At 34.7% G+C, this 60,948-nt stretch overlaps 5 protein-coding genes across 6 annotated transcripts; 3 read left to right on the top strand and 2 right to left on the bottom strand.

Moving 5' to 3' along the window:
* Nucleotides 1-3,124: 3,124 nt before the first annotated feature.
* LOC108993945 (two-component response regulator-like APRR9) lies at nt 3,125-5,516 on the top strand. The gene is made up of 3 exons (XM_018969011.2): nt 3,125-3,794; nt 4,066-4,239; nt 5,018-5,516. The coding sequence occupies exons 1-3, from the start codon at nt 3,396-3,398 to the stop codon at nt 5,198-5,200; spliced, it is 756 nt and encodes a 251-aa protein (XP_018824556.1). The 5' UTR covers nt 3,125-3,395; the 3' UTR covers nt 5,201-5,516.
* Nucleotides 5,517-9,778: 4,262 nt separating this feature from the next.
* Nucleotides 9,779-18,194, bottom strand: LOC108993971 (protein GAMETOPHYTE DEFECTIVE 1). 2 transcript variants are annotated; one of them, XM_018969043.2, is made up of 6 exons: nt 17,676-18,194; nt 17,259-17,336; nt 17,060-17,140; nt 15,640-15,794; nt 14,427-15,550; nt 9,779-10,040 (listed from the first exon to the last, which is right to left on the bottom strand). In XM_018969043.2, exons 1-6 carry the CDS (start codon nt 18,102-18,104, stop codon nt 9,940-9,942), a joined length of 1,968 nt encoding a protein of 655 aa, XP_018824588.2. In that variant the 5' UTR covers nt 18,105-18,194; the 3' UTR covers nt 9,779-9,939. The 2 variants fall into 2 exon arrangements, with proteins under 2 accessions (XP_018824588.2, XP_018824589.2); XM_018969044.2 differs by lacking the exon at nt 17,259-17,336.
* Nucleotides 18,195-24,358: 6,164 nt separating this feature from the next.
* On the top strand, nt 24,359-25,103 carry LOC108993974 (histone H4). Its single transcript, XM_018969047.2, has 2 exons — nt 24,359-24,458; nt 24,537-25,103. Exon 2 carries the CDS (start codon nt 24,558-24,560, stop codon nt 24,867-24,869), a length of 312 nt encoding a protein of 103 aa, XP_018824592.1. The 5' UTR covers nt 24,359-24,458; nt 24,537-24,557; the 3' UTR covers nt 24,870-25,103.
* Nucleotides 25,104-33,272: 8,169 nt separating this feature from the next.
* Nucleotides 33,273-33,803, top strand: LOC108993954. The gene has a single exon (XM_018969020.1). The coding sequence runs from the start codon at nt 33,273-33,275 to the stop codon at nt 33,801-33,803; it is 531 nt and encodes a 176-aa protein (XP_018824565.1).
* A 13,657-nt stretch (nt 33,804-47,460) lies between these two features.
* LOC108993962 (receptor-like protein kinase HERK 1) lies at nt 47,461-51,054 on the bottom strand. Its single transcript, XM_018969032.2, has one exon. The coding sequence runs from the start codon at nt 50,468-50,470 to the stop codon at nt 47,960-47,962; it is 2,511 nt and encodes an 836-aa protein (XP_018824577.2). The 5' UTR covers nt 50,471-51,054; the 3' UTR covers nt 47,461-47,959.
* Between the last annotated feature and the right edge of the window lie 9,894 nt (nt 51,055-60,948).

Here is a 60,948-nt window from a genome sequence, read left to right as displayed (position 1 = left end):
TATATCCTAAACATGATGATTACGATGATCATCATGATGTCTGTTGCAAATAAAATCCAAATTAATTCTAATCATCCGGTCCTAACCTAGCTATTACGTACGTACATGATCATTGGAACCAAATCCAGCTACGCACCTCACATGGGTTGCATGTATTTTAATCAAATTAATATAACTTTCACATGACTATATATCCCCCTCCATTTCTTTCTGTCTTTCTCCGATATCATATATGCAACTCAGTGGTGGGTCATCATGATCATGATCATCTTCTTCTTTGTTGTCAAGACTCGTGATCAGGAGCAAGTCAGTACGATTGATATCATGATTTTAAGCAAAATAATTTTAGCATTATAAACGACTGCGTGGAGAATTAATGCATGATATAGGGACCCTTTTGAAAAAGTGCCTACTATACTTTTAATTCGCTTCATTTTTTTTTTTTTTTTTTTTTGACCAAATTAATGCGATAGTGCACTTCCCAATTGGTTCAGTACAAAATGATTGAGACAAATTATATCATATAGTACTCTGATCATGAGAGGCGCAGGCAATATTGTCTCCAAAATTAATTAATGATATTATTATAAGAATCCCCTACTTTTATGTCCCTAAAAATGAGAACTAATTTAATTAGGGCGCTTAATTAAGAAGAAGTACTTTTTATAAAAATTTAATATGGCCAGGGATGTATGATAAAATATATTGAAATAATGAATGGCCTTGGAAAGATAATTACTTGTTTTGCAAGTGTTGATCATGAGTACGTAGTACTAGAGATTGATCATATTCAATCTTTCTACATTTAATGAGAAATCGAATCATGATAAGTTGATGAATGAACGAAGGAAAATAGATCATTTATTTGAAACAAACTTGAATAAGTACTATTAATTTCTCGCTATTGTCAACTTAAGTGATCATGAATATCAATTATTTTCTCTTTTCTATCTTCTCTCGTGAAACTTATTTCTGGTTAGAGCATATTTCATTTCCATTTGAATGTTCTCGTTAGTGCCAAAGCACTAAACTCTTTCTTGCTCTTGGGTTCTGATCATTAGGAGTTTTTCTTGTAAACATGTTGGCACAATTTTAGTTGGTTTTTTGAAATTGTTATTAGTATCAATTTGAATCTCCAAGATTTGTATATATTTTTTTAGCTTATATTAGACAATTTTTTTATGATTATTTTTAGCTCAGTCTCATCTTTTTTTGCCTTTACATTATTATTTTTTTTTAATTCTTTTAGCATTTGTTGCATATACATCTCGTGGCTAATACCTTTTTTTTTAATTTTCCACCAAATGTTCTAGTGGGTAATACTAATACCCACCGATATCTCGTGGCAAATTGGTCATATTTTCACGAGCAATGATGAATGTAAACATGCTTTTGCGGCGAGTTTAGTAGGGTATTGCCATAGGATTTGTCATGAAAATAGCCTGATATTTTCCACGACTTGGACTTTTTGCGGCATAAAATACTTTTTGTAGCGACTTATATCCACGAGCCTTCCACAAATAAAATTAGTGGGAATAAAGTTTTTTCCACAAAAATGATGCTTTTGCCACCAATAATAGTGATGGAAAACTACGGTATTTCTTGTATTAATATAATTAGCATCTTATATTATTAGGGTCTATATATTTGTCATGGTTGGAAAATCTGACAGGCAGAATGTGTACAAGATTAGTGGCCGTTAGGGTTTAGAGTAATAGGGCTCTGTCAAACTCGATCGAATATCCAATGAGATACATCTAATATATGATCCAATTTCTTGTTAATTTGCTTAACTCGTAGAACATACATAATCAAATTAGTTTTTTTCCAAGAAAATAACTAATGTTGATATGCTTTATTTTGATCAATCTAGTTAATAACCATCATTGATCATGTTATTATAATGAAGAGGCTAGGGTTTATCATGATTTTTTTGGGATAAGATTTTTTTCATGAATCGTATACTTAGTTCAATTAAATATCCACTTATATTAACATGTTGAAACTCATCGTCTGTCATCAATTTACTTAGTCATGCCAAAATCGAGAGGTTGGTTTAACCCATTTGTTCAATTGAACCGTATTCGTACAATTGAACCATATAGTTATATGGTTCAACCTACACGTACGTACACATGATATAGTTGTATGTCAAAAACTTGATACGACACAACTCCAAGTTATTGCATCTAAATTATGCACTCATTTTAATTCTAGAATGAATATTCGTAGAAAAATATAATTCTCATACTTATGAATATCTTTATACTTCCTTTTCAATTCCCATACTTGTGAATAGTAATTCGTACCAATGAAAAGTAGCCTAAAAACAATGAGATTGTAATCACAATGATCCTTTTTTTCCCTAGATATATAATAATCCCATAATATGGCTTTTTAAAAAAATTAAGGAAATGAGTTATATTAGAGGATGGAGTTGGTCCTATATTAAATTAATTGACAATCAAACTACTAGAAAATTATCTAAATTACCCAATATGGACGATGTCCAAACAAGTAGTACTTCTCACAAGAATATTGAGAGTGCGTGGATGGTAAACGAGGTAATCGATCTTGGATAAGAGAACTAGAACCACTAGAAAGAAAAGCTGAGAGTTCGAACAACTTGTAATTAAGGACAAAGATCAAACTCTCTCTCTCTCTCTCTCTCTCTCTCTCTATATATATATATATATATATATATATATATATACATACACATACATGCACATTCACTCATAAAAAGATTAACATATATTTTTACTTAAAACACATCCCAAATAAAAGTAGAACGGCATGTATATGAATAGGAGAACCGATTTGGGTGAGGTCAAATCTTAACTACTATCAAGTAAACTAGACATCATGCCAAGAATATTATATCATGTGGTCTATGTAGGACGGATTGTGTGAATGATGCTCATAGCTCTTTCTTTTTTTCCCCTCTCCCAAAAACATTTCTAGATTAATATGAATTCAATACCGTCAAATATAATTCTTTTTTTTTTTTTTGGGTAAATGATTGAAGATAAAAAAATGAAAAATAATATAAATATAATCATATATATATATATATAATCTTGAGAGTAAAATCTCAATTGGGGGAGGTGGGGGGGAGAAAAGCAACTAGCCCCAGTTGAACTTGTGGCTGGTGGGTAGGCCAATGTCTCTTCGGATGGAGATGAGGGACAGAGAGAGAGAGAGAGAGAGAGGGGAGGGGAGGCAAAGTTGGCAAACATAATCAGGTCAACGCCTTCTCCAGCTATGACGTCATCTTCCACGTCAGACTCCAGCTCCCTCTCTCGCATAAGTACTCCCACTCTTCAACTTCAGCTCTTCACTTCCCCCCTTCCAACACTTCCCATATCCCCCCCCTCCCAAAAGACCCACGCGCCATGTACGCTCACCCCAACACCGCATTCTCACGCGCCGCCGATTTTCCCGGCCTGTCCACATCCCCGGAGCTCACACTCCCATTAGCTCTCCCTTCGGCGCCGTTTCTGCCGCCCAACTTGCTCCTTCCCGACCACCTCTCCGCTGCCGAGCTCGACTCTGTCCCCGACGCTCTGAGAACGTTGAACTCGGAGGTGGGGAACAGTAGTAGCTGTAGCGGGTGCAGCAGCTACGGCTCTCCGAATTCCCTCGCGAGTCAGAGGCCGAGTTTCATCCAGAGAAGCGTGAGCAGCCACTCGCTCCAGAAGAACGGGTTTCGTCAACTCGTTTCGCCGACCCGCGAGTTATTGGACTCCGACGAGAGTCCCGTCCGGAGGGTATTCAGCACCGGGGACTTGCAGGTGAGTTTCTGTATACTAAATCACTCAAATGCCCACTTCGTTTTGACGTAATGACCAACCTTTCGCTCAGTACTGTACTCTACTGAAGCTACTTGCCACATGCAAAACTCTGCTGGTCCGATTTTTCTGTTCTTTTTCCTTCTTACTGCAAACCATCTCTCCATTTTTTTCCCATTTTATGGGTATTTTTATTTGATATTATTAGCTAATTGAGATTAAGCATGAATTGTTTGCTTGCCCTTTTCTTATATTTCAATTAATGTGGTTGCAGAGAATTAAAATGGTGCAGCGCTGTCATCGATCAGAGAGCCCCTTGTCCAATGAAAATAGTATCATCATCGAGAGTATGAGCAAAGCGTGCAGATACAGCCCTGAGGAGAAAAAGGAGAGGATCGAGAGATATAGGAGCAAGAGGAACCAAAGAAATTTCAACAAGAAGATTAAGGTTTTTTTTCTTAATATTTATAATAATTAAACAGTTGCTGGGCATATCATTGAATAATCATCTTCAAAGACGAGAAAAGATCTATGTAAAGTGGGATCTTGAGATAGAGTAGTCGTACGTGTTTTTTCTGGTTTTACAAGTTTTTGTTTTTGTTTTTTCTCAATGCCAAGTACTTGTCTATAGAGGAAGCATCAACTGCAAATGATATAAACTTGAAAAATTGTCGCTGCTGCCGACTTTTTTAACTTTCCCTCCTGCTCTTATCCTGTGATGCTACGTCTTGTCACGTCCAGCTTTTGCAACATGGTCCTAACTTTCTTTCTCATCACTAAGGATTAGTGGGCGCTACTTCTGATCGAGATCGATATATATATATATATATTTTCTTTGAGGAGAAGATGTTAATTTGACATAAGTTGGGAATATGTCTATTGAGAATACTTTGGGCAGGTTAGACACAGTTATTACTGTTTGATACATCGTCGGTATGTCACAAGATTCTGGTGGTCGGACTCGGAACACTCATCGGCAGTCTTGATGATTGCTTTTAAGGTTAAGGAATCAATAAAAGAATGTAGTATATAGCATTATTGATAAACGAATTGTTTAGCCTATTTGAATAAACAGAGCTACCACCAAATTTTTCCCTTGTGCTATGCATAGCTTTGTCCATGCAATAATTCTACTTAACATGGAACTCAAACATGGTATTTTTGCTATTCAAATTGGCAAACCTATAATGGCTGGCCGTTTAACAGTGAGGCCTTTTTATATGCAGTATGCTTGTAGGAAAACGTTGGCGGACAGCCGGCCGCGCATCAGAGGTCGGTTTGCAAGGAATGATGAAATCGAGAAGAGTTCTCAAATTCAATGGAGCCATATGGGCGGGGAAGAAGACGAGGAAGATGACGATGATTGGATTAACTTCATTTCAACATTCTCAGCAAATATGGGATCTTAATATATATATATATATATATAAATGCATATCATGTGGCTCCTTAATGGATTAAGAGAGTTCTTATAAGATGGACCTAATTATAGTGTGTCCTGGTGTGGCTATCTATGTTCTCTTGATTTAGTACTTTCAAGTGTTCTTCAGGTTAAAAATTGATGTAGATATAGTTTGATTAGATTATTGTTGTTCATGTTGTTGTTGTTATCGTCGTCATCATCATCTAATTATGTGGATTTTCGGCTGCCCTGAAATATTTAGAAATCGGGCAGTTCTGAAACTTCTGAAAATTGTAGCCACTGATCATCTAAATGGAATTATGTTTATATAGGTCCTTATGTGCAATTTGTATGTGCTTCGTTTTAGTGCTTGAAGATGAAACTAACTGGTAACTTGAAAAGGGGGTCAAGATACAGACATTACCGTTGACAAAGTTACAGGAAAAAGCACAATGGTAATGATCATGGCTTCCGGTGGCGGCGCCAACAATTCATCTTTTATATACATATATATATATATATTTATATACATACACATTAAATTTGGATTATTGCTCGAGATCAAGACTTTATCGAAGAGATGCATTGGTATTTAGTCATTACAATTTATGTGATATATATAAATGATAAAATACAAAATATTGGTATATTTATATACCTATCCTACAAGAAAAATTATATTCTTAGACGAGTGTGTAGAGGATATATATAATAAAAGTATTTATACGACATAAATTGATTTGAAAGATAAATTATAAAATTTAAATCCTACAAATTTAAATTTTATTATTTAAGTGATGTATAAAATGGTGCATATACTCTTCATGATATCGGCTTAAAAATATAATAACTCTAACATAAATTAAAAGTTTAGCCAGTGGATAATTAAACATCTTAGATATCTCCTCATTTTGAAGCTTTACTAAAGCGTCTCTTTGGCTGTGCAAATTCTTAATCCACAATTAGTTACTAAATCTATATATATATATGCTCTCTCCTTTTCAAGGCTGATGATCGTTTTCATCGTTCAATTAATGTTAGTGAATGGTACATATATGATTATACGTAGAAACTTATAATAATGTTAGATTATAAATATTATTGGAGTTAGAATCGGAATCGGAATCTTATAAATTTCCGTTTAATTAATGATAACGATTCCTAATTAAAACTATATATGCGTATCTAATAAATTCCTTTAGGGTGAAATAAATATAAAATAACTACACTAAATATATTTAAATATGATAGAAAATATATAGATGAATAATGATAAGACACAATTATTTTAGAAACAATTTTTATATATAATTAATGACCAATATATATTCTAAAAACTCTCATCCCATGACCTCTATCTTTTTAAGCTCTTTTACCTAAAACATTTATATGGGAACGCAAAAATCATTAAATCCATAGTACTCTCTCCTTTACAAAGTTCGTTTCATCACTCAAGTTAATTAGTATCTAATGAATACGTAGAAAGTTATAATACAGTGAGTGTGATTAATAGAATTGAAATATAGTATTATAGACAGTAACTACTATTGAGACTAGGGTTAGGATCAGCATCAAATGATTTTACCAGTACCAGCTAGGTTATCAATAAAAATAGGAAAGATATATCCTCGATCACAACTCATGGTAATTATGAATATAATGAATCTCGACGACGGTAAGAGGCAGTGAGGGGAATATTTATATATACATATATATATATATATATATATAGTAGTAATAATAATAAATGCTGCTGCATGGTGGCAATAAACACGTATAGGCAAATATGACAAAAGGTTGATACATGATGACATGATTAATCAAGATGTATGACACTTCCAAAAACTAAACCTAGTCAAAGGTTGTTGGTGCCTGTAAGAGGTCTCGTAGTTCTTACTTCTTACAAAATGGCCTACCCTGCAATCAGGCTTTGCTGTTTTTAAGAGTTTCAGAGAAGTGCTTATAAATATGAAAGTTTTTTTCTGGGTGTCGAACAGTACCTGAGCAAGTAGCTAGACAGGAAATTCATGGGAGCCAAGTATGTGTGTGTGTGTGCGCGCGCGCGCGCGCGCGTGTATATATATTATATATATAGTTGCTGCTTTATGTTGAAGAGGACAAGGCATGAGCTAGGGAATATAAAATCTTAGGAGAATTGGGCCCAGCATTGGCACCGTCCATGCGTACTGAAGTTGACTATAAATCCCTAGAGGTGGGGAAGACGGCCATGTTAGTTCTTCTCTGTCTGCGGTGTGTTACCCACTAAGTTTGAGATAGCTCGCTAGGGAAAAGCTATAAAGCCTACATATACATCCTAGCATGCTCCAAGCTGCTCTGATTATAATCAAGGGACCTTTTCTTCTTCTTCTTCTTCTTCTTTTTCTTTTAATTTACTATTCTCTGATCACTTTAGTTTTCCATATAAAAAAAAATGCTACAGATTAATGGGGTCTCATGATGAGCTTTTTTTTGTCTTTGTGCTGAGTAGTCTGCATGACTGGAAGAGAGGGCATTGTTTATTAATTTGGAGCTACAAAATCTTCTACCGAGCCTAAAAAGAAAAGGGAGCCTCAGATTACTAGTGCAGGCAGCCGGCAGGAGCAATATGGCTTCAAGAGGTACTACTGCATGGTTGCGATTACAGGGTTTGCGATACAAGTGATCATGGGACCTGATTTAGATTACAGAGAGTTTTTTACCAAATTTCTGGAGTTAGAGCGATAGAGATAGACATATAAAGTGTATCTCGTAATATTTATAATTGTTTAGATAACACTAAATATATAATTAATAAATGTTATAGAACTCATTTTATGTGTCTATCTTTCTCCTCCGCTTAAAGTCCGACCTAATTAGATCTCAATCCTACGAAGAACTATTTAATAAAGTATATATATTTAAAATAGTTGTTAATAAGTAAACTTGTGTAACAAATTACAAGTGTGAGCTTTGTAGATGTTGCAGTTTTGCAACACGTGAATTGATCCATATTCTTAACAGTACATATGCTAACATAACAGCTTGTACAATCAACTAGACGAGGGGAGTAGACATGAGAAGGTAAAACTTGCAGAGCTGTACATAAATCTTGGGATCAAATATTAATTGGCTCTTCTTATGTTTGTTGCCTGCATTGTATATATAAGCTTAACACCCAAATCTTGAAACAATGGGAGCGGCGGTGCGACAGCAGCGCAATGGTAGTATCGGCACGGTGATAAACTTTTCAATAGATTAGATCATATATTGTGTTCTGTTTCTCTGATTAGGAAAATAAATGTGCATCCTTTAATTATCAGCAACTCTACAATTATCAATTTACTCTGTCAAAATGATCAAAATTCAAATATTTTCGATTGGCTTTTCAAGGCTTGAGAATATCAAAGACATGCATGATAATTAAACTGATTAGGGCAAGGAAAGACTTGAAATCACCACCAAGACATGCATGCACGAAGACCTGATTAATTAATAGAGTTTGATATTGATTGTTTCAAACTGAGGAATTCTATACATTAGTCACTATTCACTTTCACACCCCACACCTATAGCTTTTCTTTTTTCATACGACGTGATGATATTTTTCATAGGGTGTGGAGTGTGGAATAGTGAAGAGTAACTGATGAGAATAATTTTTCTTTCAATAAGAGGAATAGGCAAAGCCAATTCCATATTCCAAATTATTAGGTAGAATTGCATCCATCCAACTCAATTTAAACAAGAAGGGACCCCTTCCGGAATATCCCAAATTGGAGTAAGGCATGCAGCAGCTTAATGATGACGCAGGTGGTTGATCAAGCAAAAAAGACAAGCCAAGCCGCATGTTACCCTCAAGAAAATACCATTAACACAAAAGCATTCACTTTTTTAGAAGAACAAAAGGAAAAATTAGCACATGTGAAGCAGTATCTTCCTAGGCTATTGATTGCATATTTCTTATAAAATTTGGGCACAAAAAGTGAATCCTAGATGCCTCTACAGCATCTCCCTTTATACAGATTTTTAGCCTCTGATAAAAAGGGAGGAAACAAAAGAAAGCTTGTGAGGTGTATATTCTTATTAAAAATAGTAAGTGACAGACATTTTATACTTGAAATAAAGCTAATTGCACTTTGATTTGTTTTATCAAATCTTTCTAGATATCACCAAATAATTACTTTAACATTCTTGCCTAAGGCCAAAATATATATAGCCCTCTATTCTGAGTCTCTGACAAGATGCATGGCAGTATGATATTCAGGAACTGGGATTCCCAAATCAGCAACACTTTTTAAGGGCTAGATGACTACTGGTATGATTGACTGGCCAACTTACAGTATTTGGTATGACTGGGGGCTAAATATGCATATTCTCAACCGTGGGCTCGTAGCAACAAGCCTCTGTTCCAATATGACATTGAAGTCATGATGATAATGCCCAGCTCTGTAGCAGTAGCAGTGTAGCACACACCTTTGGACTCGTTAAGAACCATGAAATATAAAGGGTTATAGTGCTGCTTTTGATTGCTTAGAGAGAGAGAGAGAGAATTTCTTGCAAGAACATGAATTTTGGGGTGAGATTTTGGATACCGGTAAAAAAGAATTGCTCAGCCAAAATTTTACCACCATTCAACTTGAACGGCAGCAAATGATACTACCAGAAAAATGGGGTATTAAACAACACTCAACTAGCCTAAATATAAGCCCACCAAAATAAATACTTAGGGCAAAAAATTATTGCACAGTTATCGCAACTTAACCCACATTTTCATCTTCTTGGTTTCCTCTTGAAAGCTGTAGTAATCAACAAACGATTCAAAGGAAATAACATTGCTCCATGAGAAGTCCTCGATCTTGGTCTTGATCTGCCTGCATTCAGCAATGACCATTAGTGATTTAGCAATGACCAGCAAAATTTGGTCATTTTCATAAAGGATCAAGAAATTGATTCAACTGAACCTTCTTAAACTGTTTCTTTTTAACAACCAAAAAATATTTATGCCAGTATAACAGGTGCTTAAAAGAATTTGGACACATAATGGATCTTTAATACAATACAAGAAAATAAAAAATAAAAACTGTACGCACACAATGCAAGAAAACTTGATCTACAATTTCAGGCAAAAAAATTGTAGCCGAGTTAACTGATCAATAATTCTCAATAAACTAGATCTACGTGTAACTTCTGCTCTCTCTGTGTCTGCATGTGAGTGGATCTGCTTGACTTAGAAAGCTTAACCTAGCTTCAAAGTTGGTAGAATAATAAGCTATAGCATACAAATCATAATCCAGGCCAAAATCAATCTAAGAACAGCTACCGAGGACCATGAAAGTCTTCCATAGAATTCATATCATAATTTGTCACACCAAAATTAACAGCTGTCGCAGTAAACCAATTTTAAAAATAAAAGAGATTAAAACAACAATGGAGTAGGAGAGTCGCACAAATTCATCAAAGCTCACACCTTTTTTTTTTATAAGTAATAAGTTATTTCATTGATATAAAGATAGGCATAGTCCAGGTGCACTAGAAGTATACAAATGCATACACCTATTTAGGAACTAGAAACAGTTACAAGGAAATCATGGAAGTTGAAACCATTCAAATCTAAAACAATGGCCCACAAAAACAAAGTCTTCCAAAAAAGACTCCGAAACTCTTCCAAGGAACGTTCATGATGATCCTCAAAATGTCTCACTTTGTTCACTCCAAATACACCAAAAAATATAGATAGGAGCCATCTTCCTTACGGTTGCAATCTGTGGTGTCCCAGTGATCCCTCTCCAGCATGCTAATAGTTCAACCACTCTGCCTGGCATTACCCATGCTATTCCCATCTTGCAGAAAAAATAATTCCAGATATCTCTAGCAAACTCACAATGTAAAAGTAAATGATCCGCCGTTTCACTGCTATTTCTGCACATACAGCACCGATCCGTTATTATAAGACCAAGTCTTCTAAGATTATCAATCGTCAAAGTCTTCCCTAAAGCTGTTGTCCAGACAAAGAATGCGGCCTTGGTGGGTGCCTTATTTCTCCATATGTTCTTCCAAGGAAAATTGTGCCTATGTTGCATGGTAATAGAGTTATAAAAAGAGCATACCGAGAATTTCCCTTTCCTAGAGGGTCTCCATGCCATCACATCTTCAGTTATGGCAGCAATAGAAGTGTTCTACAACAAGTTAAGAAAATCTGCCAGAATATTCACTTCCCAATCATGTGCATCCCAAGTAAGGCTAATGTTCCACTCTTGTGAACCTTGATGAATTACCCGCAGATCAGCCACCATGGCTTCTTTTTTCCGTGCAATACTGAAAATTGTGGGATAAGCATCCTTCAAAGCCGTGTCTCCCAACCACGTATCCTTCCAAAAGCTGATCCTACTACCATCCCCCAAGCACAACCGAGTATAACTAGCGAAAGAGCACCAACCTTTCCGTATGTACTTCCATAGCCCCACTCCATTTGTCCCCCGTCCCTCTTTAGAACACCAACCCCCCCGTTCACTACCATACTTAGTGTCAATCACGCCTTTCCATAAGGCTCACCCTCTCATAGTTCTAACGCCACAACCATTTACCTAGTAATGCCTTGTTGAAAGCCCTCACATTTCGAACCCCCAACCCATCATCCCTCAAAGGAGAACAAACATTGTCCCATCCCATGAAGTGAAACTTTAACTCATCTCTTATTCCACTCAATAAAAAATCACGTTGAAGTTTCTCTATTCTAGTTGCAATGCTAGCGGAAAGGGAAAATAAGGATAAGTAGTATATGGGAACATTGGATAAAGTACTCTTAATAAGTGTGATCCGCCCCCCTTTGATAAATACAACGTTTACCACCCTCTAATATTGCTTACACCACCAACCGCGACCATCTCCGTCTTGGCAAGATTAATCTTCAATCCAGACACAGCTTCAAAACAAAGTAAGAAGGCCTTCAAAGATTGGATATGTCCTGCATTTGCCTCACAAAACAGCAAAGTATCATCTGCAAACAAAATGTGAGAAATAATGGTAGGGCCGTGTGAATATCCCATTGAAAATCCTTCAAAAAATCCTCCCCCTACTGCCGCCAACACCATTCTACTTAGTGCCTCCATCACTAGGACAAATAAGAGAGGTGATAATGGATCACCTTGTCATAGTCCCCGCAAACTATTAAAGAAGCCCACAGGATCACCATTTACCAAGACCTAGAAACAAACCGTGGACACACAATGACTTATCCACTTCCTCCATCTTTCCCCAAAACCACATCTACTCGACATATATATCACGAAATCTCAATTAACATGATCATATGCCTTCTCCATATCTAGTTTGTATAGAATACCTGGAACTCCCGACTTGATTCTGCTATCCAAGCATTCATTGGCGATAAGAACTGAGTCTAAGATTTGTCTCCCAATCACAAAAGCATTTTGAGATTTAGAGATAATCTTCTCCATAATCATGCTCATCCTATTAGCAAGAACCTTTGACAGTAATATCTTATACATGCTGCCCACAAGACTAATCGGTCTATACTCTTGTACCTCTATTGCACCAGCCTTTTTAGGGACGAGCAATAAATGTAGCATTTAAGCTTTTTTCAAATTTGCCATGAGTGAAAAATTCCTAAAAAACCAGCATTACATCCTCTCTCACCACCTTCCAACAAGTCTAAAAAAAACCATAGTGAAACCATCCAGGCCTGGAGCTTTATCTTTATTCATTTTCTTGATTACCAGTTGTACCTCTTTCTCTTCAAAAGGTCTCTCCAACCAAACCATACTATTTTGATCAATGACCTCAAATGCTAGTCCATCTACGGTAGGCCTCCATGCATGAGGTTCTGACAACAAATTTTCAAAATGGCTTCTTCTCAAGCTCCCCCTTATCCGACGAACACCCACAATCCACAACAGCTAAGGTGTCTTCTCGAGCTCCCTCATTAGGCTCACCGTGAGCCAATTCTTCCCCCCACGACCTTATTTGCATTTGGGCCGAGGATAATGACATGTTCATAGGTGACCCAGGGATTGCCGGAGGATTCTGAGGCAGCCCACAAGGAGGCAACCCTCCCTAAGCAGCTCCAGAATCATCATGGACAAAAAAGTGCATTTCGCCGTCTATAATTTCCCCCACCTCCACTTCCGGCGATTGTGGAACCACCGTCGGACCACCACCCGAGTCGTCGTAGGCCATCGCCCCTTTCTATGCCAGACACAGCCCAAGACTCAGACCCGATAGTGAGGATTTGGGCACCTTCAGCATACCCAAAAACCTGAGTTTCGAGCCTTTTTCCTACCAAACCCAACATGGGCTTCTGTTCAGGCCTAGCCCATTAGTCACCTTCTTCCCCTTCAGATCTGCCTCTCCTCCCTAGCCCACCCAGCTTTGCTTCCCAAACTCTGGCCCACTTGACTGAGCCTAGCCTAGTGTCATGAGCCCACCTGATGCACCCTTCAAATTTACTTCCCTTGGGCCACAGCCCACTCCCACCCCTTTTTTCTCCCCTGCGCACCGTATCATCCAGTTTATATTTGCTTGCAACAAGTCAACGTAGCACTTCATCTCTTGCAAAGCACAAAGCTCACTTTCCTCATTCAAACCGACAGCTCCTCTGCCATCTTCCACTCGTGCCTGGGCTCCTACAGAAGCGGTGGCACCCCTTTGCAGGCCTACCCCTCCTCTCGAGCATGCCGAAATGTCAGAGTGATGGCTACCCCTGACACTTCCTTTGGGTTGTAGCGCCTCCCTGTATGACAGATATGGAGGTTGTTGTGGTGGCAAAAAATGAACCACTTGCACAACCAGCCTCCCTCAGCGCCTCTGCCAACTTCCTCCAACCCCTTCCTTCCTTGTCCTCTAGAATGAACAAGAAGTTCCGATACCCACCCCCCATACTCCATCAATGCCATGAAACAACCTCGTGAGTCAAGGTGTCGTTGTGCAACATAGCCCTTATCACCTTCTCTATGCGCAGAATAGAACTCCTTCCTCCCCAAAGCTCACACCTATGCTAGTAGTTTAGAAGATATCGAAAAACCAAATGCAATTGTGACTAAAACAACCTACATCCAAGCTTTGAAATCATAATAATAATTAAAATTTTAATTAAAAAGAGCAAAAACATAAATCAAAACCAGTCAAACTTAAGAGCAGCGAAGTCTAGACATGTTTGGCACTCAAGAATTCTCACATTGCAAAATTAAGTGTTTAAATGGTTGGTATGCAACCAATACCCAAAAACTCGAAAGTGATACCTGATATAGATTGAACCAAGGTTTGATTAGCTTCAGTATCAGATTCTCCATGCCTTTTCTCTTCCATTGTCACCTCTGTTGACTCATGCTTTGCAATAGAAGAATCACCTATAATTGTCATCTCCGGATAAGAATCTGAAATTGGAAGGCAATCAGTGAGTGCACCCGCACCATTCATGGGTTCTATAAATTGTTTTGTCTCCATAAAAGACCCATCATTTGGGTCCAAAGGTGTTCTTTCTTTATTTTTCATGTCCACCTCCATTCTCTCTCCATCCATTACAAAATCCAAGACTCCATCAGAGTTTTTTGTACTTTGAGACTCTTCATTTTTAGAAGCAGGAAGAACAATATCCTCAAACACTGTCGCAAGCTCTACTTTAGCACCGGCATCACAAGGAGCAGCTAACTCCAAGTCCCTACTCAATGCATGAAATATTACATTTTCATTTGGTGGAACAATATGAGATTCACAGCTAGAGAAAGATTTTTGTAGTTGAAAATCATATTTTTCCACTACATTCAAAGAAAGATTCACATCTGAACCATTTAGATTCTCTTTTTCTTCTTTGGAGGCGGTTGTAGGAATTCTGATTTCCTCAGAGTTAGTGAGACCTGTTGAAGTATCATTGGGTGAAAATAAATTTTGAGAATCTTCACAGACAGGGGTTTGATGTATTAATGGAGAATCATATGATGAAGTTGGATCTGGTTCTGTTAAAAGATCAAGTCTATCAAGCTGTTCAATCTGTCCACTGGCTGCGGCAGCTACCTCAACTAGTCCAGCAGCAGGCAAAATGTTATTTCCATTATCTGGTGGTTGGGGCACACCCTCAGTTTGAGATGTCAAAGCGTTGACTTGAAAGCCATGAGATGTCATGCCATTAATAATCGAAGCAAAATCAATGGCTTTCACAGTTTTTGATACTTTATTGGAGGCAGGAAAAGACTTTGCCATGTTCTCTAATAGCAAATCACCTTCACCACTAGAGATGGGATCCCATTTAAACCAATCACCAGACAAAGGTTTGTTGCAGTCTAATTGTCCATCTGATGATAGTACTTCAACTCTGATTGCGTCCTTGTAAAAATGTTTTCTCCTTAAAGCATTAGCTATGAGAGTCCTGCAAAACATTGGGGAAAAGATTTTCAGACATACATCAACATCAGTTCCGTGCCTCTGAATGATTACGGTTTTGAAAATTTCTCATACCTACAATTTTTGGAAATAGCTGCTTTAGCTCGTTCCATAGAGAGCCCAAGCAATGACGATAAGTTTGCAACATCATATGGCCCTCTAAGTTCATTCACAGAAGGGGCAGCACTTGAGAAAATGAGATTTTTTCCTCGAGTCCAGTCCACCAGTAACTGAAAAATTATGAAGAGTATGCCCATACAATTAATTCATATATTATTAATTTGAGATTTAGGTTCAGATCTAGATCATTGAAATGCAAATTGCAAGACTTCTCACCAATGAAATTACAAAGAGTAAACATGATTGATTTTCATAACATTGATTTAAGGATTCCGAAACTATTGCCTGTCTTTTAACTGAATTCAAAAGTCTATTTCAACATACAACATGTATCTGCACTACATCTATCAGGAAATATGAAGCCTATTCATTTATTTCAACCTACCCACAGCCATGTGCCTACTTGATATATGAGGGCAAAATTTGGCATTCCTATTCTAGCCACCAGTTCTAATTTCTTCAAACCTACGGCCCTACACCAGTCTTAAGATCTTTTCACCAGAACAAGGTGGTCCTTTTTTAAGAAACCAAAGTACCAAAAACAGCACCCATCGTATGACCATGCCTAGCTGTAGATTCATCTGGATGGGTTAATTCTTAACAGATTTTTTTTTTATGAATAAGAAATATTTTCTTCAGAGCTTTTCTCTAATACATCCTCATATAAATAAACAAAAATTTATAAAGCAAAACCATATCAACCAAGAATAACACATACCAGTGCACCTCATCAGAAGAATGCCAGGACCAATTTAATAACCAAGGCTTTCAGCCTTATTTATTTTTCTTGAGACACATTATCTTATTTTAAGATACTCTTTTTTTATATACATAAAACTTATTAGAAAGAGTGATAGGTGCAAGTGCAGCTCAAGGACACAGGGAGCATACAAGTGAGAAACCTATCCAGATCTTTTTTTTTTTTTTTTGGCCTTTCACTTGTATAGATCCTCATGTAATTTTTTTTTTTTAATAAGAATAGATCCTCATTTAAATTGAGTAGCAAAAAATATCATAAAGACTTTGAAAATAAAAATGAACACCCATTCCAAGTGCAAGCCTTTCATGTAAATTAAGAATGATATTTTCCTCAATAAAGACATTAGAGAAGAAAAAATTGGAAATAAAAGGCATGCATAAGACATTTATAATGACTAGAGGAGATGAGAAGCAAAAAAGAATTAGGAAGTCTAACACGAACCCAATAGAGAGTGTGGGACTGCCAATTCTCTCAAAGGCAACTAAATTTGGAAAAAAAAATATTATGAAGAACATATGAGGAGGTCCTTTGTTAAAATGCCAAGTATTGTCGTTAGTATAGTGATATATACAAATGCGCTACAAATTATTCGCAGAGAAAATTTTCAGTTCCCACCTTTGCATTGGATATCATTTGCCTCCTTGATTGGACATCCGCAATAAGATTGGAATACGTGATCTCAAAATAAACTCCACGCTGCACATGGGAAAGCCAGATGTCAATCTACATTCCAACGTTCCTTTCGAAAAATTTCTATGAAGATCAGAAATCCAACCAAGAAGGAGAAAGAAACGAAATTCATTGAAGAACAAACCTCAATGGCGGCTTTAACCATAGGCAGCTTCAATCGGAAAGGAAGCTTCTCTGAGAAATCAATTGCTATTATATCTACCTACGTCATTCATAAATGGCATATCCATAAAACCACTATTCAGAGGGGGGGAAATTTGGAGCTGTAAAATAGAAAATTCGTCGACAATGCTCCATTTTCTATTTAAATTCCTCAACTTTCTAGCAAGCAAATAAAGCATACACGAGATATTCCCGACAATAATACAATGACTGTAATTCTACATCAGAGGATGCTCTCCTTTCAAAGAACACAATATAAATAAAAGGTACGAAAGCTTAAATTTTGTTTACAAGTTAAGTTTCTTTCAAATTCTTTCTTGGTTCTCGATTTTCTAAGCAACCAAAACTGAAAATCCACAAAAAGTTCAAACCCACAAACCTCCGATTTCTCACAGGCCTGGTCGAAGACGACCTGGTTCAAGGGCCTCACAGCGACCAAGTCGTAAGTCTTTAAGATAGGGTTACCCGAGTTGAGGGCCTGGGCCTGAGGGGGGCTTTCTACGCACACAGTAAGGCGCGTATATTGGCGAAAGGGGGATGCGCGTGGGATGCCGAGGAGATCGCGATGGAGATTGACGGAGGAGGCGAGGGAGGGCACGAGCTTGAGGAGAGAGGAGAGAGTGAGGAGAGAGACGGCGCAACGGTCGTGGTCGGACATGACGCCCTTGATCGTATTGTTGTAGGCGATGCCGGTGTAGCCTAGCTCCATGGCCTTTATCACGAGCTTCGTGCGCGCGGCTTTGAACGGCGTCTTATCGGTCGACGGGGAGGCTTCGAGGTACGGTATATTCAGGTCGAAGAAACCCATGACTTTCAGAGAGGGATAAAAAAGGGTCTAGACTCTTCGAGTGCAGGGGCAGGGAGGGTTTTAGCAACTCTCTCGCATGAACATAACTCCTCTGTGATTTTCTCACCCAATGACTCGTTTGTTTACGTAGATAAAATAAGATGAGTGAAATTAGATAAAATAATATGAATTGAAATTAAAATTAAAAAATTAAATAAAATATTATTAAAATATATTTTTTAATATTATTTTTATTTTAAAATTTAAAAAAAATTTAATTATTTATTTTATTTTATATTAAAAATTAAAAAAATTATAATAATTAAATAAAATAAGATATTTTTTAAAAACAAACGAAACCTAAATTCTAATATACTGTGGACACAGTCATGTATTTTTATGGATATAAATTTCCTTTTCAAAAAATTCAATGAATTTTTCAAATAATATTAAATATTTAATAAATATTATAAGACTCATTTTATATATCTACTTTTTTCTTCCACTTAAAAAATATGATGTTTAGTCATAATTCAATAGATCCAATATTAAAATATTCTTACAATTTATCTATTAAATAGATCATTGGTTGTATATTTTGATTTTGAGTACTTTATTTTCAAAATTTTCAATTAATAATATTTTTTTAACAGATTAATAGTATGAATAAATCTTCCCAACTTCCTAACACTCCACACTCTATATTATTTTTAATTTTTTTTATCAAATATTTATTATATAAATAATGAATAGAAAATTTGAAATAATTTAAAAAGAATAATCTCAAAAAAAATTTAAAAAAATATAAAGTGTGGAGTGTGGTGGAGGTTGTGTAGCAAAACTTTAAGAGTATACAATGGCGCTGGATTTGGTTATTTAAAATATATTTCTCTTGTTTGGAACATAAATTAAGTATAGGATTTAGATTTGAAACAAATCTTTTCTTCTAAGTAATCCTTTTATATATTGATGATACTAACAAATATATAGATATAGGAATAAAAAGTGAAAGTAGCCTAGCAAATACACAAAAGGAAGAAATTAAAAAAAAAAAAAAAAAGGCTTCAACACCAATGAATTGTTCATTATTCTTGACTGTCGGGGGGAATCGTTTTGAGTAGTGATTTTTTATTTGTCACCAGTGAATGTACAAAATGTACATCCATAAATAAGAGCCGAGTGGGTGGAAGTTCACCTAGACCCGTGATAGGGCACGCCGCATTAAACATGCGGACATGAACACTCGAAAAAATGAGCCCATGACAAATTGGAATGGCCTCATGGTCCAAAAGAGGTACCACATGAAATGTAGCATTATAACCCACCTAAGGCAAGTCAATCGAAAGACTATTGGCAAACAAGAGGCAAAGGACCCAAAGGTAAGAAATAGAAAGTCTTTCTTCACTATCCGCTATAATTTTCCTCTCAAGTGTTCATACACATTAACCACTCTCACCGGAAACTAATTTTAGTATCGGAGGTGTCTCCCGGTCGGGAGGCTAACCGAGCTTTTTTGACCCTATGTGCAAGCAAGTGGATGCAGTCATAGGTGTGCAAAACATGTCTTTAATAATTGAAAAAAAAAAACTACAAAAAAGGAAAAAGAATAGTAAGGGAGGAAGAGGAAATAGTTGAAGCGTTCTACTCCTCTATTGTGGAGGAAGTAACAAATGGAAAATGCTAGATAGAGAAAATGCACTACCTATGTTCTCAACCACACACTTTCTTTCCCCTCAAATCCATGCCTCATTAAACATGAGGGAAAGGACAAATAATACAAGACTATCAAAGTTTGTTAATCATACAAGAAGTTGGATATTTCCCACAATGGAAATGCAATATGCATGGGGAATTTTGACAAGAAAAATACTTTTGTATATATTGTTCTATGTTATGAGCCTCCCAGGAAGGAAAGTACTTTGGTTGGAAAAAATAATTTTGTACATATTATTGGAGGCTATCATGTAATGTGCATTGTGCACATCAATTTTATGATCTATAGATTTTTTCACCTTCCAAACTTCAAAGTCTTGTTGAAGGTAATTTGTTTGTCAACCATGTACTTATTAGAATGTTCAACCTCACGTGAATAAATATTTGAACACTCATGGATGCTCAAATATTATTCTCTTTTTTCTTATTTGATAAGTGGAAAGAAATTGGAAAATATAGGTATCATTGTTAGAGCAATGGCATCCAGTTCCCTATACGTTATTCTTCTTCAAAATTTGGGATGAATTTTGGGAAAAACTTCCACTTCCTCGTCCCTTCGGTTCCCTAATTTAGGGTTATTGTTTACGCATGCTACAATAGTTCTCCATCTATGGGGAACCAATGTACATCCCCAAACACATTTTATTATTTTCGACTATCCCTCTCTCTCTTCCCCTCCTGCATTCATTGTCTCTCGCGCCCTAGTTGCTATCGGCTCTCTCTCGCACTCATCCATCGACGGCAGCTCCTCCGACAAAACACGATTGGTAAGCCGAAACATTCTCACAAACTCACACACACACAGTCTCTATCTCTCATGCCGTCAGTTCTAAGTGAAATGCACTCTCAAATTCATTTGTAGCTCTCTCATTTTGGGTCTCTATAACTTCATTGTTGAATCTTGAGATAGATCTCGAAAATCCTAACCAGAATCGTAATATAGTTTTTGTTTATGATTCTCTAGGATTTCTACAATGACGATTTTTGTACGGATTTAGGAAAAAAAAAATTGCAAAATCAATGACCAACCCATTTGATTATATTGCTTGTTTGATTTGTATTTTGTGTAATTTATTCAATCTAGCTTGCCATTTGATTTTTCACATGCTTGTGTGGTTTGTCTCTGTCTTAGTGACCTTGCCATTTGATTCTACTGCTTCTTTGATTTTTTTTTGTTGTGTACTTGTTGTGTAATTTATTCTATTTGCCTTGTCATTTGATTCTATTACGAATTTCACGTGCTTATGTGGTTTGTTTCACTGTCAGTGACCTTGCCATTTGATTATACTGCTTGTTTGGTTTTTGTTTTGTGTACTTGTTGTGTAATTTATTCAATCTAGATTATCATTTTAGTCTATTACAAAATTCACATGCTTATGTGCTTTGTTTCATTGTTAGTGATCTTGCCATTTGAATCCACTGCTAATTATTTGATTTATGTTTTGTGTAATTTTTGTGTAATTTATTCAATCTAGCTTGTCATTTGATTCTATTACAAATTTCACATGCTTATGTATTTTGTTTCACTATCAGTGATCTTGCCATTTGATTCTACTGCTAGTCTATTTGTTTGGTTTCTGTTTTGTGTACTTGTTGTGTAATCTATTCAATCTAGATTGTCACTTCTTTTTATTACAAATTTCACATGCTTAAATGCTTTGTTTAACTGTCAGTGACATTGCCATTTGAATATACTGCTTGTTTGATTTCTGTTTTGTGTACTTATTGTGTAATTTATTCAGTCTAGCTTGCCATTTCATTCTATTACAAATTTCACATGCTTATGTGCGTTGTTTCACTGTCAATGACCTTGCCCATTGATTCTACTGCTTCTTTTATTTTATGTTTTGTGTAATTTCTATATAATTTAATCAATCTAGCTTATCATTTGATTCTATTACAAATTTCACATGATTTTGTACTTTGTAAAATTAGTGAGCTTGCCATTTGATTCTATTACAAATTTAATATGATTTTGTGTTTCTTTCACGATCAATGACCTTGCCATGATTCTATTAAAAATTTAATATTATTATATTCTTTGTAAAATTAGTGAGCTTGTCATTTTATTCTATTACAAATTTAACATGATTTTGTGTCAATTTTTCCTATCAATTTGATAAGTTTTTCTAAATTTAGAGTTAAAAATCGAATAAGGGAACAATTTCCAAATTTGGTATTTTTACTGGCTTCCACAAATTTGGACAAGCTGACATTTGGTTTTGCTCTCCTATTGCTGTGATAGTTGGCTTCCACAGTTGCTGTGATATTTGTCCCCCATTGTTGGTATAATATTTGGCGTCCACTGTTGCGATTTATAATCTGTTCATGAATGGTTTGTGCCATTTGTTGGGTTTCTGGTTCTTGTTATTGATTCCTTATTTGCTTTGTTGTTGAGTTATAACTTTATTCTTTGCAGCTTTAATTGTTGATATGTAGAGGCTGTTGTTAGGGTTGTATGTAATGTAATTAGGTTGTGATGATAGTTAAATTGAATATGGTAAATGTGGAAAATCACAACTTCTGTGAATGAGGTGAGCTCGATATGACAGGGTAACCCAGATGATAATTTTTTGTTTTTTTTTGAAAGTTTATCCATGCTATTTCAACTTAAAATCTTGATTATTTTTATAAGCCCCCCATCTTGAAGTTCATTACTTGGTTGGATTATTTACTTCTTTGACTTGTTGTGCTGTGACTTGTTTGGTAGGGTAACTGGGACAACCAATCACTACTGGTAACCGATTGTTGCAGCCATGGAGGATGTTGTCAATTCCTATGTGTTACCATTCCATTCCTGAGCCATTTTTTCGGATTAATTGTTTGGGTATGTTTAGGGGTTTGGTAAGGGAAACTTGAGTGTTGACAATGAAAATGGCCAAAAACTCCATAGCAAGGTAACTTAGATGGCCAATGAATATTTACAACTAATTGTTGCAACCATTAAGGATATTGCCGGCCAATCAAGATTTTGTTAATTGTAGTAAAAATCTTTGAAATATAGTTTTGTACTAAAGATAAGAACTATGCTTACTTTTTGTGTACAAACTTGAAGAAAAACAAAAGACAACAATACCTAATACTTGAGTCACGTAGTAGCACCATGTCGAAGAACTGTTCATATGGAGGATAATGAGAGTCGTAGATTTTTCGGTTGCTAAAACTATGGGGTACTTTTCATTTATTGGTAATCTTATTTGCTAATATATGTTGGTAGTCTTGTTTCATAGATTTTAGTACTGGTCAATTTTGTAGGTTGGGCAACCTTACGGGTTTTTCTGTTGATATGACCCAAAATACCAGCATATGGCTAAAAGACAATTAATCGATTAAAAATCAAACTTCAAAAGATACAAGCATTAATGGATATCCAAACTAATCGATATCGATATCGACTAGAAATTGTTTCACAGAGGCATCAGAGAAAACTAGAGAAAACCAATTTCATTATAGTAATTTTGATGTCATGGTTATTTGCTTTGGAAATTTATTTTGGAAATGTTTGAGCAATCTTAAGATGACATATACTAAACTTTTGGGGCTGATGTATATGCAGTTTCAGTACTTATAATTATAATATAGTTTTATTGTAGGCACATGTATTGAACTTTTGGGGCTAGTGTATAAGAAATAGTAGTACTTGTACATAAAATTAAGAAAATATTATGGATGTACACATTTTCTTTTCTTAACTATTTCAATTATTGAAAATGAATATGTAGTTTATGAAGTGTATAATTTATCTTACCGTGTGAAAAAACATATTTATCTATTTGTTTCATCCGGATGTGCCTAAAGCTTAAACCATTTTGATCATTGTTAGATCTTAGCGAATACCATAATCTTGCTTTTTATTTATTCGTTATAAATAAAATACTGCTGGAAAAGGAAAATATTTATTATTTGTAAAACCATAATAATTTCAAAACTATTTTTGTACCAAGAAAAAAAATCAGCTTTATGTTTAAATTTTACATACAATGTGATAGTTAAAAACATAAGAAAAAAAAGACAAAAGAGTGAGTAATTAAAATTGTAAATGAAAGTAAGAGAAAAAATAATAAAGAAAAAATAGAAAAATATAATTTTAATAGAATAGAGAAATGAGAGAAAATAAAATATAGAAAGTTTTTACAAGATTAGTAAAACTTTAAGATATAATTTTAGGAATAGTATTTTCTAACCAAAATTAGAAATTTATATGAAATGGACGTCTATGGGTACGTTTGGTTACCAAACTCACCTCAACTTATATCAACTAATTATTATAATTTTATTCAATTACAACATAAAATATAATAAATAATTCAATTTTTTTAAATTTTAAAATAATAATAATATTAAAAAATAATATTTTATCATTTCAACTCAACTCAACTCAACATTTAAATTTAGCCCATATCACGGATTCACGGGGGAAGTCTCAAAAAATTTGAAAACCATTTCTCCACCCCTTACCACGTCATCGATCCGCACCATTAGCCAACAACTTATGCCAACCGTTCAGTAAATATTTATCAACAGCCGAGATTGCCACAGACATGATCACACGGATAGCCCCAACCCCCACCCATCAATCCCGTCTCCGTCTGTTACTATATAAACCACAGAATCTCTAAAATCCATTCAACCTCAAACTTGAACAGAAATTCTCATATTCAGGTACTGTGGCTTGCAATATCCACTGTAATCTTTTCTAATTTTCTCCCTCGTTCTCTAACCATTGTTTCTGGGTTTTAGATTTTATATTTCAATTTGAAAATGTCGGGTCGTGGAAAGGGAGGCAAGGGTTTGGGCAAGGGGGGAGCGAAACGGCACCGTAAGGTTCTCCGAGACAACATCCAGGGAATCACGAAGCCGGCAATTCGTCGGTTGGCTCGCAGGGGCGGTGTGAAGCGGATCAGCGGCCTGATCTACGAGGAGACCCGTGGTGTCCTGAAGATATTCCTGGAGAACGTGATTCGCGACGCTGTGACCTACACGGAGCACGCCCGAAGGAAGACCGTGACAGCCATGGACGTGGTCTACGCGCTCAAGAGACAGGGGAGAACTCTGTACGGGTTCGGAGGTTAGGTTTATGGCCGTAGAAAGTCTTGCTGTCAAGAAAAAGCAACCAAACAAATGGATGGTCGGTTTTTTTTTTATTGCAATTAGGTGGGAAAATTTGTGGTTTCTAGGGTCTGTGTTCTGGTTGTGGTCTTTGTAAATCGACCTCCGAATGGAATTTCCCGAATATGTAAGTGATTTACAGAGGATATTTTCCATATTATCGTTCGAGGTTCTAATAAGAACTGAAGATTAGATGAATGCGCAATAGATCATCAGCCTGGTAGCAAGGCTATAATATAGTGTACAATGTTTCCAAAACATTTCTGGAATCCTTTGCAAATAGGCTTTTACTATGCCACATCTTCCTCAAACACTGGGACGCGCGCACACTGACTTGGTAAATTGTAGTTGGAAAATTAGATCTGTTGGATGAATGGCTTGTGTCTTTATCCTGTTATGAGACATGTATTCTTCATCCACTCATTAAATGGATCCAATTTTAACTAGACCTAAATTCAAAAACACTTGCAATAACGTGCTATTGATGTAGAAGTCAAGGAAATGATGGAAAGTAGCTCCAATACCAAGCTACAAAAGAAAAAATTTACTGTAAAATCAAAGATTTTAGAATATATAGTATATGTCATTTTTTTTGTTTGAAGAATATATAGTATATGTCAGAGCATTCACAATGGCTCATGTAAAATATAAAGAAAATTGATCAAAAGACCATTCAAATAGATTTTGTATTTTAATCTTTATTTTACATTTTGCTACAGTAATCTTCTAGATGTAAAAAATATTGTTTACAACTCTAAAATATTTTTAATTATTTTCTCTCATTTGCAAATTCATTAGTAGTCAGAAAATATATTTGAAATGAATAAAAAATATTAAAAAAAGAATATTTAAATGATACAGAAAAAAAATAGATAAGTAGATGTATGAACTAATGTAAAAATCAATATGTAACATCAAAAAGTGGATTTTTATGATATATTTTAAAAGATAGGATAAATGAACTATTGTAAGAGCGGTGCTACTCTGTTGTTTGGGCATGACCGCTTTATTTGCTACCTAGTTCAATTTGTATCTTGTTTTTTTTTTTTTTTTGCTTTCTATTTGAAATATTTTTTACATATTTAAATATATGTTTTTTAAAAAATAAAAATATACTAATAGTTACTTTTTTAATTATTAAAAAATTAAAAAATAAAATTAAATATACAAGCAATTAAAATGAATGAATAAAATGAGACATACTTTTCTCCTATTGTAAATGCTATAAGAGTTTATAGATATAGACCAGTATATCAGCATAAAAAATTTATTGGAAAATGCAAAAAGCCAGAGCCCATGTGAACATCATCTTTTGATGAGTTTGGCCTGCACCATGTGAATAATACATGTTAGTACATAAAAATAAAGCACCAAAAGAATATCTTATCTTTTCGGCCATCGTTGCCAACTGCAACCACTATATTTGAAAGGAATGTGCCCTTGGGTTGCTAATGGATCATGTAATCTTTAGTCCTCTTACCTCTTTCAGAGGCCTATCATCATCTGTAGTCTGTAGCGGCCGACAGATGATGGAAATAGATTCCAAACTTAAGCCTTTTAAGCCCAACCAGCTTGAAGCAGAGAGCAATGGTAAGGGCTACTAATTTTGAAATTGAGGCCTCGTTTGTTGGCCGAATGCCTTTAGCCTCTAGGAACATCAAATTTGTGGGTTGCTCTGTATGAATTGAGGTAGGAAAAGTACACCATGCTGAAGCCAAAATGTCTGACTTAGAGCATCTTCATTGACTTGATTAAAATTAAAAGAGGGCTAAAATTTAATTAATATGTATAAAAAAGATTCCGTATTAGATTAAACATCTCTAAAATAATTTAAATTTTAAGTACAATACTTCACCAAATATAGCTAACTACAATTACTTCATCAAATATTAAAATATTAATTTCTCACTCCAACCAAATAAATTAAATTAATTAGAATATAATAACATTTAACATTTAGAATATAATTATTATTAACATTTAATTGGTAGAACTACAAAATGTGATAAAAATAAAATAAATAAATAAATTATTAAAATAATAATATTTTATTATTATATAGAGAGTAAATAGATAATCCAATGTGGAGATTGAATTTAAATAGAGAGTAAATGAATAATCTAATGTGTAGTGAAGGGTCAGACACGCAACTACCAATAGTTGCAGGAAGAGGAGGGTATAGAAGGGATGCCCGAACAACTTCTCATGGATTGATACTCTCTCTCAATTAGATATTCTTCTTCAGCAAACCTCTTGAAGAAGACAACATCTCCAATAAAAAGAGTTCAAACTTTATTTGTACAGTGAGATATGAGGAACCATGAGTGACTGTAAACAAATATATTATAGTAGAGACTCCCCTCCCCATACCCCGTGGACATATGCCTGTTGCTAAATCATATAAATCTTGTTGTCCATCTCTCTTTACTTATCTTATATTTATTTTCCATTTACCACTATGGACGTACCAACCGCCATTGTACAGCCTCACTGGAACACTGCTGGAGACTCCAAATACCGATCCAAGCCTAGTCAACTCAGTGGGCCGAGAATGAATATTTCTCTCCCTCCGACCTGTTGCAAGATTTTTACAAAATCAATCATTGTTGCCCAAGCCTCGAAACATGACATCAACACAAAAATTGGAGGGAAGATAAACTAATCCCAAGAAACTGAGATAGACTGAAATCTTACCATCAGAAAAATTGAAGCCAAAGAAAAATAAGATTTATAAGAGATCTTTAGTTAGAAACTGTGCCATCTATATCATTAGTCTTGTTATACGACTCATAAATTTCAACCAAGCTTGTGCAACCTTCAAGTATTAGTTTCTCCTGGTATGGGACAAGTAATAAATATGGTGATTCGGTGATATTTTTAGAGTGGATTAGATTAGTAAAGCTTTTCAACAATGTTGAGCATTTGTGAAAGTAGAATGATAGATTTTTGGTATAGCAGAGATTTTAGGGAAGATCAGTTTGAAAAATGGATATACTTTCCTGCTTTTCTAAGAGTATTTTTATTGGATTAGCTAAAAGTTAATTCCATTAAAGATTTAGCTATTAAACTATAAAATGTGATCACATTGGAATAGCTAAATTTTAAATATTTAGAATTTAGTTACAGTCACTTCTAAATTTATTTTTAAATTTGCAAGGAACTATTCATTCATCAAATACATTTTATATTAATTATTTCTCTCTCCTTTTAATATCAATTATTTCTCTCTCTATTTTAAATGACAATTGAAAAAAATATAATTAGAATACAATTACTAATTAATATATAATATTATGAATAGTAAAATATGATAAAATAAAATAAATTCATAATTAAAAAAATTAAAAATTTTTCAAAATTATTAATTACTCATTACTATATAATGAATAAATGGATAATTCAATGTGAAGATTTGATATAAATAGTCAAAGTTAAATTTATCTTATATTATTTTATTATCATATAATAAAAAAATAACTATTTTAATGTAGAAATTTATGTGAATGTAATAGTTAAATATTAAATTTATTTTATATTCATAAAAAATATATGTTAGTTTTAACTAATCTAATGAGAGTGTTGTCATTCCAACAGTAGGATCTGTCTGTCGTTTCCCGACTTCACCCCATGGCTACCTGCAGAAATCGGATATTTGCACTTGTTTCACCTGAAAGAATAATGCTGAAGTCATTGATAGATTTTCCCTCGATAGAGTTTACCAATTTGCTTTTTTTTTTTTTTAATTAATTAATTAATTTAATGATAACCTCATTTGTTTTTATAAATAAAATAAAATGAGTTGAGATTAAAGTTAAAAATTAAAAGTTAAATAAAATATTATTAAAATATTTTTTTAATATTTTTTTTATTTTAAAATTTAAAAAAATTGAATTGTTTATTTTATTTTATATAAAAATTTAGAAAAATTATAATAATTTTGAAATGAAATGAGTTTAAAAAAATTGTGAAAACACATTAGGCATTAGGTTCCGTTTGGATAGTGAGATAAGATGAGAGTTTTATATGAAAATTAAAAATTGAATAAAATATTATTAGTATATTATGTTTTTAATATTATTATTTTTAAAAAAGTGAATTATTTATTATATTTTATATAAAAATTTGATAAAATTATAATGATAAAATAATATGAAATAAAATAAAATCATTTTTGTATTCAAACGGGATGCGAGCTACGTTTGGACCATGTTCGTATGCCAAACGCAATGAACCATCTTCGTATCAAAGTCTTTTAAAAAATCACTGTAATATTTATCACTATTATATATAAATAAAAATTAAAATCAATAATATTTATCACTATTATATATAAATAAAAAATAAAATCACTATAATATATAAATAAAAAATAAAATCACTATAATATTTATCATTATTAAATATAAATAAAATCACTATTATATATAAATAAAAAATAAAATCATTATAATATATAAATAAAAAATAAAATCACTATTATATATAAATAAAAAATAAAATCACTATAATATATAAATAAAAAATAAAATCACTATAATATTTATAGGACCCACATCTTTTTTAACGACCTATTTAAAAGTCAACAACTCAACATACTTCACACATCCAAACAACTTAAAATACTATCAATGAAACCCACAAATTCATTTCAATCTCTACTCATAATTATTCACAAATATTTTTAATACTATTCAAATATTCTCACTATCCAAACGTATCAGTCTTGCTCTCGGTGACACTACCGATACGTATGGTGTTTGGATAAATATATATATCTGCCTATTACTTAAAAGCGCCTATAACGTTACTGTTCATTACTGTTCATCATGAACAGTAAATTTAAATCAACATTTTTTTTTTTGGTCTGTGTGAATGCCAATGTGCGACGTAATACCGCAATCGTGCATAGGGAATGAGAGAGAGGAAGAAAGAAAAAGTGGAAAAAATATTAATTTTTGAGTTTTAAATGATCAATAAAGAAGTTTTTTTTTTCTTCGCAATTTTTTTTCGCATATACTATTACTGTTTATTATATCATACACTAAAAATCAATTTTAATTTATAAAATACTAATTTTTTATCATTAAATAAATGATGAAATTTTACTGTACATTTTTAAGAGAAAAAAAATATCTAATTAATTTGAATTTTTAATATAATTTAAATTTCATAATAAATGATGAACATAAATAAATAATAATTTTATTCTTATACATTAGACTATTTTAATATTTGAAATTATACTTTATTTTTTTCTTCAATTTGACAGATGTGGCAAACGTGCTTTTTTTTATCAATTAGAAAATCTTACGCCATACATGATTTTATACAAGTACCACTAATTTCAAAATAACCAAGCCATTTATAAAATACTAATATTTCATCATTAAATAAATAATGAAATTTTGTTAAATATTTTTTAAAAAGTATAAATATATAAATAATTAGAGTTTTAACATAATTTAAATATGATAATATTCTTAATTAACTAAAGAGAACTGCTACAACTAATAAAAAAGTAACCTGAAAATATGTCATGAATGTGTATTTCATTTTTTTATTTTTCTTTTCTTTTTTTCATGTATTTTTTTAATCATCATAAACATTTAAAAAAAATAAAAAATTTACAACATCATTAGGTCAGGAGGGAATTGACAATCTATCTCTTCCCCAACAAAATTATTGAGTTTGAGAATGAGATTAATAGATTCTTAGGTTTTTAGAAACTTTTATATAATTTTTAAAATATTATTTAAATATAAAATATTTTTTAATTTGTTAATCTAATCATTACAATTTTCTTAAATATAAATTTTTTAAAATTTAAAACAAAAACTACATTAAAAAATTATATTTCAATAATATTTTAACTTTTATAATATTTTTATTTTAACTTTTTTCCTCTCATTTTCTAAAATCAAATAAAACATCTTAATCCAAATAATTTTATATATTACTATTCACAAACAATGTCACTACTATTAATACATTGATCCAAATCATATCTAAGGATATGATGTCTACGTGTGTTATTTTTTAAAGGACAAGGCTGCTGCTGGTACATTAAAATTTTTAAGATTTAAATTCAACCATTCATTTTACCACTTCTCATTTTTTTTTCTTCAGTTGGATTGCTTCGATTTATACAGTGAAGTACTATCACTATCACAAAAATTCTCTACATCTCTTTTCACTTATTAGGTACAAAAATTGAATTTATAAAAAATTCTCTATATATTACTTATTTTACTTATAATTACATTTTTTTTTAATTTAAAACATATTTATATTTTATAAAATAAATTATTTTTCAATCGAACAAATAGGCCTCGCACATTGCCCAACCGCTTGTATATATACAAATCATAAACGCAAGGAACAAAAACTACCTCAAGTTTTCTTCTTGGACGCCTCTACAGCCCCCGCTGGCTGTCCCGCTCCCGGTCCCGCTCAATGCAAAATGTAGTGTTTTTTTATTTTATTTTTTTATACATGTATTTTTTTAACACTATAAAATATTTTAAAAAAAAATAAAAAAATTATAATATCATTAAAAAACACTTACTTAATCATTAAGTAAAAAAAAAAAAATATTAAAAAAATTAAAAAAATATAACGGGACCGGGAGCGGGACCAAGAGTGGTGAGAGTAGCATTATTCTTTCTTCTTTGTCGTGACAGACAAATCGTACGTGCGTTAGACTGATTCAACTTCTTTACTAGGTTTAGGGTAAGCAATCATTTCACAAGTTTCTATTTAGAAAATAATTTATAAAAGTAATCGATTGATTTTTTTATTTTTTATTATTTAATAGTTAAGAAAATAAATATTAATAAATTAGTATTTTTTTAAAAAGGTTATTTAAAGATATATAAAAATTGATTAAAAAAGGACAAAAATATAAAAGTACATTTGTTTGAATAAATAATGTTAGAGAGAAGTTACTATAATAGTGCATACTTTACATTCACTACATGAAAGTTTTTAATTAATTGTTTCTAACCTTCAATTAGAAAAATATGTAATCTATATAATACCACATCATATGTATAAAATAGATATTTTTAATAATAACTTCTATCTATATTTATTCTTATTTGAATTTCTTCGTTGATTATTGGTCCTTGGAGCACTACCCTTCCACATGATAGACGTGATAGAAATTTTGACGTAGAAGTGAGCTGATGATCATCGTGTATTTTTGCTGTAAAAACGTCCTTTATTGTTAGGGAAGATAAGTATAACATGATATTAATTTCTAAAGTTTGGATAGTAAGATGAGATGAGATAGTTTTTGATAAAATTAAAAATTAAATAAAATATTATTAAAATATTTTTTTAATATTATTATTATTTTAAGATTTAAAAAATTAAATTATTTATTATATTTTATATTAAAATTTATAAAAATTATAACGATAAGTTGATATAAAATAGATTGAAATAGTTTTGATATCCAAACTGGTCAGTGAATATCCTTTGCTACAAGATTATCCTCAAAATTTATTTTTTCTTTCCTTCTTAAATATATAATATATATATATTAATAATTTATGTGGAGACAATAAAAAAAATTATCTTCGTAGTATTATATATGGAAAATTCGTGTAATATCATTGAGAGTAATGATACTCTGCATTCGTAGGATTTGTAAAAACGTGCAAATTTTTTAATGATTATGATGACGGACATAACAATACATGTCAAGTCAACCGTGGGATTAAGGTGTTAATTGTTTTTAAGATGAGATCAAAGAGAACTGATGAATTGAGATTAAAATTAAAATTAAAATAAAATATTATTATAATATATATTTTTAATATTATTTTATTTTAAAATTTAAAAAAATTAAATTTTTTATTTTATTTTATATAAAAATTTAAAAAATTTATAATAATTAGATCAGATGAATTGATAATCGTTACGAAAACAAACTAGGCCTTAAAAACAAAAAAAAACAAAATGATGCATCCAAACTTCTCATCTAAAGCATGCTTATTAGGTTTGTAAATTGAACAATATTCCAGCTGGAACTTTGAACCATTAATCATGTGTATATATTTTCATAGAATATTTATACGATCATGATTTAATTTCAATGAATTTCTTTTCTTTTATTCTTGGAAACTCTAAAAAAAAAATAAAAAAGAGAGCAAAATATTTAAAATATTAATTCATTGAATATATTAACACTTCCAAACGCATACAACCACTGTTTTCCCACGCAACAAAGTCCTGACTCCTGAGTCCCAACTCTCTCTACGTCTCTCTCTCAGTTCTATTTCTATACAAACCTACAAACAGATCGAAGCCAAACCAAACCAAACCAAACCGTCGGTACGTAGTGCTAATCCTCCCCGGAAGCCAATGGCCTCCGTTTGCAAATCAGACTGCGTCGAAGATGCCCGCGTCCCGATGCGACTAACCTATGCCAACCTCTACAAGTGGCCGGAATCCGACGCCGAGTTCGTGAAGTCCATCAGCTCAAAAGAGAACCGGGGGGCGGGGGCGCATGCTCATTCTAGAGTGGTGCACAGCATTTCATGTAGGCAAATGTATTTGAGGAGCTACACGTTTTCAAGACAAAAGAGTAGTATCCCCGAAAAGACCAAGAAGTGCTTGGGCAGAGTACTGCAGAGAGTTGCCATGGCCGATAGAATTAGCAGAGGTCAGGGCAAGGAAAACGGCACTACTAGAAGAGTGGCCACAGCCGATAGTATTAGAAGAGATCAGGGCAAGGAAAACAGTACTAGTACTGCTGTTCGGAAGAGGCGGTTTGGCTTGTTGATCAGGAGGCCGGCCATGGAGGGTCGTTCAAGCGGCACCTTGTCCTCGTTTTTCCGGCGGTTGTTGTTTTGCACTGCCAAGGTTGATGCGGTTGATCATGGAGACACCTGATTCCATGCATGCTCTTATTTTTTATTTTGCTAGATCTTCCTTTTTTATTCTAGCTAGTTTTTCGTTTTTAGTGGGTTTGATTTATTTTATGGTCTTAAATTTATTCGATGATGTTTAAGATCAACTTTCTCGCTTGAAAGTCGGATATTTGGATTGTGGAACACAGAAGGTACATATATGGGGGTCTCAAGAGCATTAGTATTGGATTAGTGAAATATCTTTTTATTAATATCATCTATATTTACTTCACATTAAATTAGTTAAATTATTTTCATCTAAATTATAAGCTACAATAAATCCATTCGTCTTTTCAAGTATGAAAAGAACTATAACAAGTCTAAAAATATTTTTTTATATTATTATATTATAAATTGTTAGATTGTGAAAATAAAAATAAATATGATTTATTGAAAGTTATTGAAGATTATAAAAATAAAATAAAAATTAATTAAAAAATAAAAATAATAAAAATAATAAAATTTTATTATTATAGAAAGTGTGATGACTAATCTAATATAGACTTCAAGTTTTGAATGATTAATTAAATATAAAAAAATTACATATTAATCAAAATTTAAAAAATAAGATGATCAATTCAATACTAATACTCCACCTAGTACGTAGTACTATATAAATAAATGATCTAATTAACTGATGAAACCCTCCTCATGATCTTTTGCCCCGGGGGGGGAATAAAGTATATTATTTCTTTATTCATTTAGTCATAAACAATGAATCATTAATAAAGGTACTGACTTTTGGTGGCACAAAAACATCATTTTTTGAGAAAAATTCTATTCCCATCAATTTTATTCGTGGAAGGCTCATGGAATACAAGTCTATCGCAAAAAATATTTTATCTTATAAAAAATTCAAGTCGTGAGAAATACTTTTAACAACAAATCTCGTGGCAATAGCCTACTAAGCTTGCCACAAAAGCACATTTACTGTCGTTACTCCTCGTGGGAATAGAACCAATTATTGCGAGAGGTACTGGTGGGTATTAATATTACCCACTATCTCACCAAGTGTTCGCTAATTCCATCCATGTTGCTGCCACGTAACTCTTTCTTCAAAAGACTGCTAAATGAGATGTAAAACTTTGGCCAATTAGACCCTCATTTAAACCATGCAAATGCTCTTTGTTCCTAATAACATGTAAACTTTTTTGCATGCATTTTTCCTCAGGAAAAGCAATTTCAGATATCTATTTCCAGAACTACTTACTTCAGTTCTTCCATCACGTATCATATTGATAGCAGCAACATCAACTATGTTAAGCTCTGCACCAACCAAAAATGGCAACCTTGCCACACCACAGTAGTAACCAATACCTTCAAAATTTCAATACGACTGATAAGGCCAAGCTTGGGGATATATATATTTTCTGATCAAACCGCCCAGGTCTCACAAGTGCTGGATCTAGAATATCTGGTCTATTCGTGGGAGCAATGGTGATCACTCCCCTCTAATTCCTTCAAATGCATCCAAGCAGACAAGGAGCTGGAACACGCACATCAATTCACAAACAGAAAAAGTAGAATATCTCTAAAATGAAATATGCTCTAACCAACCAAATTAAAAGTAGCAGACAATTGTGTCATGAGAGATGACGGACAAGATAAAAGAATTGATATTGGAGAAAGGAGTGGCATCAAGAAAATATAACTGCTATCTGTAAACACAAATCAGAGGAGCTAGATTTAAGAAAACCTTCCTGTCTCCACTCCACTAATTTTTGTTCCAAAATAATTGGAAAGTTGAAACAAATCAGAGGAGCAATATGTAAAGTATTGGAACAATGTACAAACATCCTGAGATATCATGACTCGATCTTACTTTTTCGACTTGTTGGATTCACTTGCAAACAACAAAGAACACTCCAAAGTCAGTAGCATGAAAAGATACCCAAAGAAATATATTTAGTTGTTTGAATTGTACAAGTTCAAACACGTGAGTTTGAAAAAATATACTTTGATATAAACAGATGTTCATGCACAGATGTTGAATGTACTTGAAGGAAAAAGAAATTTCAGAGTCAAATAAATCCAGAAGAAAATGGCAAAATAGGAAAATATCATCATTCTTAAACAATTTGAAGTTTCTGAAATGATCCCTCCCCGTCCAAGTTTGATTACTCTTACAAATGACCTCTTTCACCGACTCACCTACCCACCATCCTATTTTTACTTTCTGCTCATTATAATTACTTTTTTAAATTTAGTTTGTTTTACTCATTTTAAGACTCCCACCTTTACCTGAACACCTTGAAGCCATAATAACAAGCATCTCCCATACCATTTTAATAACCCTAAATTTCAATTGACTTAAAAGGGAAAATGAAGAAACATGTTAATATGACAAACAGTCACAACGGAAGGATAATGATACTAAAATTGGCAATCCTCTATTGCTCATAAAGGGCTTTCTCAAACTTTTCTTAATTAAAAAGAACTGTTGTTACAGTTTAAGTACTGTTTATGAAATTATTACACCATATGTGCATCAGTCTTTTTTTACGAGAAAAATATTGCACATGCTTCATGTTTGCGGTAAGCAGGTATTCAATAAATTATAAAGAGGTGATATAAACCTACTTGCTAACTATGAAAGTACTGATCAGATTCCTCATCAGAAACTCTTTGCATAGAGCCTTCAACCCGCCCTTAAACCAATAAGCAAGCCGAATACGGGACCCATCGGATTCCGAATTAGATAATTGTGTTGAAGATAAAGGCTCTGGAATCAAACAGAGAAATTACCAAAAGAGCAAAGCAAACTCGAAATTGAATCATAGTGAAAACCCCTAAAGTTTTGCAACCTGTTTGGAACAGAAAGCCCAACGAAGGATCAATTGAGACTACTTGCAAGCATAGACAGGTCATTGGGGATGACGTCGTACGGGAAGTCATCTAGGACCCTCTACAACTCGAGGCCGGCGTTCTTGTCTTTGTTTCTGGAGTGTTGCTACAATCAGTTACTGTTCACAACTTAGTTGGCATTATTTTTTTTTCTCTCTCTAAACACACTTTATTTTTTATTTTTTTAAATGTTCTCTCTCTCATCAGCTCTCTCTCGTCTATGACTCTCTCTCATCAACTCTCTCTCTCACTCATCGGGTCTCTCACTCATCAGCTCTCTCACTCTCGCTCCTCGGGTCTCTCTCTCTCTCTCACACACACATCAGCTCTCTCTCTTCTCAAGTCTCTCTCTCTATCCTCAATCTCTCTCTCATCAACTCTCTCTCTCATAGCCCTAGTAGTATTTCGAAGGGGGGACTTCGGGGTGAGTGGTTTGGCTCATGCTACGTAAGGTGTTGTTTGGTTGATGCCAAACAGTGGCTGATGTAAATCATTTTTCTTGTTTCTGGTGGTGTCCCCATGAAGAGAAGCTAGAAGCGGGACATGATGACAGCGTTTTGGTTAATGCCTGCGAATCGTGACGCTCATTTTTTACAAGTGATCGAAAGGTGCACGGTGCATTGGGCCATGGGTTTGGTGACGAAATCAAGTTTTGCAATTGAACGTGATAGAAACGGACATAGATCGAGAAGAGATAGAGAAAGTGTGTGTGTGTGTGTTAAGAACCTTCCTAGTAGATACACTACAGTCTGCTTGTGATGTAAAATGGTGAAGGAACAAGTAACCAAACGCTGTAAGCTACAAGGAAATGGATGCAAAGTAGATATTTGATAAAAATCCTCAAGGGGAAATTGTATTGTCACGTTGGGAACATTCGAGGTGTCCCTTTCTCTAAATTGTTTCTAGATACAAGAATATTCTTGATCCTTTTTTCTCATATATCCCTATTTCCTGTAACTAACTCTTGCCCTTTTGATAAACTTACACACAAAGTAAGAATGGAAATAACAGTAACTAAAGTGCACCGTTTGGAACAACTCTCTTAATGTTGCGTTTTACACTTATGAAATAAACGACAATTGCTTAATTAAAAAAAGTTAAACGACAGCAGCTCTCTACTCCCAAAACAGTGAGCTTTGAGTCCCCAACTTATTCTAGCATTTCTTCCATCTTCAACGACGCCGTTCTCAGTCTAAAAGACTTCAAACCTTTTCACTTTGACTTGTTGAACTTAGAACCCCTTCCCACTTTGACTTCATTACTTCAGTTCCAACCTAGGGTTCCTAACAGCTACCTTCCTCTTCACAGCACCTTTCACACAAGGTGTGGGTAAAGGTGTTGCAATTCCCACAATTTCTTCCAAGTGTTGTTATCTTCAGATGCACCCACACACTTGACTAGAACTTTAGTAATGGCCTGATCCCCTTGGCGTTTCAAGCGACGGTCAACGACAAGTTCGGGCTCTGGTTGGACCTCGCCGTGTGCATCTATTGGAGGAAATAATGGCTAAGGGTTGGATCTGGGCTCCAGCCTTCGATAGATCCAGACGGTGGGCAACCTCTCCAATCCTCTACAAAACTTTGAAGGGACCATAAAATCGAGGAGCAAGCTTCATGTTCTTGCAGTTGGCCATGGATTTCTGACGATAAGGCTATAGCTGCAGGTAAACCTAGTCCTCAATGTCAAAGCGCCTTTCAATTCTCCTTTTATCTGCTTGAACTTTCATTCTGTTTCTTGCATGATCTAAGTTTTCCTTGAGCACTTGAAGCACTTTGTCTCAGGTCTATAGTGTTTGGTCAACCTGGTTGTTTACTGATGTTCTCTTAATGTAGGCTAGTAGTGGTGGGGGGGGCATAACTATACAGGGCTCGAATGGGGTCATTTTTGTAAAGGTTTGGTATGACGTATTGTACCACCACTTTGCAAACACTAACCATTGCACCCACCTCTGGGGTTTCACTCCTGCATAACACCTTAAATAGCTTTCCAGGTATTTGTTTAAGGTCTCAATCTGTCCATCAGACTGAGGGTGATAAGCTGAACTGTGACTTAGGGTAGATCCCTCAGTGAAAAGAAAGCCCTCCAAAATAAACTCACAAAGATCGGATCCCTATCCGTGACAATATTCCTTGGTAGACCATGCAACTTAAAGACATGGTTCAAGAATAGATTAACCACTGTTGCATCTGTATGGGGATGATATAGTAGAATAAAGTGACCAAATTTAATGAATTGGTCAACCACAACCAATATAACATTAAACTCCTGGGACATAGGTAACCCTTCAATAAAATCCATCGAAATGTCCACCCACTCTTGCTTTGGAATAGACAAGGGCTGTAAGAGGCCTTTAGGGGGGGGAGGGTTTCATACTTCACAGCTTGGCAAACAACACACTCCTAGACCATCTTCTTGATTTCCTTCTTCATGTCACTCCAAAAAAAATCCATTTTGGCTCTTAGGTACGTTTTCAAGTATCCCGAGTGCCCCGCCATAGGATTGTCATGTATATATTGCAGCACCTTATTTTTAAAAGAAGACTTAACCACAACCACAATCCTCCATTTTTTTAGTACTAAATCCTGCTACAATTGATATCCCTTCAAAGGGTTGATGTTTTATTGCAATTTCTTCACCAATTCTTGCATTTCAACAGAATTCTCATAGCTGGCCCTTAATTCCTCCACCCAATCAGTCGTAGGGAATGAAATCATGGCTAAAACTGCTTCTTAGCTCGCACCCTAATCCTCGACCCATGATAGGGCATCTGCCACTACATTCTCCTTTCCTTGCTTATAAGTAATAGTGAAGTCATACTCCATCAATTAACTGATCCACTTTTGTTGGGCTACATTCTCAACTCTTTGTTCCAATATAAATTTTAATGCCTGTTGATCGGTTTTTACAATAAAAGATTGGCCTAACAAATAAGGTCTCCACTTCCTTACAGTTGTTACCAAGGCTAAAAGCTCTTTCTTATAAGTTGAGAGAAAGAGTGTCTTTCCCTTTAGGGCCTTACTCATGAAAGCTAATGGATGTCCAGCTTGCATTAACACTGCCACATCCCCTGCCCACTAGCGTCACACTCAATAGTGAATGGCTGCAAAAAATTTAGAAGTTGTAGCACGGGTGGCTGTGTAACAACCAATTTTAGGCTATTAAAAGCTTCCATAGCCTCAAGTGTCAACAAAAAAGTATCTTTCTTGAGTAAGGGGAGCTGTAATGACCTTGTTACCTTTGATGAATTTACGCTAGTAGCTCGTCAACCATTGTTTTAAATATTGTACCGTACTGGCCGATATATATCGTTTCGGCCACTGGTCCAGTACATGTATTACATATATTTCGTATCGGCCCAAACACCGGCCATACCAGCCGATATTTCGACTATACCGTCTTGTATTTTGGCTCGTACTGGCTGATATTTTGGCCTTTAATTTGTTTTTTCATTTTTTCAAACTACAAGCTCATTTTTTGACCCTCAATTCAGACTAAGCTATTTATAATTTATATATATGTATTTATATATTATATATTCATATATCGACTATCCCGAAACGGTACACGAAACGGTACCAGTATCGAAATATTTCGTTCCAGTGCCTTGACCGGTATGACGTCTAGTATAGTATTCAAAACTTTGCCGTCAACCCCAAAAATTCCCTCAAAGACTTCACATTAACTGGTTTGGGCTATTCTAACATAGCAACATTTTTCTTTACATCAACTACCATGCCCTTCTCACTTATCACATGACCCAAATAATCTATTTCAGCCACTCCAAATTGACATTTTGATAACATAGCATACCACTCATGCTCGTGTAACACCTCTAAAACCTTCTCCAAATGCCCCAAATGCTCAACCCAACCCTTGCTGTAAACTAGTATATCATCGAAGAATACTAGAACAAATCTTCTCAAATAAGGCCGAAACACATCATTTGTTGTCCATTTGAAGGTTGACAGTGCGTTTGTTAACTCGAAGGGCATCATGAGGAACTCATAGTGTCCATCGTGAGTCTTAAAGGCTGTTTCTTCACATCTTTAGGAATTACCCGGATTTGGTAGTATCCAGAATTTAGATCCAACTTGGAAAACACAACTGACCCATGCAACTTGTCTAATAATTCATCAATAACTGGAATAAGAAATTTATCTTTTATGGTTTCCTTATTAAGTGCTCTATAGTCGACGCACATCCTCCAACTCTTATGATTTTCGTACTAACAACACCGGTGATGAAAAAGGGCTGGAACTAGGTTGTACCACCCTTGATTCCAGTAATTCAGCCACCATTTCCTTGATTTCCTCTTTTTAGTAATGAGGATATCGATAGGGTCGTGCTGTAATTGGCTTAGTGCCCTCATTGAGGGTGATTTTGTGATCATGTGCACATGAAGGAGGTAACCCCTTGGGAGTTTCAAAGATCCCTTGAAATTTCATAAGCAATTTCTTCACCACTTCCCCCCAACAACCAGAATTTTCCTCCTCTTTCCCTTCCAACAAATGCAACAACCATTTTCCCTTGTTAACCGAATTAAACAAGGACTTGTTACTCTCTTCTAAGGTGAACTCATTCAAAGTTAGCCCCACTAAAATAACTCCCCTCCCACCATACATAAATTTCATTGTGAGGTTAGTGAAATCCCACATAATTAGGCCGAGTGTTTCCAACCACTTCACCCCCAACACCACATCACAGCCACTAAGAAATAAAACATAATAAGGATAGTTGAAAGAAGTACCTTTTATTTTTGTATGGACTGTAGTACAATATCCCTCACTGTATATAAGCTATCCACTTGCTATTCTCATAGCAATCTTTTGCTTCTCATCCACTACCAACTTAATTTTTTTGGCAACCAAGGGGTTGAGGAAATTAAGTGTGCTCCTAGAGTCAATAAGAATCACCACTTGCTTCCCTCCAATTGTCCAATGCAGCCTCATTGTTTTAGCACTAGGTGTCCTTGTGAAGGCATTAAGTGAAATCTCGGGTTCTAGATTTACTTGTTGAACTAGTGCCTCTCATTCCATAGCGAACTCCCTCCCTGTATCTTCTTCGTCCCTACCTTCTTCAACTCCATCATACCCTTGTAACAAATAAATACGATAGTTTTTACAAATATGGTTTGGGTTCCATTTTTATTCACAATAGAACCATAGGCCCCTTCTCCTATTTTCATCTATAGAAATAGATGAAATCTTCTTAGTAGGTGAATTGTATTTCTGCACCCTAGTGTTTCCATCCTCACCCGAACCATAATTATTAAAAGACCCCCAGTTGGGCTTCCCCCTTTATTAGGAAAGCATCTAAGTGACTTTTTGGAGCTGGTTAAGTATTCCTCTTGAATTTGAGTTAACCTAAAAGTTGCATATAAGGTCAAGGGATTAAATATACGTATTGGCAAGCGGATTTTGTCTTTGAGGCTACTTAGAAAGCAGTTTAGTTTGTGATGGTCGAGAAGGCTCCTCAACCTATTAGAGAGAGCTTCAAATTGGGCCCTTTAAGCTGCTACCGATGTTGTCTGTTTAAGCCGAGTAAGGGTCTCCATCAGGTCATCGTAAGATGTTGGTCCAAAGCGAACCAACATCGAGCGAATCAAGATTTCCCAATTATCAAACTATCCCGAGTCTATGGCATCTTGGTACCATACAAGGGCCTCCCCCTCCATGTAATAAGAGGCCATTAACAAAGTTGGGCAGGTGGCAGTTGATGAAATTCAAAGTATTTTGTAACTTTTAATATCCACCCCGATGGATTATCCCAATCAAAATGGGGAAATTCTAAACAAACCCCCCTTGGTACTGCATCCCTTTGTTGAAATTAATTATTATCTTGTGGAACTTGTAAGTCTCTATTAGCATTTTGGTTGGTGACAAGAGTTGTTACCAGATCTATAAGCTGGTCCAGGCGCTCATCTATTTGATCCATCCTCCCCCGGATCTGCTGGTAATCTGCAGCTAAGCCATCCACCTAACGTTGCAGGCCATCTTGTTGTTAGTTGGCCCTGGTGTTTTTAGCCATGAGGATCAATTGCTCTCGATACCAGTTGTTAAGAACCTTTCCAGTAGATACACTACAGTCTGCTTGTGATGTAAAATGGTGAAGGCACAAGTAACCAAATGCTATAAGCTACAAGTAAATGGATGCAAAATAGGTGTTTGATAAAAATCCTCAAGGGGAAATTGCATTGTCACGTTGGGAACATTTGATGTGTCCTTTCCTCCAAATTGTTTCTAGATACAAGAAGATTCTTGACCCCTTTTTTTCATCTCCCCTTCTCTCCTATATCCCTCATTCCCATAACTAACTTTTGCCACTTTGATAAACTTACACACAAAGCAGTAGTGGAAATAATAGTAACTAAAGTGCATCGTTTGTAACAACTCCCCAAATGTTGCATTTTACACTTATGAAATAAACGGTAGTTGCTTAATTAAAAAAGGCTAAACAACAGCAGCTCTCCACTCCCAAAACAGTGAGCTTTGAGTCCCTAACTTATTCTTGCATTTCTTCCATCTTCAACGATGCCGTTCCCAATCTAGAAGACTTCAAATCTTTTCACTTCGACCTGTTGAACTCAGAACCCCTTCCCACTTCGACTTCATCACTTCAGTTCCAACCTAGGGTTCTTAACACACACACACACATAGAGAGAGAGAGAGAGAGAGAGAGAGAGAGAGAGATTACAAAAGTGGAGATTTTGCAAATGAGGTGGCGACGATATGGAAGGGGCGACAGTTAACTCACCAAGCTTATCGGGCTGGGGGAGAATAAATCAGAGGGAGAATTGAATTGGGATTTTTAAATTGATATTTTTCTGGCAGTTTTCTTGTCACCATAAATATGACTCTTTCTTTTAGAGACAGGCAAAAGTTGTCGTAAAATGTTAAAAAACGCCATATACATGTCATTTCTGTCAATATTTTTTGCGACAATATAGTTAAGCTACAAAAAGTAGTTTTTTTTCGGTTAGATAGATATTTTCCACCATCGTAGTCCTTGGGGAAAAACTCGTGGAAAATGGCTAAATTTATTGTAGTGGATCGAAAAGGTAAAATTAAAGTTTAAGATTATCTAGCAAAACATCGAATAGGTAAAATTATAAACATGCGATGAAATCAAACAATATAATAAATAGGCTCACTTTACTTGTTTTCCTCTCAAATTCTAAAGAATCTCTATCCTTTCCAAAAAGGATCGATCATTCTATGAAATTATTTCCAATTACATACTACTGATCTCAGTTTTTTATCAAGCTGTGGTCATTAAGCACATTAGGTATGGGACCTCATGGGGAGTTTTCTATATTATGGTAACATATAAATAGAGAGTGTCGATTTCTAATCTTCATCAATTCCTCCTTACTTTTTGTATTTAATTATTAAGCGAAAACAAAAAACAACTACAACTTAATTATTTGTAAAACAAATTAGATACAGGAAAGTAATCCAATCAGCTCCAAAACAAGGCAATTGTAACCTTTTCTTTTAAATATATTCTCTCTCTTCTGGCCAAGCAATAGCAATGAATAACATGAGGTTTGTTCGACAGGATTTTTTTGTTTTTTTAATTTGCTTAGTTTCATCTTGTCATTTGACAAGACCAATCAGAAGTGAGATGGTGGTACGTTAGGTGGAGTTGGGGTGCCTAGCTAGGCTGATGGGTCATAGTTAGGTCGAAGTATGTGGTGGAAATTTACAATTGGCTGGGACTTCAGGCTGAAGTCTTCAGCCATCCCGATTAAATATATATATACCTTCCATGTTACGCTAAATATCTGTAGTTTCCATCAGATAGCGATGGGAAGAGATTCACCACTACCGCCAAGCTGCTAGCATGCATTAATTGTATATCAATGAATAGGAGAAAGAAGCCATAGATAATGGGACCAACACCATCACCAGATCGTAGTCATCTTTTAGTTTTTGGTCATTATAAATCGAGCTTGGTTCGTCTCGTTGACCTGTTCTTTAACCTTTTCTCTGTGTCTGTTTCTATTGATCTCTGCATTACCTTGCGGTGGTGGTTGTACGTACGATTGACACACTGCATAATTAGTTCAATGAGGCGTACTATGATGATAACCAGACAACAAAACCCTTGTCACCTTCTATAGGATCATCTATCTTGCATTATTTTTAGATAAAGGTAAGCTGATGAGTACAGTTCCAACCAAATAAAGAAATGATCCTTTTGATTTCTAATGGGATTGTAACAAATGGGATAGAATTATGGTATTTTAGTTACCAACTCAGTCTCTTTCTCTGAGGACCACATACGTATATGTAATTACTATATTTTCCACTAAAAGTAAGGACTATTAATAAAATTAAGATACCGTAATTTTTTTTAAAAAAAAATTATGATAAAGCGAAATGGTAGCCAATAATATTGTAGTAATAATCAAGAATTAGAATTTAGCCATTTGTGTTCATTGAAAAGAAAGAACAATTGTTTTCATTGAAGTCATTCATTTCCACCATCATGTATAATCAACACCCATTGATATTGCTTTAGGTTTTATATATATTCATATTTGTTTTAGGACGAGGCTCTACATTTTCCAACTTCTTGATGATTTAGTTCTTTCTCGTCATATAACAGTTTTATTTCCTTCAAATTCCCATCCACAGTCAAGACACATTGCATATTAGTTTTAACATATATATCCTCAGATAAATCCAAATAATGCATCGCCATCTGCTCATCATCGACGGTCATATCAAGATTATTCTTAAGACCCTTTTAATATTGAAGCTGGAAAAATATATCCGAATATGTAGTTTTTTGAAAAATTAGTAATGCATGGTTGTTTAGGTCTCGTTTGATTACACAGATGAAATGACATAAGATGAGATAAAAGTTGAATAAAATATTATTATTTTTCTTTTAAAATTTGAAAAAATTGAATTATTTATTATATTTTATTTGAAAGTTTGATAAATTTATAATGATTAAATAAGATGAAATGTTTTGTTAAAACAAACCAGGCCTTATTGTTCATTCTTATGTTGCAAAAGGTGTCACAATGCCGGCTCAATACAAATTGAGACCTAAGACAAAATTTAAGTGATTCATTATTAATTATAATATAATAAAATATAAATTATTATATAGAATATTTTTCAAAATTTTTCATAAAATGAAGCTTTATTTAAAATCTTTAAATAAAAGTTTTGGAATTTATATTTAACACAACAATTTAAAATGAGACTTCATTGTAAATTTTATGCCTCAATTTAGCAAGATCTTATAAAAACTATTTAGAAATATAAATTATTCATTGTATTAAATATTAAATAGTAGAATTGGAAAACATGTTCAAGGAGTAGTTGAAGTTATGGAATCTTCAGTACTTGTTCATTTACATGCCAGAAGATATAGAAGCTACGAAAGACAATAATGCAGAAATTGTTACTGTTTTGATTCAGATCATGTTATCTCCACAAAAAGATGTGATGGACTTTGAGAGGAAGCAGCCCGGCCGCATGATCACTTTCCAACAATATCGTTACTGTTCAGTCTATCCAGAGTCCAAACCCTTATCTCTTTAAAGGATGGACGAAGAACCTCTATATTTTTCACTTCGTGTTTATCCTTTCCCTTCCTCAACATAATGGGACTCTTATCAATAACATGCTTGAAAATTTTAATGCCCACATAAATATTTTCCAGATTCTCATCACTACTGGTATTGGCTGCTTCCCTTGAGTTAATTGGTTTACTAAATAAATCATACAATGAGTGCTGCTAAAAAAGTGAATGGATAAGATCTATTCGTCATTCATCTCCATCAATCTCACCTATTCATTTGCATAAAAAGAAAATTTCAGTAATTTTTCAAACACATTTTCCTTGTCAGCTCCAACTTGATTGATCCCAACTTAATGATATTCCTTGCCAGCACCATGATCTTGAATGATATTCTTTATATACCCAATTTTTGCCCTATAGGCACAGGAGTGCGTTTGCCAAATATTTCTGCTCTTTATTGCTTTCACGTCTCACCACACGCACCCAAGAAAGAGTGGTCTATATTTACTGGTATAGCGGCTGCGATAAGAGAAAGAGAGTGAAACTAATTTGGAAAATTGGTATATATATTCGATTAAGATATGAAAATATGACACATGACAAGATCTTAAAAGTCAGATTTTAAAAGATAATTTAAGAGTGCAAATCAAGTTCAGTTTCAATTTATACAATGATTAAGCTGAAGGAAAGTTAATGCAGCTATGTTAAATGCAGATTGATGGGGCTTTTTTTAGTTTTGTTTTGTTCATGCTCATTAACTCATTAATAGAGTGAACCACAGGCCGGTTAGCGGGTTGCAGCATCCTGTTAATGATTGTGGCAAAAGTAGATAAGCTCCGATGTGATGATGGATTATAGATAACTTCCAATGCTTGCTGTTCTGTTCTGTTCTGTTTTTTGCAACCCATGTTTTTTGTTTGAAGAAAGAAACACCTCCTCCCGCCTCCAAAAAAAAAAAAGTTCCTTAAAAGATCAGTTCTATTTTATTTTTAAATGCTTATGAACAAATAACGGCAACAATTAGCATAAGCATCTGCTTCTTGTTGAGATCTGCCTCTGCTACAACTGCAGAGATTTTTGGAATAAATCCCTCATAAACTCCAGTCCATCAAACCAACATGACAATATGGCATCATAGAGAGTAGCTTTCTTCATCAGAGATGCCGAATTCACCTTACCAGTTACCAGACCTGCAATTTTTCCCCACGACAACTTTTGAACTTTACAAGTTCATATGTTGCCCTGATTTAGCAGTGTTAATGGTAATTGTTTATTTATTATCTTGTTACACCTGAATCACTCGACAAAAACACTAGTAGTAATAATGGTAAATGTTTTGTTAACCATGTTACTTGATACAAATAAAAAAAAGATAAACACGTACACTGCTTGACAACGAAGCTGCAACATTCTTACAAACTGCTAAAACTCACTTGAACCACCGGCCCTTCTGTACAAAATAAAACTAACAATGCTCATGGTAGTTTGATTGCAGCACTCCACCAAGGACACCTCTATAAACATTTTGAGCACTATAGATTAGGAGCAGAGTACCCCTTTGGATTTTCTAGTAATCAAACAAAACCCAAATATTGTACAATGAGATACTGGGTCTCATTTTATGGATAACAGAATCAAGATAACCCCCTATCTACCGTAATTTCGCAAACAGTTGTCCCTCAGAAGAAAAAGACCCAAAAATCTTATTAGAAAGTTGCTGAAATCACAGGGCACAGAGTACACCATCTCACACTGTCACCTACCCTCAGACTTCACCAGCTGTGAGAACACCCTACTCATGGAAACACCTGAAAGATCATCCACGACTGACACACCAAACTGGGTAGCAGAAACATTAGTACTGCTGCCACTGAAATTGTTCACTTGTGGAGAGAGTTCACCAATCATATTAGTACTGTTTTCTTCAGGATCACCATCAGTAACTGCCTCTTGAAGTTGAAGAGCATATTCGAGATTCCATAAGACATCTCCCATAGCGGGCCTATCAACACCAAAGTCAGCCAAGCATTTCTCAGCAGTCTCTCCAAACTTCCTTAGAGAATCTGGTCTAACTTTTCCCACTAGAGTAGAATCTATTATCTGTTCCAACTGCCCTCTATTTTGCCATTTCATTGCCCATTCAGCTAAGTTCACCATTTCCCTTGGAAGGGATGGATCTATCACAGGCCTTGCACAAAGAACTTCAAATAAAACCACACCAAATGAATACACATCTGACTTCTCCGTCAGTTGTTGCCTTCTGAAATATTCTGGATCAAGATACCCAAAACTTCCTTTCACTGCTGTACTGACATGAGTCTGGTCAATTTCAGGTCCTGTCTTTGAGAGCCCAAAATCAGCAACTTTTGCCATGAGATTCTCATCAAGCAAGATATTAGCAGACTTTACATCGCGGTGAATAACTGCTTTTGCATATCCTGTGTGGAGGTAATGGAGTCCTCGAGCTGATCCAATGCATATCTCAAGCCTCTGCTTCCAACTCAAGTTGGGAAGACCTGAACCGTAAAGATGACTCTTGAGGGTCCCATTCTCCATATATTCATAAACCAAGATCATCTCATTCTTTTCGTCACAGTATCCAATCAACGAAACAAGATGGCGATGGCGGAACTGAGACAGCATCTCGATTTCAGTTTGAAACTCTGCAAGTCCCTGTTGGGACCGAGGATTTCCTCTCTTAACTGCCACTTTCGTACCATTGCTTAAAACGCCTTTGTACACTTTCCCGAAACCACCAATCCCAATAACCCAACTCTCATCAAAGTTGTTTGTAGCTTCTTGAACTGCTGCAAAAGGAATGCGATAGCCATAGTTAGAAATAGCACTAGCAGTCGTTCCACCAGAGTATTTACTTCCCATGGATTGAGAATTTCCTCCATTGATGGTTATCGGAACCCATGTCTTTGAATTTCTTTGAAGCGCCAGTTTTTTTCCTTTTCGGCACAACACAAAGAGAATTACAGCTAATACAACTGTAATGAAGGCCCCAATGCTTACACCTACTATCACACCAACATTTTTCTTTGAACTTGAATCTGAAGGAATAATCATAGAGGCTGCTGCACTCAGACTGCCCATAGAATTGTTCATTTTCATGATCTCCAGCCCATTTAGGATCGCATTGGGGTAAGTATCACTTAGAGTAGATGGGCCAATACTTACACGGAGCTTTCTGCTAACAGCTGACGATGTAACAAAATCCATATAAAATGCAGCACCCAAGGTGTTGAAGGAATAAGTAGTCAGATCAACGTCCCTAAGAACAACCCATGAGTCGATGTAAACATTGAAGTAGAGCTCGTGAAGACCTTTACTTACAATATCACAAAAGTGAAACCGAACAAGGTACTGAAATCCCGGATCCACATTGAACTCCCAGCTAATATTGAAGTTGCTGTTAGGATCACCTGATGAGTTCATCTCTGTGGCAGTACCATAGACAGTGGGTGGAGCTATATCTTCTGTTGCCCCACCGTCAACGTACCGAACAGCTGCAATATTTGAGATATTTTTGGCAAAGTTTTCTTGTAGTAAAAAACTTTGATCTGGAACCCAAGTTCGCCAAAGTGTATCATTATCAAAGGTGACTTTTGGTCCACCCATGTTCACCCTCCATACCGTCTCAAGTGCTAGAGGCAACAACCCATGGAACCTTGTTGGCGAATTAACAGTGTCGGCATCATTGGTATTAATAAGCCCATCAGGGACCGAAACCACTTCTATGGCATTTAAGAAAGCGATTGAATTGTCCAAAGGTGTGAAGGTGATTACAAGTATGTTTGATGTCACATTTAATGAAAATTCTTTGAGGATAGAAGTGTTTTTAACACCGAAATTGCTCAGAAGGACATGGTCTTGAGTTGAAACAGAAAATTTTGCCGCACTCATATTGTAAGTATTATATACGAATGGGTAGAAATAGAGGCGGATCCACAGCCTCCCACTCTGGCGGATCGAAAACGTGTATTTTGAGGATCCAGTAAAGACTCTTGCTGTCTGATACAGCGCTGAATCTTCAGAGAAAGTGAATGGTTTTGAAGAGGTTTCGGCAAGAATATCTTGAGGGGTTGACAGCAAATTTGAAGCCAAGTTATCGGCAACGAACACACGGTCACCTATTGAAGTATTGGTGGATGATCCACAGTTTACTAGGTAACTGTCTACAGGATTAAATCCACTTGAAAAGCATGTCAGGGACAAAATTGATAAAACCCAGATTAACAACTCGTGTTTTCTGCTACCCATCACGATAAACAGCGAAAGTTTATTAAAGAACAAAGATAGAGGCTTTCTTTAAGCTAGGTTTTGAATGAAATCCCGGGTTCTTGTACAGGAAGAGCGATACAAAGACTCACAAACACCATCGAAATAAAAACACATATGAAACAAACTGAACAAGAAAGAGAAAAGTTGGCACCTTTCGGATCATGTGAGCTCCAAGAGAGACACCCAGATGTGTAATCCCAGAGCAGAAAGCAAATCTGAGTTACCCTTTTGAAGTTCTCAAAAGGATTTAAATGCAAATAAGAGGAACAGACAAATATTGCGCACAAATCTTGTAAAGCACCAGCTGGTTAGAACCTGGTGCCAGCTTCCAATATTGACAGGCTCGTAGATTATTTCATGTAATAAATTAATGGAAACAGATATCAAACAAAAACTAATGAGCAAAACAGAGTCAAGGAGGTGCTGGAACGAGATTGAATAAGAGGAAACCGGCTAATATAGGAGGGTGTCCCTAGTCTTGTCTGTGGAATTGTGAATAATTTGTGATTGATGAATCTCTTATCTTTTTCGGGAGAAACTAGAAATAAGGGAAAAAAAGGTGACAAAATGAATTAAGGAGTAAATTTTAATGCTGGTGGGAAAGGGAAAGCAGCAGTCAGGTATTTTACTTTACTAAATGACGGGTGCGAGTTATGTCTATCAACCCAGTCTGAAAAGCAAGCTGTTTGTCTCCACGTAATTCTAATCCCTTCAGTGTATCAATTTACCAACGCAGGACAGATCGTGTGGCCCTCCCTATCCCCTTCCCCGAAGTCGCGTTCCTCTACATGCAAAGGAAAAAAATAAAGAAAAACTTTGTTCTCATGGAACTAACTTAAGAATCTAAAGACGCGTTTGTGAAGGGGGAAGGAAAATGAAATAATGATACAGCCACTACCATAACATAACTTTTAATTGTCTGAATTTAAGTGGGAAAATTAATTTTTAATACCGATCATATATATTAAAATTTATTTGCAATTAAAAATTCAAAACATAAATAATTTTTTAATATAATTAATGTGAAACGCTTCCACATCAACGATATATTGAGTGTAAAAAGAAAGGCTTGTAAATAAATTATATATATATATATATATATATTGGCCACTCAAGTATGAGCATATATATATATATATATGTTTCAATCTTGATCCAATCCACGTAATTAAAACATAAAAATTTTATGTACAATTATTTTTATGTACTTTTTGTATACTTTACTAATGTGATTGACTGTATTATTATTTTTTAATATAAAATAACTCATTTGACCAATCATATCAATGGAATATGTAAGAAATACATAAAAATGACTGTATATAACAAAATTCAATTAAACAAGTCAAGCTTGTCAACAACTCAATTTTAGTATACTATTCACGTACTCTTCATATCAATTTATGTGCATATGTAGGAAGATTCATATTAATGGAATGAAATATATTCAGTGATGGTGGCTTTGTCTTTTAATTAATCATGTACATTTGACCTCTAAAACGCTAGCTGTTATATAAAGACGGATGTATGATTAATGTATGGTCCTCCAATATCTCTCTTTCCCCTAAATCGCTTTCAAAAGATAAAGTACAAAAATTCTGTTGTCATGAAACTAAACGTTAGGACGCGTTTTGTTCTATACATAACACCAATGCAAAGAGCTGTCATGTTCTACTTCTTTGCAAGTGTCATTAATATTAGAATCTCAAATAGACAAATTTCTTATAATTTTTTTGTAAAAAAATAGGTCCTATTAATAAAAAATAATTTTTTTTTAGATTTTTTTTTTAGGTGGGATCCACTTTTTTATAAGAACTTATATGTGTCTTGTCTATTTAGAGTTTGTACAAGTAATTTCTCTATATCTAAATAATCAAACATGTTAGAAACGAGAAGAAGTCTTTTGTTAAGTTTGAAGTTTATATGTGTCATGCAAGTTTAAATATTGAAGGTTTTGTAAGTTTCAACAGGTTTTATGGTAGATTCGGCCAACCCTACTCTTGGGTTGAGATGAGCTAGACAACTAGGTGTTGGGAGTATCCTTTGAAGTAACATATGGATGATAAATTTAATTTAGCGAAATTATCTTTGATCAATAACAAGTAGATCATGAGGAACCCTGATGATCTTTCGGATGCATGCGAAGATCATGATATGCTAATATGAAAATGTACAAAAATTATGTTATTATCTCACAATTGTGGCACTTTATTGACACAATAGAATTTGATAGTGATCATTAGATTAATTAATCATTAATTACGTCAATAGAATGAGATTAGATCAGTGCCATATAAGTAACGTAAATTTAACTTTGCTTGCCAAAGACGCCAATTATATAATAGACTAATGGTATTGTTTTTGATCTTTAATATTATAACCTTTATTCATTCACCTAGCTTTTTAGGTGTTGAAAAAAAGGGAGAGAGAGAGAGAGAGAGAGAGAGATGCTTAGGGAGTAGTTGGTATCATGCCCTTGACAATTTGATAGTCGCAAAAAAAGAGGCCCCACAAGAAAGTTTGTTTGGGGAGGAGACAGATGGGAGTTGAAGACGATTGATCTATCTACGGTTATGATTGATCATAAAATGTCTGTTTTATCAACGAAGATGGGATTTAATTGGTTTGTTAATTCTTCCTTTATAATATATAGCAAGTAAGATATAGCCGTGATCAAGTTGTGAGTTTTAGTTCATATATATATATATATATGTTTGTAATGTCATGATCACTACGACGTTAATGTGTTATCTATGCAGGTTATAATGAATTGATCATGATATGTCTGTATTATCAATTGGGATGTAATTTAATTAATTTGTTTATTCTTCGTTTATAATAGTAAAGGAGATGGTAATTAGGTCGATCGTAAGTAGTTTTAATTCTTATAAGCTTACGCCATCGGTCAATTTGCAGTGATAAATAGAGGGAGATCAAGTACTTCATGTACGTCCACAGTTCCTATATATTTTCATAGGTGATGCATATAATTCTACGTACAAGCTAGGAAACAACATATTAGAGAAGAGAATTACAAAAAACTATGTATTGTAACTGCATGCAAGTATGTTACATGAATGAAAAAATCTAAAGAAGATTATTCAATTATTGAGTTTTGGATATGAAAATATTAAGTTCTTCAACGTGCATGCATTTTCCTATTTTGGGCAGATAATTCTATGTACGTGCATGCCATTAGTAAAACAAAAGATTTGACCAGCTGCCAAGGAACTTATGAATTCTCTCACAAATTAACGTGCTATAAGTTAAAGTTCTGTGACTTGATAGGCATAAATCTCAATCTTCAAAAAGAAGGTCGGGAGTTCGAAACCCTCCTCTCACATTCAAAAAAAATTTGGCTTTAGTTATTCACATCAAATCTCCACATTGGACGTACTATTCATTTATTCATTATATAGTAATGAGTAATTAATAATTTTAAAAATATTTTAATTTTTTTAATTATGAATTTATTTTATTTTATCATATTTTACTATTCATAATATTATATATTAGTTAGTAATCATATTCTAATTATATTTTTTCAATTGTCATTTAAAAGTGAGAGATAAATAATTGATATAAAAGGGAGAGAGAAATAACTAATATAAAATGTATTTGATGAATGAATAGTTCATTTCAAATTTAAAAATAATTTTAGAAGTGACTGTAGCTAAATTCCAATAACTTGAAATTTAGCAATTCTAATGTGATCACATTTTATGATTTAATAACTAAATCTTCAATGAATTTAACTTTTAGCTAATCTAATAAAAATACTCTAACACGAATAGCTGGATGTATAATTTTTTCATAAAAACTTTTGAAATATTGGGAAGAGTGCAAGTTGAATAAAATTTTATTATGTATATATAAATCCTGATGGTTGAATGTTTGAGGCGATTCGAGAAGTGAATTTAAGAGATGAATAATTTTACTTATCATTTTCACTTACCACACATTATATTTATTTTAATTTATTTTTTTTATAATAAGTATGTAATGTATAGATGTTAAGTAGAACAATTTAATTAGTTCAATAATAATAAAATAAAATAAAAAATAATAAGTGGGATCAGCCCTACCCTATAATCACAGATTAGGCAAAGAAATTGATAGCTAGTTAGGTAATTCATCTTTAAGCTGAATGTTTGGCATGTCATTGACTTTGGGCGAAATATTAATTAGCCATGAAAACGAAATTTAAGATGCGATTCATATTGAGTGGTATTACCTATACTTATAATTTTTATTTTTATTTTTATTTATAAAATTCATTTTATTAGTTTTGTTTTTAAGATGCGATTCATTTTATTTATAAAATTTAAGATGCAATTCATTTTGAGTAGTATTATGTATATTTATATTTTTATTTATAAAATTCATTTTGAGTAGTTTTTATTTATATCAATAATTGATATGTGGAGAAGTAAGTTTTTTGTAAGTTTTTCTTAAGTATAAATAGTATTTTTCATTCATTTTATCACATCTTTTAAGCATCGTAATATATTAATTATTAAAAGAAGGTTATAATTATTTTCCAGTGTCTCATCGAAGGCCAGGCACCTTACATTAGTAACATATGGCTTTTCGTCTACTTTCTTTCAATAATTAGGTTTATGAAGCTCTTTTACTCCACGTGGTGCTCTCCCGAGCATTCTTGCTCTCTGGCATGCTCACTCATGTCACGAGCACTTTTGCTCTTGAATGTTTGCTTGAGGTCAAGCAATTTGATTCTCCGTGGTGCTCGCCTAAAAGTGAGCACTTTTGTTTTCTATAATGCTCGTGTGATCGAGGACTTTGACTCTCCCAGATGCTTGCTTGGAGAGCAAGCACTTTACATTACTCTCCAAGGTGCAGAGCATTGTACAACATACAGGTTGCTTGCTGAAGCCTAGGCACTTTACATTGATAACTTATGTTTTATTGTAGACTCTACTTCAATAGTTAGTTTCGGAAAGTCCATCTACTCTCTGTAGTGTTCGCTTGGGGGCGACCACTTTTGCTCTCCTTGACTCTCGCTTGGAAGATAAATACTTTTGATAAGTGTACTCGCATGGAATCAATTTTGCTCTTCCTGATACTCGCTTGGGTCTAATCACTTTTATTCTTCGTAGTAATTGCTCAAATGGCGAGCACTTTTGCTCTCTTGGCTTGAGGAGCGAGCACTTTGTCTTTCTACAATACTCTATAAGGTGGCGAGCTTCATACTTCTTCACATTGCTTATGGAGGATACAAACACTTTTGCTTCCTTGGTGCTAATCTGGGTTGCGACTCTCCATGGGGGCACTTTACCTTTCCTTGATACTTGCGGATGTGCTCACGGAGGTACTCACGCCTAGACGAGCACTTTTAGGTTAAAAAACCATAGAAAGGGAGAGTAAAGGACACATATAGAGAATTGAAAAACAAGAAAAAAAAAAGGAGAAATGTAAACCCAAAGCAAATGCCAAAATTTATGCCATAAATTTACTCTACCGCTTAGATCATCCATTGGGTACAGATGACCACACCACAACAGAAACCATCATATCGAGATAAGCTTTAAGCACGACTCCGCAATACATTATCGAAAACTTGCCTCTTTTTGTGTCGAGAGTAGAGATATATATATATATATATATATATGCATGTACTTATTTGGATGAATGTATATATATGAGATAAAAACATGATGCAATAAACATAATGTAAATTTTAAAGTATAAATTAAAAACAAGATGTTGGCATAACCTAGTGTCCTAGATTGCATAGTCATCATCTTTAGGCTATGCTTTCTTTGCGCACATGACATTGTGACATGCATTCATATAGCTAGTTGCATGTTTCCCTTATCTTATGTGCCCCAAAATTTGGGAAATCAAGGGATCGTCCATCTTTTATTGAGGTGAAGAAAGAAAACAAGGAAGCAATCTCACAGCAGATGTAGGCCAGCTAAATCACAGTGTATGCCCCGATGAAGTAAGTTTCCTGAGTTTTTCATCTGAACTTGAAGATCTTAAATGAAAGAAAAATAAACACATCACGTTTGTCTTACAATATTTATTGCTCTCTGTTTTAATTTTTTGAACACCATCAAATACTCAATAAATATTGGGAAATTCATTTTATATCTCTCTTTCTCGCTTGAGACTCTCAAATTGGAATAATAATCTTATGGAAATCCTTTTCGCATTGTGACATGCATTTACAAAATATAACTTATTAGGAGAGGTTTGGATAGTGAATTGAAATGATATGAGTTAAGATGAAAGTTGAATAAAATATTGTTAGAATATTATTTTTTAATATTATTATTATTTTGGTATTTAAAAAAATTGAATTATTTATTGTATTTTATGTGAAAATTTAGAAAAATTATAATAATTATATGAGATGAGATGAGTTAAAATATTTTTTTTTTATCCAAACCTCCCTAACTTTCGATTCACTTTAGTATTTTTAAATAATTAACATATTTGACTCATCAAATGGCAATAAAAAAAAATTAAATTATATACAATACTCTCATTGTCGGTGTTAAATCTTACTCAAGAACACGCACTTACGTGTTGATCATATGGAATCGGTCAATTGGACAGAGAAGAAGTACTTGAGCTTGTTCTCCCACGTGTTCAGCCCATAGGTTTTGCTGATGAACAAGGCATTGATTACGTATGTGATTAATGCAAGTTTGGTGTTTTGATTTAAAAAATGTTTTATTTGCACATGTAAAAAGAATAAAACCATGCACCCTTCAACTATCTTAATCGAATCATCATGACTTTGCCATAAAATTTTTAGAATATAATAAATGAAGTTGAGGTTTGATAGTTAACAACTCAGTTGACTTTAATCTCATGCAACTTGAAACCAAAATGATGCAGGACACCAACGTCGTGCATGCAATGATTCTAGAAGATCTTGTTAAGTGGTGGGAAAGTTGAACTCCAGCCAATGCACCGACATCATCCCTTGCTAATGCCTGAATTATCAACGTCAACCTGCATTTTTAATTGTTTCTGTTTTTTTCATCTATGATTTGCTCCTTAATTGATTGTTTCATTTTCTAAGTATTTCCTTTATACCGATTGTCCACTTTCCTTTTGTGATCCTATTATATATTTTGATCATCATTGTAGAAGAGATTATTATTGAAAGATTGAATAAGAAGGTGGTGATTTATTTTCTTTAGCTTGTGTTAATTTTGGAAGACACAGTTCTTCCAAGCACTATGTTTTTTTCTTCTTCACTCTGTTATGCTACGCCAGTTTTGGCATCAGAGCAAGGCTTTACCTGGCTTAATGGCGAGAGATGACTCCCAAGGTGAAGATCATGGCATGCGGGCCATTTGGGCAGCCGTTAACTCTCAAGATCAAAGGAACTAGCAATGTTTCAAAGGGATTGAATGCATGTTATAGGAAATCAAACAACCATCACTGGTGTTCATGTTGGTGGTGACAGGGGCCAAGAAAATGAAGGCGCAAACTGTCCAAGAGGAGGTCGTGGCTTTATGTAGCGGCAGAGGGAGCAAATGCAAAATAACAGGAGACAAGGTAAGCAGACAATGCGCATACGGCCAAAGATGAAATGATTGATGAGGGCCATATTTATTCCTCTAGATTATGAGCAAAGACTCTACCAACAATATTAGAACTGCAAGCAAGGAATGTGGACTGTCAATGAGTATACGGAAGAGTTCTATTGACTAAATGCTCGAAATAATCTCTTAGAAACTGAGGGGCACCAAATTGCGAGGTACATGGGAGGTTTACGCATAGCCATCCAAGACAAAGTGTCCTTGCATACCGTTTGGACTTTGTAGGAAGCAGTCAACCTAGCCGTGAAGACTGTGATGCAGTTGGTTAGGCCACCACCGAGAACATCGAATCAGGCACTACAAACAAAGGTTGTCACCCAACATCAACAGCTGAGTGATTCCCGTCTATCCTCATATAGCAGGATGCAAAGAGGGAAAAACAGTAATCAAAATGCAAAGGCTCCAATGCACAAGGAAGAAAGGAGCAACAACCCATATACCAGGCCCATGATAGGAAAGTGTTTTCGATGCAACCAGCTGGGGCATCGATCCAATGAGTGCCTACACGCCGATCAGTCCATGTGATAGAAAAAGGTAAAAGGGATCCGAGAGAAGGAGAAAGTAGTGAAGATGATGTAGATGAAGAACTCATAGAAGGAGATGAAGGAGAGCCAATCAACTGTGTCATTCAATGTGTGTTGCTTACACCCAAGTTGGAGGATAGAAACCAATGACACTCTATTTTCAAGACATGTTGCACTATTAACAATAAGGTATGCAATGTAATAATCGACAGTGGAAGTTGCGAGAACATAGTATCAAAGGCTCTTGTGAATGCATTGAAGTTAAAGATGGATAAGCACCCATGTCCATACAAGATCTGCTAGATCTGAAAGGGAGCCAAGGCAAGGATAAGTAACATTTGCCATGTTCTTTTTTCCATTGAAAAATAATACAAAGATAAATCTATGTGCGATGTGGTGGAAATGGATGCATGCCATATCTTACTCGGGAGACCTTGGCAATTCAATGTAGACGCCACTTACAGGGGTGTGACAACACTATTTCATTTTGGTGGCGAGATCGAAAAATAGTATTAATGCCCATAGGGGATAAGGGTCCCAACTCCTTAAAAGCTAAAGAGAAGAGTGCCTTGTTTACCATAAGCGAGAGCCAATTCCTAGAAGAAGCAAAAGAAACTAGGGAAATATGGACACTGGTAGTGAAAGGAGAAGGAGCTGCTGACTCACACAACATAGCCCCACAAGTGCAATACCTCTTGACTGAATTTGAAGGCCTCACACCACACGTGTTACTTGAAGGACTGTCACCCGTGCATGATGTCCAACATCATATTGATTTAGTTCCTAGAGCTAGCTTGTTGAATCTGTCACACTATTGAATGAGTCCCAGTGAGCACCATATCTTGCAAGAACAAGTGGAGGACCTCCTTCGTAAGGAAGTAATCAAGGAGAGCATGAGCCCATGCACAGTACCAACTTTAATCATGCTAAAGAAAGATAAGAGTTGGTGGATGTGCGTGGACAGCCGCGCCATTAGCAAAAATAATGATAAAATACCTGGACAGCCGTGCCATCAGCAAAAATAATGATAAAATACCGGTTCCCCATTTTGCGACTAACTGATATGTTGGATATGCTTGCAGTGTCTAACATTTTTTCAAAAATTGATTTACAGAGTGGGTATCATCAAATAAGAATACGGTTAGGAGATGAGTTGAAGGTGACCTTTAAAACCAAAGAAGGCTTGTACGAGGGGTTGGTAATGTCGTTTGATCTCTCTAACGCGCCAAGCACTTTTATGCGCGTCATGCACCAAGTTCTCAAGGCTTTCATTGGAAAATTTGTTGTGGTTTATTTTGAAAACATTCTTATTTACAGCCACAATGAAGTTGATCACTTGAGTCATCTAAGGGAGGTCCTATCAGTACTGTTCCATTACAAGTTATATTTTAACTTGAAGAAATGCACTTTCTTAAGCAGCATGTTACTATTTCTTGGATTTGTAGTAAGCACTGAAGGGATACATATGGATGAGGAAAATGTGTATGCTATCCGTGATTGGCCAACGCCCACCACCGTCAGCCAAGTTCACAGCTTCCATGGACTGGCCACTTTTTATCACATGTTCATCAGGAATTTTAGCTCCTTGGCGGCACCCATCATAGAGTGTATGAAAAAGGGGCGATTCATGTGGAGTAAGGAGCAAGAGGTCAGTTTTAATACTGTCAAAGAGAAGCTGTCCACAGCACTAGTACTTGCTCTTCCCAGCTTTGATAAGATTTTTGAAGTTGAATGTGATGCCTCCATAATCAGTATCGGCACTATCTTGTTCCAAGAAGGGTGACCCGTTGAGTTCTTTAGCGAAAAACTAAATGAGGCCAGGTGAAAGTGGACTACATATGAGTTGGAATTTTATGCGGTTATACGGTTCTTGAAACACTAGGAGCACTACTTGATTCCGCCTGAGTTTTTCCTCTACAGTGACCATCACCCCCTAAAATTCATAAACACCCAAAATGGCTTGAACCGTATGCATGCCAGATGGATCGACTTTATGCAAAAATTTATCATGGTGCTCAAACACAAATCTAGGCAACAAAACAAAGTGGCCGACGCTCTCAGCCATCGTGCATCCATGCTTGTGATAATGAAGGCCGAGATCACTGGTTTTGAACAACTCAAGGACTTATATGCCAATGATGACGATTTTGCCGAGGTCTAGAATAAATGTGCAATAGGGCAACCAAGTTCAGAATTTCCTATACAAGAGGGATACCTTTTCCATGGAAATCAACTCTATATTCCTTGAACTTCTTTGTGTGAACACGTCCTACGTGAGTTGCATGGGAGAGGATTAGGAGGCCATGTGGGTCGAGACAAAACGATTTCCCTAGTGACCAAACATTATTTTTGG

This window comes from Juglans regia, chromosome 14, assembly GCF_001411555.2.
Source record: "Juglans regia cultivar Chandler chromosome 14, Walnut 2.0, whole genome shotgun sequence".
NCBI classification, from domain to species: Eukaryota; Viridiplantae; Streptophyta; class Magnoliopsida; order Fagales; family Juglandaceae; genus Juglans; species Juglans regia.
Note: the sequence above shows the minus strand (reverse complement) of the source record. Positions and strands in the feature narration are given on the sequence as shown.

Excerpts from the sequence above, each read along its gene's own strand:
- LOC108993945 (XM_018969011.2), top strand. The coding sequence starts at position 3,396 with ATGTACGCTCACCCCAACACCGCATTCTCACGCGCCGCCGATTTTCCC. Across the intron at positions 3,795-4,065 it reads TCAGCACCGGGGACTTGCAG|AGAATTAAAATGGTGCAGCG; the intron begins GTGAGTTTCTGT and ends ATGTGGTTGCAG. Across the intron at positions 4,240-5,017 it reads ATTTCAACAAGAAGATTAAG|TATGCTTGTAGGAAAACGTT; the intron begins GTTTTTTTTCTT and ends TTTTATATGCAG.
- LOC108993971 (XM_018969043.2), bottom strand. The coding sequence starts at position 18,104 with ATGGGTTTCTTCGACCTGAATATACCGTACCTCGAAGCCTCCCCGTCG. Across the intron at positions 17,337-17,675 it reads AGGCCTGTGAGAAATCGGAG|GTAGATATAATAGCAATTGA; the intron begins GTTTGTGGGTTT and ends TGAATGACGTAG. Across the intron at positions 15,551-15,639 it reads GCTATTTCCAAAAATTGTAG|GACTCTCATAGCTAATGCTT; the intron begins GTATGAGAAATT and ends AATGTTTTGCAG.
- LOC108993974 (XM_018969047.2), top strand. The coding sequence starts at position 24,558 with ATGTCGGGTCGTGGAAAGGGAGGCAAGGGTTTGGGCAAGGGGGGAGCG.
- LOC108993954 (XM_018969020.1), top strand. The coding sequence starts at position 33,273 with ATGGCCTCCGTTTGCAAATCAGACTGCGTCGAAGATGCCCGCGTCCCG.
- LOC108993962 (XM_018969032.2), bottom strand. The coding sequence starts at position 50,470 with ATGGGTAGCAGAAAACACGAGTTGTTAATCTGGGTTTTATCAATTTTG.